This window comes from Ceratotherium simum, chromosome 25 (genome assembly GCF_057802395.1).
Source record: "Ceratotherium simum simum isolate JZ-2026a chromosome 25, ASM5780239v1, whole genome shotgun sequence".
NCBI lineage: Eukaryota > Metazoa > Chordata > Mammalia > Perissodactyla > Rhinocerotidae > Ceratotherium > Ceratotherium simum.
In genome coordinates, this window is record NC_141924.1 from 12,393,463 (window position 1) to 12,461,774 (window position 68,312).

The 68,312-nt window shown below is 57.4% G+C and overlaps 2 protein-coding genes across 6 annotated transcripts; both read left to right on the forward strand.

Annotated features, from left to right (window-relative positions):
- The first annotated feature begins 5,405 nt into the window (after nt 1–5,405).
- Nucleotides 5,406–32,485, forward strand: CARD10 (caspase recruitment domain family member 10). Of its 5 annotated transcripts, XM_087448941.1 has the most exons (22): nt 5,406–5,506; nt 6,488–6,566; nt 7,871–8,122; nt 8,986–9,123; nt 10,597–10,922; nt 14,462–14,695; nt 15,590–15,745; nt 16,309–16,434; nt 17,591–17,782; nt 18,845–18,979; nt 19,267–19,382; nt 20,226–20,254; nt 20,673–20,796; nt 26,016–26,175; nt 26,605–26,716; nt 27,175–27,418; nt 27,598–27,667; nt 28,669–28,771; nt 30,061–30,219; nt 30,311–30,426; nt 30,879–30,994; nt 31,236–32,485. In XM_087448941.1, exons 1-22 carry the CDS (start codon nt 5,501–5,503, stop codon nt 31,465–31,467), a joined length of 3,225 nt encoding a protein of 1,074 aa, XP_087305067.1. In that variant the 5' UTR covers nt 5,406–5,500; the 3' UTR covers nt 31,468–32,485. The 5 variants fall into 5 exon arrangements, with proteins under 5 accessions (XP_087305067.1, XP_087305068.1, XP_004418174.2 ...); XM_087448942.1 differs by lacking the exons at nt 5,406–5,506; nt 6,488–6,566 and adding an exon at nt 7,614–7,734; XM_004418117.3 differs by lacking the exons at nt 5,406–5,506; nt 6,488–6,566 and having other exon boundaries at nt 30,882–30,994.
- Nucleotides 32,486–34,797: 2,312 nt separating this feature from the next.
- On the forward strand, nt 34,798–50,875 carry MFNG (MFNG O-fucosylpeptide 3-beta-N-acetylglucosaminyltransferase). Its single transcript, XM_004418115.3, has 8 exons — nt 34,798–35,573; nt 40,609–40,657; nt 40,949–41,051; nt 41,485–41,638; nt 44,619–44,704; nt 46,509–46,674; nt 48,376–48,461; nt 49,907–50,875. Exons 1-8 carry the CDS (start codon nt 35,319–35,321, stop codon nt 49,971–49,973), a joined length of 966 nt encoding a protein of 321 aa, XP_004418172.1. The 5' UTR covers nt 34,798–35,318; the 3' UTR covers nt 49,974–50,875.
- The last annotated feature ends 17,437 nt before the right edge of the window (nt 50,876–68,312 follow it).

Below are 68,312 nucleotides of genomic sequence, written 5' to 3' on the forward strand. Positions count from 1 at the left end.
GGGTAGTGGGTTGACGAGAAATCTCTGTACCTTCTGCTCAATTTTGCTGTGAATCTAAAACTGCTCTAAATTATAAAATCTATCAAAGAAAAAAAAAAAAGGCAAAACTATGTGTCTGGGTTCAAATCCCAGATCCTCCACTTCCCAGCTGGGTGCCCTTGGACAAGTTACTTAATTCGGAGGCTCAGTTTCCTCATCTATAAAGTGGGGGCAGTAATAGCGGCTCCTTTTGAGGTCTGTTGTGAGGATTAAAGGGATTAATCTATGGGACGCACTCAGAAGGACCCCGGCACCCAGCAGGTACTCCGCAATGTTGGCAATTATGATTACTGCCCCAGGCCTGGGTCCTGTCATCTCTGAGCTCTGGGAGCTTGCTCAGTGTGTGAGCCGCACTGGAAACCGGACATGTATCATTCACTCATTCATTCTTTCTCCCCGCGTCCCTGGCACCAGCTGTGTGCCAGGCACTGGGCTTGGCTCTGGGGATGCAGCAGTGAAGGAGGTGGACACACCTTTGTGTGTCCACACAAACAAACAAAAAATGTCCAACATCAAGGAGTTGACAGATTTCCATGAGAGTTCCAAAAGGCAAAAAGAGGAGGTGGGGACAGAAAAATAGTTAGAGGACTTCCTTTCCACAGGGTGGACAGGGAAACCTCTCTGAGGAGGGGCATGTGAGCAGAGAAGGGTATGGAGGAGCCAGTCACAGAAAAGGGGAGGGTGGGCCGGCTGGGTGGTATAGTGGTTAAGTTCACGCGCTCCACTTTGGTGGCCCAGGGTTCACAGGTTCGGATCCCAGGCGTGGACCTATGCACTGCTCATCAAGCCATACTGTGGTAGGCATCCCACATATGAAATAGAGGAAGATGGGCATGGATATTAGCTCAGGGCCAATCTTCCTCAGCAAAAAAAAAAAAAAAAGAAAGAAAGAAAAGGGGAGGGAAAAGCCTTCCAGACAGAGGGGGTGGGACTAGAGCAGAGGTTTCTGTGGGGTCCAAGTGTGCCGGAACTGAGGCCACGGTGATTGCGGAGGTGGGGGAGGTGGGGGGGGCAGAATCAGCTAGAGCCACGGGTCTTCCCAGCAGATAGGGCACTCATGGTGCAACAGCCAACATGGCGTGCAGAGCACTTGTGGTGTGCGGTACTCACCCGTTGCTCCCTGAGAACAGCTCTGTCCCGCAGGTAGTGTGATCTCCCGCTTTACAGAGAAGGAGACTGAGCGTGTGGGAGTCAACAGGTTCCCAGTTGGGACCCGGAGGCTCTGCCAGGGGCCTCACCTGCGCCTTGGCTTCCGCTCTAGTCTTGACAGTAACAGGCCCGCTCCCGGGAATAGGGTGAGAGGGAATGACTTCAGCACGGGGCAGGGGTCAGGGTTCCCTCAGTGAAGCCAGTGGGCGGATTATTCACCAGCCTTCTGGGCAGGACCGCCCACTCACCTCAACTCCTCCCCTGGGGGGTGGTTCTGAGTCACGAGGACTTTGGTGAGCAGGACTGCTGGCTTGGAATGTACAAGTTCGAACTAGTGAGAGGAATGAAGGGCGGGCGCTTTGGGAATATAACGTGAGATTTCCCACCTCAGGGCCTTTGCACTGGCTGTTGCTTCTGCCTGGACGGCCCTTCCCTCTCTTGCCTCTTTCTCAGCTTTAGTTTTTGATGGCCCTGGGTAGAGTTGAGGGTTCCCTCTTCTTCTGCTGCAAGCAGCTTCACCTAAAGAGGTTGGCCCAGGGCACCAAATAGGGCTGTGCACGGAGGCTGGGCGGGGAACTGTGCTGGCAGGTGGGGTGGGGGTCACACAGGGCAGGGCAGACCCCCCCATGCTTAGCACAGCGCCAACAATATCCCCCATGTGGCTCCACACGTTTTAGCTGTGTCCTCATCTGAAAAATGTAATAGGAGGACCCACCTCACGGATTTGTTAAGATTTAAGGAGCTAATTCTGGAAAACGCTTGTATCTAATACGTCTCATACATCACAAGTACTCAAAACTGTTTGCTGGCGTTGTCACTGAGCGCCAGCTTTGCGCCAACTCTTTATGTAAAGTCATTCGTTTAACGAAACACAACTGTTATCGTCTCCACTTCTCAGTCCGGCCAAGGGTCAAAACCCTCCTGAAGCACTGTCTGCGTGATCCTGAGGTCGGCCCCAGCAGATCACAGAGGAAGGCGTGCAAGCCAGTGGGGCCCCAGTGACTCAGCTGGCAGGTCCCCAGCCCTCCCTTTCCTACTGACTCAGCTCGGATGATTCTGCAGGGCTTTCTCTGGAATTGTGGCCCCAGGCAGCATCTCCGTTGGCCACCTCCTCCGGGACGCCCTACGTGGAGAGCTGGCAGGCAGCTGTGCCCCCACGGCGGCCCTGGGCTGTGTTTTGCTTCCCCCTTGGGGTCGCCATCTTCTCTTGGGAGGAGGGTTGGCAGCTTGCCTGGATGGGTATCTCCCTCCAATTAGCTTGTGGTGCAGAGGGCCAAACAGAGGCACAGAGAGGACCGCGATGTGGCTGGGTGGCGCAGCCACGGCAAGGGGGGCCGGGCTGGAGAAGCTCAGCTTCAATTTCTGGCCACTACTTCCTCTGTCTTCTTCCAGCCCAGTCCCGGACCCCCGGGGAACGGAAACCCCCAGCCCCGCCCAGCTCCCAGCCCAGGCAGGCACAAATCTCTCTGTAATTGATCTGCATTGAGATGAGGGTGAGTCAGGCTTTCTACTCGCCCCCTGCCAAGGCTGCTGGGCGAGCCCTGGGAGAAAGAGACGGTGGAGGCAGGGCCACCCCTCTCCCTCTGGCCCCTGTGAGTCCCCAGGGGCTCCTGTGGCCATTCCTTCCATTGCCTCACGCTGCCCTGCTGTCCCTGCCTTGGGGAGCCCAGGACTCACCCAGGCCACTGAAGCCTCCAGCCTCAGTTCCCCCAATTTCTGTAAAATGGTAATCTTTCCCCCCCAGTTTTATTGAGATGTAATTGACATACAACATTGTATTAGTTTAAGGTGTGCAACATAATGATTTGATATAGGTATATATTGTGAAATGACAACCACAATAGGTTTAGTTATCCATCACCTCATATAATTACAAACTTTTTTTCTTGTGATGAGAAAGTTTAAGATCTACTTTCTTAGCAACTCGCAAATAAACAATACAATCTTGTTAACTATGTCAACCTGCTGTATATTACATCCCCAGCACTTATTTTTCTTGTAACTGGAAGTTTGTACCTTTTGACCCCCTTCACCCATTTTCCCAACCCACCCCCCACCTCTGGCAACCACCAATCTGTTCTCTGTTTCTATGAGTCTAGTGTTTTTAGATTCCACACGTGAGATCATACAGTATTTGTCTTTCTCTGTCTGACTTATTTCACTTAGCATCATGCGCTCAAGGTCCGTCCACATTGTTGCACATTTCCTTCTTTTTTTTACAGTTAATGTAAAGTGGTCATCTTAAAGACTTTTCCAGCCCAGGCTTCTGTGATTGGCCTCAAAAGACTTCCCAGCCTCCCCCTTCCTCCCCCACCCCCATGGAGTAGGTCTCAGGGAAGGGACCTACCTACCGCATAGAGGTGCCCCAGGGGACACTGGGCAGTTGGGAGGGAAGGAGAAATCACTGCATGAATTCAGTTGAGTACGCACATTTAGCCTTTACCTGCCGGCTGTGCTAGGCCCCCTCAGATGAAGGGCAGAGAAAAGTCTAGTAACTTGCCCAGGATCACCAGCTTTGAACCCCGGGCCGGTCTGTCTCTGTTGTCGTGCAGCCCATCAAAAAGAGTCTCCCCAGGGGTCGGCCTGGTGGCGCAAGCGGTTAAGTGCGTGCACCCCGATGCGGCGGCCCAGGGTTCGCCGGTTCGGATCCCGGGTGTGCACCGAAGCACCACTTGTCAAGCCATGCTGTGGCGGCATCCCATATAAAGTGGAGGAAGATGGGCATGGATGTTAGCCCAGGGCCAGTCTTCCTCAGCAAAAAGAGGAGGATTGGCAGATGTTAGCTCAGGGCCGATCTTCCTCACCAAAAAAAAAAAAAAAGAGTCTCCCCAGTGCCGAGTCTGTTCTCCAGTCTCCTATTGAACACCTGCTGTGTCCTGGGTCCTGTGCTGGGCACTGCCACGTATTGATTGATGCGCCCCAGGCGCTGCTCTTGGTGAAGAGATGGCCAGACAAGGTGAGATCAGTCTGGGCGCTGGGGTGGGAGAGCCTGGGTTCACCATGCACCCACGTTTACAGTCTAGCAGGAGAGAGAAATCAAGGCTCCAATTCCTGGGGTGCAATCAGAGGCTGCCAAAGGGGAACAGAGAAGATGCCAGGGCCGGGGGCACCCCTGAAGGAGGGAATGAAAACGTAGATCCCGCCTCTGTGCGCTTTGAGGCTGGTTTGGGGAAGACATAACAACACAGGATTACCACCAATAAAAGGAAAACCTAAGTCTTGACAATGACCTGTGAGCCTTCTGCTCTGTCCCCCACACTCTGACCTCATCTCTGTCCTATTCCACTTCTCATCCTCACTGTTCTTGGAACATTCCAGCCCACTCCTGCTGACTAAGGACATTTCTGTTCTTGGAGTGGAAGCTGACACCAAACAGGTAAAGAAAGTGAGAAATGGGGAAATGTCTGATGGAGGGAAGGGCTGTAAAGAAAATAGCACAGAGCACCTCTCGGGGGTGCATGGGAACTGTGCCGGGGGAGCTTGCCCTGTGTGGATACTCCTGTCCCAAGGGAGGTGACATTTGATCGGAGACTTGCATGGCTAAAAGGAGCCCTGCATGCCAGGAGCTGAGGGACAAGCATTTCAGGCAGAGCGAACAGGCTGAGCAAAGACCCTCAGGTGGAAAAAGCTGACCAGTTCCAGAAGTGGAATGAGGCCAATGAGTGAGGGGGGCAGAGGAAGGAGAGGGGCCAGGGCAGCTGGCAGGGTCTGGGGGCAGTTTGCATTTTATTCCAGTTTGGTGGGAAACTTTTGGAGAGTTTTAACTGTTTTTAAGGCGATCCCTCTGGCTGCAGAGTGGACTGTGGTCCAGAGCCCTGTGGGTGGGCAGGTTAGTGGCTTGGACTAGGGGGTCGGAGGTGGTGGGATGAGGACTGGTTTGAGACATGGGGACATGATTTGCTACGGAACAGGAAGAGGACTGACCGCCCTGTGCCCATTTCACAAATGGAGAAATTGCAGCTCAGAGGCAGTCCCTGGGTAGGGGGATTGTCAGGCCCATTTTCCAGAAGTAGAAATTGAGAGGGAAAGGAATTTGTCCAAGGAGACATAACTAAGGTCAAATGTAGGTCCCTAGGGCACTTTCTCTGCTCGTAGACAGTCTCCCTCTCTAGGTGTGGCTGGGATGACTCACCACCTGCCTTTTGCAGACAAGGAGATTGAGGCTCAGAAGAACAGCACCCATACGAGTGAGCCTGCAATAGGACCAGGGCCCCTGGTGGAGTCTGGACCCTCTCTCCCGGCTGCCGTCCCTGCCTTCCTGGTGTGGCTGTAGAGATAAGATGAATGTAGCAGAACCGACAAGAGGACAATAATGGAGGTGAATGCTTAATTGCACATTTCCACCCTGGGTGCTGTGGGTGCCCAGGGACAGGAGACTGATGAGGAGGCTCTGCTTTGCAGGGAGGCAGATACGTCCCCATCTCCCTCCCACCCGGCTCTATACCCACTGTGGGCGAGTGTGTGTGTGACTGTGTGTGTCTGTGAGTGTGTGTAACTGTGCATGTGAATATGTGTGTGTGGTGCCCAGGCGAACTGCAGCTTCCCCAGGAGTGGCGGGCACCCAGGGGAACCCAGCTACCCCCTGCTCAGACCCAGTGTGCCCTGACTTCTCTGTCCACTGGTCCTCAGGCTCCTTGGTTTTGGAGCCTTATCTCCCAGCCTGTTTAGGCTTCTGGATGCGAAAATAATTAACCACAGGCGCATTTTCCAAGGTTTCATCCCGTTCTCCTGGCCAAGTTAAAAATATTCACAATGAGCAGGGCTGCTGCTGGGAGGTGTGCAAGAGGCTGATGGCACCGGGGCCACAGAGAGGATGGGGTGTGTTGGGAGGGAGGCCTGGTGTATAGCTGGGCACAGAGCCTGGCCAGGAGAAAGAGGGGCCAGGGGCTGGGCTCTGGCCTTGTCCCACTGCCCCCTCCCTGTGTGAATTTGGGCTAGTTCCTTGCCTTATTGGGCCTCTGCTTCCTCCTCTGTGAATTGAGGAATTTACACTAGAAGTCAGTACTTCCAAAGCATTTCCCCTGGATATAAACAGGTGATCCCCCAAACAAAAACAAACAAAAAGTAATAAAAAACGTCTGTGGTTCATTAAGCTTGTAAATGACACGGGGATATACAAAGTTAAACCAATTTCTTTCATGCAGAGCTGTTCAGAGTCCCTATTCGTTGGAAACTTTTATTTCTTTGGATAAGTAACACAAGTACATGTGGCATTTAATTCAGACAGTGTGGAAGGAGTTTGGGGCGTTCACAACTCTTTCCTGCGCCTGCTCTGCCCCCCTCCGATCCTTGCTCTCAGCAGGCACCGCTGGCAGTTTCTAATGCATGGAGAGATGGTATCGCCCATACCAGCAGATGCGGGTATAGACTTTATCATGGTAAGTGACCACGAGTTTCCCAAGGTGTGTGTGGGGGGGCGGGTTAGGGATGCAGCGTTTCTTAGATTTACTTAAGTTTGGCCACAGAACCACTCCCAAGCATTTCTGGGTCAAGCATCTGGAGGCACACCCTTTGGGAAACATGTGGTCCCTGGTCCCCATGTTCTCCAGTGAGACCTTATATGGGAGGAGACTTAGCAGTGGTGCCCGGAGAGTTCAAACTCCATCTCTGAGAAGGCGGCCCTGACTTCTGTACTTTGCTGCCCACCCAGGGGCTGCCCTGAGGCTCAAGGGAAGGTGCCAGAGCTGACAGTGTATCTGTGGACACTGAGGCCTGAGAGGGCAAGCCTTGCCCAGGTCAGGAGCCGGTCAGAGGCTCAGCAGGGATCAGGATCCGAGGCTCCCAGGCAGTGTTCCCACCCTGAGGGCCCCAGTGGCCCCAGAGCTGAGCAGGGCCACGGAAGGGCTTTGGACATGGATAGATTGGAGAGGCCTGTGGGAGCTGTCTGAAACGGGGGCCTCGTCCCACACTTCACTGCCATTCCCTGGGAGACGGAGCAGATAGCATCGTGCCCAGGTCTGTGGCATACGCACAGGGTTGGTGTGATGTGTAGGTTACGTGGGCCCATGGTGCTGTGGGGGCTCTGTATGAGAGCCCTGTGGGTTGGTGTGACGCCGTGTGCCGGGGTGACGTGTGCGCGGCGTGGCGGCTGTGCGGGTTGCGTGCAAGGCCCGCGCCGGGTGGGCGCGGGGATCCCGGCACGGGGGCGTGTCGTGGGCGTGGGGAGCGACGCGGCGCGGCCGGGGGAAGGTGTGTCGCGGCGGGCGCCGAGGGGCTGAGCGTGCGTGTCCCGGCCCCGCCCCGCCCGGCGGTCGGCAGGTGTGGGCGGGCCGCCCCGACCCCGCGCGCTGGCCCGGAGAGCCGGCGGGAAACAGGAAGCGGGGGGAGGCGCGCGGCCGGACGGCCGGGAGGCAGGGCGTGCGGGCGGACGTGCGGGTGGCCGGCCGGCCGGAGCTCGGGCCCGGCCGGGGCGGCGATGTGGGGCGGCCCGGGCAGCCCGGGCGGCCGCGGGGACGGGGGCGGAGCCGGGGGCGCCGCGGACACCGCCCCTGCGCCGCCGGAGCCGCCGCCCGAGCGCGGAGCCGGGAGCTCGAGGCGGCGAGCGGGGTGAGTCCCGGGGGCGCGGGGGGCGGGCTCCGGCGGCGACGGGCGGCCGGTCCTGCGGGCGACGCGCCGAGGTGGGATCGGCCGGCGCAGCCCGCCCCGGGGCGCCCCTGCTGACCCGCGCGCCTCTGGCCCCCAGACCCCGAGGACGCGGCCATGCCGGGCGGGGCCGAAGCGGAGGAGGCCGAGGAGGAGGCCGGGGCCGGCTCGGGGTCCGAGGCGGAGGAGGACGCGCTGTGGGAGCGCATCGAGGGCGTCCGGCACCGGCTGACGCGCGCGCTCAACCCGGCCAAGCTCACGCCGTACCTGCGCCAGTGCCGGGTCATCGACGAGCAGGACGAGGAGGAGGTGCTCAGCACCTACCGCTTCCCGTGCCGCGTCAACCGCACCGGTGAGCCGCGGGCGCGCGGGGTCGGCGCGAGCGGGCGGTGCCCCGCCTTCCCCGGGCCCGGGCCCGGGCCGGCCCCGGGCCGCGTCCCTGAGCGCCGCGTACGGAGCCCTGGGCCTCGGTCTCCACGTCGGTGGAGTCGGGTGGTTGGGTGCGCCCACCATCTCGACTCCTCCTGCACCACCATCACGGCCCCGCGGGTCCGCGGTGCCCACACCAGCGTCTGGATTTTGTCTGTCTTCGGTTTCCTCTCACTTCTGGGCCCACGTTAGAGCGGGGTTTGCCGGTGCAGGCTGGGCCTGGGACCTCCCGGCCACAGGCGTGGACTTGGCATCTTTCCTGTGCCCCTTGATCTCTTGGGTTCTCTCTGCCCCTTCCCTCTGTGCCACACACTCCTTGGAGAGTCATTTTCCCAGTGCTCAAGACCCGTCTCGGCTTTGTGAGGGTCCCCTGTCCCACTGGGTGTGCATTTGAACCAGAGCTGGCCAAGGGATGAGGGTCTAGTGGTGGAATTTCAAGCGCTGGCTAATGGGAGAAATACTTTACTTTTCGTTTGAGGGTGGGGGGCTTCTCTGTGCCACTGAAAAAGCAGGCTGCATTTGCTGGTCCTGCATTCGTGTGAGTGGGGGGTGGGCAGAGGGTTGGGGGGCTGTTGAAGCACAGGGGCCATGCCGGGGTTTGGCTCTTCTGGCTGTGGCAGACAGGCTCTCCCCCGTGATGTGTTGAGACAGGCCCCTCTGTGTGTCACCTACTCAAAAATCTGGGGAACGTGGGCCCTGGAGCATGAGTTGGGAGGGGGAGGAAGTGGCTAGGCACTGGGGGACGCCCTCACCTTGACCCCAGGGCACCCGTCTGCCGCTCCCCAGGACGTCTGATGGACATCTTGCGCTGCCGTGGCAAGAGGGGCTACGAGGCCTTCCTGGAAGCCCTAGAATTCTACTACCCTGAGCACTTCACACTGCTCACGGGCCAGGAGCCTGCCCAGCGCTGCTCCATGATCCTCGGTGAGTAGGCCTTGGTGGGTGCCAGCGCCTCAGACACCAGTGCAGAGGTTCCTTACCCGTCCCTGTGAGGGAGGCGTTCTTATTATCCCTGTTGGACAGATAGGAAGACTGAGGCACAGAGAGAACTGAAGCCGTGTGCCTGAGGCCCCACAGCAGGCTGACTATGGGGCTGGGATCCTAATCCACTTAGTCTGAGTTCAGAGCCCACACATTTAACATGGCTCTTTCCCCCTAAAATTGTTTTCAGACGTGTGTGTCAGGCATTCATGGGTTTAGTTTCTTATGTAAAAAATTCAAATGCACCAGGTAACTTTAGAATAAAAACAAAAGATCTTTACTTCTTCCTTCAGCTCTGTTCTGCTGGTAACAGTTTGGCGAGTCTCCTTTTTCTTTGCTTTTATACACACACACACGGGATCATCCTACATGTGTTGCTTGGTATTTCGCTTTTCCTCAGAACACTGATTTTAGTGATTCGTCCACTTCTGTCACACTTGTTTTAAATGATTGAACAGTGTTCATTAGTGATGTTGTGCCATAAGTCATTTAACTGGTCCCCTGTTGATGGCTATCTAGGTTGTTTCCAGTTTTGCAACATTACAAATGATGCTGGGAACATCTTTCTGTGTGCATCTTTGTGCAAATGTGTGTCTCAGGAGCAGAGGTTCTGAGAACTAAAAAGAGTATGTGAAATTTTAAACGTTAAATCAGCATACATCCCACCAGCACTGTGTGAGTGCTCGTTTTGCTGTACCCTCATGCATCCTGGGGATCATTTAAGAACATTTTTGCTGGTCTGATATGTCAAAAGTAATAGGTTATTGTTTTAAGTTTGTACTTCGTTGAGAGGTGCAGTTCACAGCTTGCTAGTTAGTAAACCTTAGGCAAATGACTTGACCTTTCTGTACCTCAGTTTTTCTGTCTTTAAAATGAGCACAATAATAGTACCTACCTTAAGTGTTGTCATGAAGACCAAATAAATTAATATATATATCTAGCCCAAAGAATAAAGTCAAATATTATTGGCTATTCTTATTATTGCTGGTGAGTTGGAGCATATTTTTCCTATGTTTATTAGCCATTTTTGTTTTGGGACTTGCCTCTTGATAGTTTTTGCCCATACTTTTATTTGGTTGTTTGACTTTTCTTATTGATTTGTAGGAGCTCTTTATATATTGTGGCTCTGAATCCTTTGTTATATTTATCTTCTCCTGCTTTGTTGCTTGTCTTTAACTTTGTTACATCTTTCATCGTTCAGAAATTTAAACATTTTTATATGGATTTGTCCATCTTTTCTCTTATAGCTCCTGGATTTTGTGTCTTGTTTAGGAAGACCTTCCCTACCCCCAAATTATAAAAATATATTCCAGGATTTCCTTGTAGTGTTTTTATGGTTTGGGTTTTTCTGTGCAGTCTGCCATCGCCTGGGTTTTATTTGCCCTACCTGACTTTTGTCTCCCCTGTCCTGGGCAGACGAGGAGGGGCCCGAGGGCCTGACTCAGTTCCTGATGACGGAGGTGCGGCGGCTGCGCGAGGCTCGCAAGAGCCAGCTGCAGCGGGAGCAGCAGCTGCAGGCTCGGGGCCGGGCGCTGGAGGAGGAGCGGGCGGGCCTGGAGCAGCGGCTGCGGGAGCAACAGCAGGCGCAGGAGCGCTGCCAGCGGCTGCGGGAGGACTGGGAGGCGGGCAGCCTGGAGCTGCTGCGGCTCAAGGACGAGAACTACATGATCGCCATGCGCCTGGCCCAGCTCAGCGAGGAGAAGAACTCGGCCGTGCTGCGCAGCCGTGACTTGCAGCTGGCGGTAGGCCCTGGGGCGATGGGCAGGGCAACCTTTGCAAAAAATGACGGTAATATGGTAGGCAGCTGGTGTCCCAGAGCCCCCCTCTGCCACCTGGCGGACCATGGGCAAGTCCCTTCACCTTCCTGTGCCTCGGTTTTCCCATCTGTGTGGTGGGGATGTTGATAGCACTTGTTTCATTGAGTCATGATCATGCCTCTCAACTGGGGGCGATTTTGCTCCCAGAAACATTTGGCCGTGTGTGGAAACATTTTCGGTTGTCACAGCTGGGAGTGTGCTGTTGGCATCTAGTGGGTAGAGGACAGGGGTGCTGCTCAACATCCTGCAGTGCGCAGGACGCCCCACAACCAAGAACGATCCAGCCCAGGATGTCGGGAAGTGCTGGGGCCGAGCATCCTTAGGTTCCAAGGATTCTGTGAGTTGAAGACGTGCACAGTGACTGGCACAGTTAGTGCTCGAGACCTACGTCGCTGTCAGCCACTGTTGTTGACAGTTATTGTTAGTGCTGCTGTGTGCCACGCAGGTTACGTGCATCATGTCATACAATCCCGCTAAGTCACCGTGCACCAGGTTCTCATTTCGAAATGCGGACGCTGAGGCTTCGATTGTAAAGGGGCGTGCTCAAGGTCACAGAGCCGAGAAGCGGCACAGCCTGGACTTGAACCAGGTCCGCCTGGCGCCAGCGCTGGCCCCCGCCCCATGATGCTCTTCTGCCTGCCCCCATCCAGGGGGAATCTCGCCCACCCCTCTCGTACAGGCAGAGAACCCGAGCCTCACTTGCTTGGTTTCGTCCTGGGACTTAGCTGGAGTGAAAGCTGCTCTTTGGCTGCCGCAGGGGGTTGTCCCAAGGACTTAGCAGCGCTGGCCCGCAGTAGGCTCTCTTTGGCAATACTGCGTGAGGTCCCCCGGGGTTCTGACTTTGGGATTGGAAGCCCCCCGACCCCATGAGCTTCAGTTGTGGCTGCGGTGTTGCAGGCAGGTGCCCGTGGACGACGGGTGGCACGTGTGAGGCTGTGTGTGTGGGTGCATCTCTGTGCCGGAGCCTGCGGCTGTGCGTGCCGCCGGGTTGATACTTGGGGAAATGAGTCCTGACGGGGGGCAGTGAGGCCACAGGTTGAAGGGCCCAGGCTGCCGGGCCCTCTTGAGGGTGTAGGAGGCCCATGGGTGGGTGTCCGGTGACCGTGAGGCCGTCGTCCCAGGGCCTGCGTGGTGTTTGGCGTGCGGTAGGGCTGTCTGAGGCCCGCAGGCTGGCTGCAGATTGAGCGAAGGGTGGCACGGGCAAGGCTTCCCTCTCTGTGCCTCAGTTTCCTCATCTTCCTTGAAACGGGAGGTCCCGGATGAGGATGGTACAACAACGATACAGCATCCTGTGTGCGGGCACATCCTCAGTGCTTGCCACGCCCAACTCCTTTAATCTTCCAGCAACTCCACTGGGATGGGGGCGGGGGGCACTTATTGTCCCCATTTATGGATGAGGAAGTCAAGGCACAGAGAAGTGGGTTAGAGCACTTCCCCAGGGTCCCAAGATTGAGAATTTCTGACTTTTGCTCTTGGCACTGCTGTGGGTGGGGTGGGTGGGTTGCAGGCGGGGGTCCCCCCTCTTCACCCAGGTCCTCCTCGTCTGAAATGGACATGGGACTTGCTGTGAGGTTTTCTTGGAAGAGGATTCTGCTGCTTGGCAAGGACAGCGTGATGGCCATGGGCCAGGGGTGCGGAAGGGGCTGTGGCCTGCGCGGCTTGTCCCACCTTTGGGTTGGGTGTGATGGTGAGTTGGGTCGGGTGTGTGCATGTGACTGGGGGGTGTCCTGTGCGTGTGTATGCCCGTCTGGGGTCCCCTGGGGTGAGGTAGGGGGATGAAGAAGAGGTGACGTGTACCTGCAGCTTGTCTGCAGGTGCACGTAGTGTGACAACCTAGGGGTGAGGTGGTCTGCCACTAAGCAGACAATGACTGCTTTCCCCCAGTTCGGCGGGTAGAGGGTAAGTGGTGAAATTTAATCACAGATGAGATTTTCTTTAAATGTAGCTACGGTAAATTTGCCTCAACTTACTGGAGCTTTCCTGCCACAAAGTTAACAAAGGCGTTGCAGTGGAAATGAGCAGTGCAGCTGATGGTGCCTGGCTGGGCAGCTTGGGTCCCCTCCCCCCATGGACAGGTGTGTGGTGGCTGCGATTTAATACTGTGTTTATAAGGTGCAAATTTAATGAGTTGTTATTTCTAAGCAACATAAACTTAAGGAACGAATGCTGTAATTTTGTGCTAAGTGAGTTTGTACACCGGGATTAAAGGCATGCGTATTTCCTGGTGTTGGGCGGAGATCCCAGGTGCCCCGTCCCCTGAGCTCATCGGGGGAGCCCGCTGGCCGCGGGTCCGGGGAGAGGCCGTGTGTGGGGCTGCGGTTTGCCAGCGAGAGTGACCACACTTGCCCTTCTAACTGGCTGTCTTTCTCTGGCGGTTCACAAAGCGTGTGTTGTGAGGGGAAAGGAATGCGAGAGTCATGAATTTCTTTCTGAGTCTTTCGCGGAGGAGGAGAGGACTGTTAATTCCAGTGCCCGACTAGCCTCCAGACCCGTGCGTGTGCGCGTGTGTGCGTGTGTGCGTGTGTGCGCGTGTGTGGTCATGCTACACGCTGAGGGGTGGGGGCTGCGAGTCATTTTCCAAGACCAGGCGCTCCCGGGGCACCAGGCATTGGCGTGCCTGAGTGTGGCATCAGAGGTCATCATGCCCTTTTTCCAACAGTGACTTCATTTTGTGGCCTGCCACCTGCTGCTCCTCTTGTCACTGTCTCATCACCTCAGACCCCACGTGAATTTAGAGAATAATGCACTCTGGCTGAGTGCGTTCTTAATCCAGCAAATTGGCCGTGCGTATCCACTCTCAGCCAGGCGGCCACCACTCGGCCACCCACCCCCTGGGCCAGCTTCTGGCTGCACACACCGAACTGGTGACAGGCAGGGGTTCTGGGGTTTTATTTAAAGCTGTGAAGACAGCCGCTGTCACACCCCTGGCAGCTCGGCAGCAGCCTCTGACAGTTTAAAGGCCTCTGCCACCGTCTTGTTTGATTCTTGCAGTGACTTTGGGAGGAGGGGGTGGAGCGGGATGTTGACTGGCCCCATTTTACTGATGAGGAGATCGGGGCACAGAGAGGGGCCGTGACTTGCCCACGGCCACGCTGAGTAGAGGCAGAGCTGGGCCCAGGCCCTGGCCCCCCTGTTCTTGGGGCAGCTCTGCTTCTCCTCGTCATGCCGGTCCTGGGCCACACTGCCTGTACTCGCCGTGGGAATTGTGCTGTGATGCAGCATATCCACGCACGAGTCCTTGGAGCCCATTCCCCTGGGAGGGTGGCTGCCCCTCTTCCTTCCTCATTGTAGTCGCCCAGCCTGTCCCTTCTTCCTAGATGAGTCTGGGGAGGACTCCTGCTCAGGCCCCTCTGGGGCCCGGGAGGCAGCGAGGAGTGAGGGCGCGGGTCTCTCCTGTTGGCCTGGCTGCTGGTCCCTCCCTGGGCTGCGTCCCTCTCCGGGCTGACCCGTGTCTTGGGCCCCAGGTGGACCAGCTGAAGCTCAAGGTGAGCCGGCTGGAGGAAGAGTGCACGCTGCTGCGAAGGGCCCGGGGGCCGCTCCCCGGGGCGGAGGAGAAGGAGAAGGAGAAGGAGAAGGAGAAGGAGAAGGAGAAGGAGAAGGAGAAGGAGCTGGACAACGCCGACCTCGTCTCGGAGCTGCGCGCCGAGAACCAGCGGCTGACAGCGTCGCTGCAGGAGCTGCAGGAGGGCCTGCAGCAGGTACCGGGGCAGCGCTGGGGCGTGGGGGACCCTCCTGCCGCTCACCCGTCCTCTGGAGCCGGGGATCTGAGATCTGGGTGGAATCCTGGCGGGCCTCTTGTCTTAGCTCTGGGCGGAGGGCCCTTAGTGCTCAGCTCTCCCTGGTCGTTTCGTCCGGGGTCTCTGGGTGGCCCCTGGTGGTCTCTGAATTCCCTAACACTGGGCACCTGATTTTGGAGTGAACTTTTTTCTGGGGAGAGGGCCCCCAGCTTTCCTCGGATTTGTAGAGGAGTCTGTGACCCTGGAAAGGTTGAGATCCCCGAGGTCTGGGCGGCCCTGGGGCTTGCTCGGTGTCCTGTGGCAGGTCAGTGGCAGCGTGGGGCTGCCGCCGGCCGCTACTCCACACAGGAAGTGGGGGGTGGGAGCCAGGGCTCTGGTGTATTTCATAGGGTTGGGGGTGCCTGGCTGGGTGTGGGTCTGGGGGCTGGATCTCGGGCCATGGTCTACCTGCCTGGGCCAGGCTCAGCCCCCGTGAAGACCCCTGTCAGAGGGGCGGGAACAGGCCTTGGAAACAGCACGCGTCTGCTGCCCTGGGCGGTGGGTGGGGTTCTGAGCAAGAGAGAGTGGGCTGAATCTTGTTTAGGGATAAGATCCTGGCTGAACTTGTCCGAGCACGCCCTCATCCACTTACCTCATTTGCACCCCAGATGCTCCCTGGAGGGCGGGCAGGGCTAGTTGGGGCCACACCCACTCTACATACAGGGAAACCGAGGTCCAGAGAGGTCACGGCCCTCAGCCAAGGTGGCGGAGCTAGTGGGGTGGGTCCCAGGGCTGAGGGCTGTGTGTCCCCCTCCCGCCACACTCACGGAGGGCCCTGGCCCAGAGGCTGAGGCGGCTGTGAACTCTGACCCCCAGGAGGCCAGCCGGCCGGGGGCCCCAGGCTCGGAGCGCATCCTCCTGGACATCCTGGAGCACGACTGGCGGGAGGCTCAGGACAGCAGGCAGGAGCTATGCCAGAAGCTGCACGCCGTGCAGGGGGAGCTGCAGTGGGCCGAGGAGCTGCGGGACAAGGTAGTGTCCCCCGTGCACCCCGTCCTCCCCTGCCTGGCCCCCACCTTCCTGCTTGCCCACAGCCCGGCTCCTGGGGAGGGCAGGGTGGTGGACATCATCGGTTTATTTCACCGACCTTTCCTGAAGGCACTGTGCTAGAAACCGTGCATTCATTCATTCTTAAATATTTATCGAGATACATCAGTGAGCAGAACAAAGGTTCCGGCTCCTGTGGAGGGTAAATTCCAGCAGGGGAGACAGACAGTAGCCATGCACGTAATCCTTAGTCATTTACTTCATGCAGCAGAAGGAACAAGCAGGACAGGGGAAGGGGGTGGATTACAGTTTACACGGGGAGGCCACAGTTGGCCGGGAGGGTGTCATTATTATTGCTGTCCCCATTTTATAGATTAGGTGGCTGAGGCCCAGTGAGGTGAAGTCAGTGGCCCAGGCCACACAGCTGTGGAGACGGGCACTTGTTATTGGGGCTCAGGCCTCTCTCCCTGGACCTGCTGGGCACCTGCTGGTTAGCTCCCCCGCCCCCAGCCCTGTGGTCTGACCTGGGCACCCTGCCCCACCCACAGTACCTGCAGGAGATGGAGGACCTGCGGCTGAAGCACCGCACGCTGCAGAAGGACTGCGACCTGTATAAGCACCGCATGGCCACCGTCCTGGCCCAGCTGGAGGAGATCGAGAAGGAGCGGGACCAGGTGAGCCCAGCCTGCTGTGCGCGCAGCCCTGGTCCGGCCATGCTTCTGGTACAGGGGCAGACGAGGAGTGGTGGACGAGACTAGTAGGAAAAGACTTTAACAGGGCACTGGTCGGTGTAGGATGGGACAGGTAGGCCAGGAGAAACAGACATGGGACCTGGTGCTGAGATCTGCCAGCCTTGCCCCTCGAACACACCTGCCTCACCTGAGCTCCGGGGACAGTTACGGAAGCTGGTCCTGGCGCCCTGCATTTCTGAATCCCTTGTTCCTTCCATGGCAAGGACGAGGTCTACGCAGGGAGGTGCTTGCAAATATTTGCTCATGAAGACATTCTCAAAAGGTCTGGCTCCCAGGCCCTGGGTACCACGGCCCCCATCTCCTGAGGGCAAGGGGTGGGCTGAGGACCCCAGGCCAGTTCCTCCAGGCCCCCAGCCCTCCTTGTGTGAGGCTCCCCATGTGGGGGGTGGGCGCGAGGCTTTGTCCCTGGACCAGTCCCACTAGAGGAGTTGAAGTCCTCACGTTAGTATGGACCTCAGGACCCCCTGGTGGGCTTGGTGAAAATGCACAGTGGAGGCTCCATCCCCAGATGTTCTGACTCTGGTGGTCTGAGGTGGGCCCAGGAATCTGCACCTCACCAGGCTGCCCCCAGCCCCTGGGCCTCTGGCCCCAGCCCCCCCTGAAGGCTTTGGGCGGCAGGTCCCGGCCACGGGCCCAGCTCCCAGGGACCTGGTCTTCGTTATGGGGAAAGTGGTCAGTGTGCCGTGGGCTGGGTTTGAACCCAGGCTCCTCCACTAACACCGATGCCGTGGATGAAGCCCCCGGCACACGGTTGGTCTCAGAAGAGTTTTACGTTGTTCTCGGGAAAGTTAAGAGCCTGGCCTCTGCAGCTGGACTGCCTCGGTGTGAATCCCGGCTCTCGCCCTGCGGCTTGGTTTCCCTACTGTAAGATGAGAATAATGAGAATCTCTAACTTGGACAGTTAGTGTGGGGGTCAGCGAGCTGATATTTAGCACAGGGCCCGGCACACAGGAGGCACTTAGTAAACGTCGGCTGCTGGTCCGGTGGCCACCCCCCTCTGAGAGTCGGGAGGCCAGGACAGCGGAGCCAGCGTGGCTCCTTCTGCCGCTGGCCCCAGCCCCTCCCGTGCCTCCCCCAGGCCATCCAGAGCCGCGACCGCATCCAGCTGCAGTACTCGCAGAGCCTCATCGAGAAGGACCAGTACCGCAAGCAGGTGCGGGGCCTGGAGGCCGAGCGCGACGAGCTGCTGAGCACGCTCACCGGCCTGGAGGGTGCCAAGGCCCTGCTGGAGGCTCAGCTGCAGCGGGTCCAGGGCAGCCCCTGCCTCAAGGTGAGCGGGGTCCCGAGTCCAAGGGCCCTGGTGGGGGTGCCGGGGTCGTGGCGGGAGTGGGAGCCTCTGGCTGGGACGGGTGTGGGTTGGGGCATCAGGGAATAGGACGGGAGCGTGTGGGTGTCTGAGTTTTGAGGGTTGCTCCTTGGGTGCTAGGAATAGTCTGAAGCCTCTCTTTGCATGCACTTGGAGAAGCCCGGCTGCCCTAGGGCCTGTGAGCATCTTAGAATGCAAAACATGGGCCCTGAAGTCCCTCTGAGCCCAGCTGGTCCAATTCCGTCATTGCACAGGGCCCAGAGAGGGTCAGAAGCTTGCCGAAGGTCACGCAGCCAGCAGGCACTGGAGCTGGGCCCCCAGACCCCTTGTAAACCAGATACTGGTCCTCGGACCTCTGCCAGGAACTCTGCCTTTTCCTCTCTTGGGTTTGCTTGAAGATGATCAGTATGCCAGGTGTTTAATGCCTAGAGGAATAGAGCAGGAGGCGTGAATCTGTGATTTCTCACTTTTTAAAACCCTCAGTGACTTTTTTGCTTTTAGGTAAAGACAAAGCCCCTTACCATGCCCTAGAGGCCCTGCTGGATGGGCCCCTTCCTCCCTCCCTCCCTCCTTCTAGCCTGGTTCTCTGGGTCTCAGCCTTTTAATTCCTGGGATGTGTCACAGTCCTGCCTCAGGGCCTTTGCACATACTGTTCTAGCTGCCTAGACCATCCTCCGTAACTTTATCTACTTAACACCTACTTATCCTTGAGTTCTCACTTCAAACTACACTTTCTCTGGAACCAGGCACTTTGATGACCCCAGGCTGGGTGGGGTCTTTGAGTGCCTTCCCCACCCTGGATACCTTTCTTCTCTGCTCTCTTGGCAGCATGGGGTTATTTCCTTCATCTGTCTGTTTGTGTACAGTTTGTTCCCTCCGCTAGGCTGTGAGCTCCATGAGGGCAGGGATCCAGCTCCCTCGTTCCCCACTGTGTCCCTGTTCCTGGCACACGGCCGGCGCTCAGTAAATGGCTGTGGCTGGCCCCGGCCCAGCACTGCTGACCCCTCCCACCCCTTCCTCTCCCAGGCCTGCGCCTCCTCCCATTCCCTGTGCTCCAACCTGAGCAGCACCTGGAGCCTGAGCGAGTTCCCCTCCCCGCTGGGGGGCCCGGAAGCAGCCGGGGAGGCAGCTGTCACGGGAGGATCTGAGCCCCTCACCTCGGTAAGACCCCTGCCCTACCCCAAATGTGGGGCGGGACACCGTTTCACGTGTGAGGAAACTGAGGCCCACGAGGGCCAAGTGCCTTGTTCCAGCTCACCCAGAGCCAGCTCGGGGCTGGGCCCAGGCCTGGGTGCCAGGAGACGGGGAGCCACCCACACGCCGTAACCTCGCAGAGCCCATGCCTCTGCTCTGGGCCCTAGTTCTCATCTGTGAAATGGGCACAATCCAGGGGCGTTGGGTTGTGGGAAGGTACAGTGGGGGTGAGCAGGCCCGTTGTGGTGTTGCAGGAGGAGGCCACAGACAGCGAGAAGGAGATCAACCGGCTCTCCATCCTGCCCTTCCCCCCCAGCGCAGGCTCCATCCTCCGCCGGCAGCGCGAGGAGGACCCCGCACCCCCGAAGAGGTAACGGGCTGGGGGGAGAGCAGTAGAGGCCCAGGGAGCTGGTGCTGCTATTTCCCGAAGCAGCCACCTCCCAGAATCCCTAATGCCCGAGTTGGGTCCAGGCCGTCACCTCCCTTTACTGGCCTGACATCACTGGAGCTCTGGAAACCCCGGTCCCAAGAGTCATGGGCGTGACCGAGGTCAGGGGTTAAGACCAGGCCAAAAGGCACCCTGGCAGGAGAGTCACTGGAGGTCAGGCCTCAAAAATCCTAAATCCAGGGAAAGCCTGGATGGTTCAGGACTAGGGACACAGAGAATGTTCCAAGGGGTCAGGGACTGCAGGCAAGAAAGCCAGCGCACGTTCAGGCATCAGCAGCACGGGGCAGCCAGAAAAACCAGGCCATATCTGCTGGGGTCAGGACCAAGGGCGAGGTGTCCCGCCTCCTGGGGTACGTCCCCTGTCATGGGCTTGATCCGATGAGTGAATCCGCTGTGACTGGGGCCTGCGATGAGCAGGTCACGGTCTAGTGTGGGAGGCAGACCTGGGAGCCACGAATGACAAAGGTAGAAAGTAGGAGTGAGAGATCAGGGGAGGCTTCCAGGAGGGGGTGGCATTGAAGGATGGGCCAGGGCATTCTAGGTGGAAGGACATGGGCAGAGGTCAGGACGTTAGCTTCTCGCCCTGTGGGTTTAGGGGAGCTGGGTGGCATGCGTGCCCTGTGCCTGGGACCCCTGCCTTGGGTCTGGCCTGCATGTGCTTGGGGGCTGCAGGACCTTTTGGTGGCCCGGGGGCAGGAGATGAGGGTGGGGCAGAGTGCCCACCGTGCCTCAGCGCCTGCCCCCTCGCCACCCTCTCTCTGCCAGGTCCTTCAGCAGCATGTCGGACATCACAGGTAATGGCCCTTGGGGACTCTGTGTGGAGGGCTCATCTGGGGGGTGGCTTTTCAGCCCACCTGAGGCCTATGCTGCCTGCTCTGCCCTTGGCCTGCGTCCCCCTCCCTGAGGCCCCACTCCCCCCTGGCCAGGCAGGGAGGCTCTGCTCAGGAGGCCCCTGGGGGAGCTGGTTCACACCTGTCCCCCTGAGCCCAGGCCCGTCCTCTCTCCTGTTCCTGGCTGAATTGTCTGGGGCTCCTCCTCTATTCCAGCCCACCCTCTACCCTCTTCCAGGACACTGAAGGGTCACCCTGGCAGGCCCCAGGCCTCTGGGCCCTTGGCCATCTCTGGGCTTTTGGGGCTCAGCTCCTTCTCGTGGACCCCAGGCCTCCCCTGTTTCTCAGTCCAGCACCTCTGAACCCCTCTTCTCCTCCCCAGGGAGCGTGACGCTTAAGCCCTGGTCCCCCGGCCTCTCCTCGTCCTCGTCCTCCGACAGCGTGTGGCCTTTGGGAAAGCCGGACTGCCTCCTGGCCAGAGGCTGTGGCCTGGATCTCCTCAACAGGTACCCGGCTGCCTGGGGTGGTGGAGCTGGGGGGCCGGGTCCTGGATTCCTGGAGAGGGCGAGCAGGGGCGAGGGGGAGAGAGCAGCTGCTGGGCCTTTGCCTTATGCATCTGTCAGAATAGTAAGACTTTTAGACACAGGCCGACCTTGGATTCAAATCCTGTCACCGCTGCTTATCGTCTGGGTGACTTGGGCCGGTCACCTCACCTCTCTGGGCTCAGTTTCTGCATCGGCTAAAGGGGGACAGTGATCTCTTCTGCGTGTGGGTGTTGTTGAGGTTAGAACTCATGTCAGGAGAGCACCCGGCTTTGCCAGGTGCTTAGTAGGTGCTTAGTACATGGTAATTGTTGCTTGCACTGACACTCTACTTGCCCATCCTCCCCGGCTCTGAGCTCCCAGCAGGACTGAGCAGCCCAGCAAAGCTTTGTGCAGTGGGTGGAGTGGGGCCACCGCGGGAGCCCCTGCAGCTGGGCTGGCCCCAAGCCCATGACAGGAGTCACGAAACACGTTGGCTCAGAGTGCATGGCCGGCGGTGTGCTCCGTCAGTGCTGGTCCATGAGTGTCCCGCCCCCGCCCTCCCATCTCAGGGGCGGGCGATAGAGGGGGCCGAGCTGAGGACGTGGCCTTTGACCTCAGCCGTGGAGCGAGAGCAGGTGGGGAGGGCAGCTGGGTGACTGGGCGCGGAGAGAGCAGAGGCTGTCCAGGGGTGGCCTGGAGTTTGGCGGTCACTGGAGCTTGAGCAGGAGAGGGGGAAAGTCGAGGCTGGGCTGAGTCACAGCCGGCTGTGTGAGTCAGGCTGGGGAAGTGTGGACTTTGGTGTGTGCATCCTGGGAAGTTGGGAGGGCTGAGCTATTAGTAAGTGCAGGGCCAGCTGCTAGCCGCCTGACAGCATTTTCTGTCCTGGGAGTTTATTCTCTCTGTCTGGGAAGGTAGGTGTTATTATGGTCACCCCTGTTTGATAGAAGAGGAAACTGAAGCTCAGAGAGCTTAAGCGACTTGCCTGGGGTCGCACAGCTGGGGAGTGCCAGGGCCAAGGTCCCAGCGACTTGATCAGATTTGGGTTTTTGGAAAGGGTGTAGGAAGCACTGAATGTCCAAGCTGGAACGTGGGGACGCCGGATACAGAGGCCAGGTCACACGAGAAGTCAGGCAGAGCAGGACCAAGCTCCTGCCTCCTGGAAGCAGCTTGGCCAGGCCCGTGTCCAGGCCCCTGCCCCCACCCTCACCCCCGGCAGCAGGCCCAGTGCGACATTGTTTCTCCCCATGCAGGACGTGCTTCTGGGGGAAGGGACGGAGGTGCCTCCCTTCCTGCCTGCCTCGGCCCTTCCTCCCTTCCTCCAGCTCCGGCCGGCAGCAGGGGTCCTGGCTGCTGTCCAGGGGGCGCCGGGATGCGGCAGAGGGAGCAGGAGGTTCTGGCCCAGCCCCCGCCCGGGCCCCACGATCACACGGGGCCACCTCTGCTGCCCACGCCGTTCCTGGAAAGGAGGGAGATGGGGGAGAACACAGATCGGGGTGGGAGCGGGGGTAGTGGACTGAGAAGGAGGTGGACGAACAGGCAGAGGGAGGCGAGGTGCTGGGGTAACGTGACAGCACAGTGGGGCAGAACAGATTTGGGGGCTGGCTGAAATCCCGGCTCTGTCACTTGGTACCGTGGGGCCTCGGGCAGGTCCATTTCCCAGTGCCTCAGTTTCCTGCTCTGTGAAATGCAGTCGCAATAGTTCCTGTCCCCCAGGGTCATTGTGGGGGTTCCAGTATTCCTATTAGAGAGCTCAGAACAGTGTCTGTCTCACAGTGATGGTGATGTTAGCTGTTAGCTATTATTATTGTCGCTGTTCTTGCTTAATTCTCAGAGAGCCTTGCAAGGCTGGGAGTTTTAGCCCCATTATACAGATGGGGGAAATGAGGCTCAGGGAGAGTCAGGAGTTTGTCCCCAGGCCGCGTGGTGGTGGAGCTGGGGATTCCACTGTGCCTTCCTTCCCAATAAGCTACTTTTCACCGCACGCTCCTGTTGAGTCCTCACCGTGTGCTGGGCGTTTTCAGCCCTCTGCTCTCTCCTGCTCTTCTTGGCTCTAGGGCCTTGGGGCAGAGCAGAGGATGATGGACGGTGGGCGTGCTGGGGCAGGCCGAAGGCTGGAAAGACAGATGGACAGGTGAGGAGACAGTGAGGAAGAGCCCAAGAGTGCAAGTGGGGCACTGAGTCGGGGGCAGGTAGGGAGGGCACTGGGAGAATATCAGGGTGCTGTCTCCCTGGCAGGCCCCGCCCCGCCCGCACTTGTGTTGTAGACACCCAATGGCCGGCACTTCCGTCCTTGCACAGAGAGGGTCTGAATAGGTCATTGCCTGCCTCCACCACCCACAGCTGTGCAACACTTGTCAAGTGATAACTTCTCTGTGCCTCAGTTTCCCTCTTCTCTAACATGGGGGGAATAACAGATGCCTCCCATAGGGCTGTGGGGAGGATTAATGAGGTAATCTGTGTGACGAGCTTAGGTCTCAGCCTCATAGGTCCCTGACCTGGAACAAAGCAGTCACGAACACGCCTAGAGATCTTCCCACAGTGCCCTGGGGCAGGGGGACACTTATCGAGGCCTCTTGGCCCATCACTGCTCAGAGCTGGCAGAGTGAAGGACTGGCCCTGTTCCCCTCTGCTCCCCTGTGACCCGACCTCCTGACCTAACACTGGGGCTGGGAGCCCTCACCTGGTGGACGGGGACCCCATCCTTCCCGCTGCCCACAGGCAGGGTTGGGGTCCATCCCTGTGGATGGAGATTGTGTTGCTGGAGACCCAGGAGTCCCGGGAGGTTGGAGCAGGCAGCCCCCGCCGCCCGCCGTGTTCCTCTCTCTTCCCTGACCCGCTCGTCTGCGGAGGCCTGGGGCTGAGAGGGGCCTGATCTGCACTCTGTCCCTGCGAGCCCCAGGTGGACTCTGAAAAGTGTTGAGAGCTGGTAGCCCGGGGCGGTGGAGGCTCAGGGAAGTCACTTGGTCCCTGGGGGAGGTGGGCAAGGGCGTCCTGAAGGAGCGGGTGCCAAGCTGGGTCTCAGGGAGCAGCAGGAGTTGGCAAGAAGAGGCTGAAAACCTGGGGTGGCCGAGGAATCGCCCTGACGCTGGAGCCGCGGGGGGAGGGGCGTGCGGGGGAGGCGTGGGCAGGTGGGGCGTGGAGGGCCTGGTGCATGCTGCTGGCTGGGCCCTCAACCAGGGAAGCCGTGATGGTCAGCTGTCTGGGTTTGTAACAGGTGGGGTTACTGGGCCCACGGAGAGGTGGCTTGCTCTGAATCACACCCGGTGACTGTGAACGTCTGGGTTTCCCTGAGCCGTTAGTTTCGCCGGGCACTGTTGTAAGAGCGTCCTCTATTTCAGCTCCTGCAGTTCACAATGAGGTAGTAGACGCAGACGGGCTGCTGAGGATTGAGGTTAAGCGGCTGGGCCGTCTGGCCCCCGAGTTCCTGCCGGCGCCCTCTGTGCTACTTGCCTCAAACTCTGCTGACTGCAGCCCACAGAGAGAGAAACCCAGAAACCAGAACACATGCCTGAGACAAAAGGGTCACGAGGCAACCGTCGGGTTTACCTGGGGGGAGGCAGCCTGAGGCCTTCTGTTCCATTCCGCTTAAACACAGAATTTCACAGCCCACTAGGGGCAGGCCTGCGGCTGGAAGCCCCCGGAGCCCTCTGGCCTCCACCTCTTCCTGCGTTATCCCTACATCCCACAGTGGAGACGGGTGCCCTCATTGTCCTTGCTTGATGGACGTGGTGACAGAACCAAGCACCGTTCACTCGCCCGTGTCTAGGGCACAGTTAACGCTGGGGTTTGGAGCTAGACAGCGTTGCTCCAGCCATACGGCCATTGGGCAGCATAGCCAGGCTCGGCATCAGGCCTCCCAACTCTGTCCAGGCCTTTCCACACCACCTCGGTGCAGCCAGGCCAGTCCCGGGGCTGAAGGAGCCTGAGAAGGCAGTGCCCACACCCCAGCACCCCTGTCCAGCCGCAGCCCTTTGGCCTGGCTCTCTGTTTTGACTGAGGGGCCAGGAGCTGAGACGGGCTCCCCAGGCTCAAAGATCGCCCTCCACCTGGGTGTTGATTCTGTTCAGGGCCTTGCAGCCTTGCCCGCCCCAGGCTGGCAGCAGGGGGCAGTGTGGCTTTGTGCGCTGCTGCTATGAGGGTGGGTGGGGAGGTGGGAGGACACCCGGGCTCCACCTGGGCCTCCTCTTCAGCTGGGCACACCCACTAACTCTGGCCTCTCCCCTTCCCTAATCCCATGGCCAGGGGGTCCTGGAAGAGAATTCCGGTCCATTGTCTCTGAGCCTGGCCCCAGGGCCTCACCAGTTCTCCTCCAGGGACAGGCAGAGCCCTGCCACGATGGAGATCTTGGTGACTCTTTGTCTTAACCCTCAGTGGTTCCCTCTGCCCACGAGAGGAAGGCCAGACGTCCTCATTCCGTGCCCTCCACAGGCTCACTCCTGCTTGCCTTTTCCGGGAGCTCTTTCCCAGGATGTTAAATTAGTTAATTAGGGTGAGGAGCTTAGCGTGGCGTCTGGCACATGGGAAGCACCCAGGGAGTGTTTGCTGTTACTGTTATTATTGTTGTGATTAAACTCTTCCACTCCTCCTGTGTTCTGCCCTCCACACCTTTGCCCATGCCAGCCCTTCAGCCTGGAACAGCATCTCCTCTGTCTGTTTCCGACGGGCTTCTCTTCTACCCCGCGGGGTGGCCCAGCTGGGCTTCCTCTGGGAAGCCGCTCCCCTGTGCTCCCACTGCCGGCCGGAACCATCTCTGATCTCTGCCGCCGTGTTCTAATGGCGACCTCCCTCCCTAGACTGTGAGCACGACAAGCTTTTATTAGTCATCTGCTCTGTGCCAGACACATGTTTGGTGCTAGGGATCCAGAGCACGATGGAAGGCTGGTTCCGAGGGTGTTCCTTCTGGTGCAGGAAACAAAAAGGAAGATGCATACCCAGGGCAAGGTGCAGATGGTGCGCTCCTGCAGGAAGCCGGCCAGGGGTCGGGAGGGAGAGGTGGCTCTTGACCTGAGCTTTGAAGGATGAGCAGAATTTCCCAGGCAGAGAAGAAGGGGAAGCGCATTCCAGGCAGCGAGCACAGCAGGTGCAATGGCCCGGGGGTGGGAGTCATGGCGCACTTCGGGAATCGCTGTGGTTGTCCAGGAATGTTGAACTGAATCAAAACACACTGAGCTCTGATTCCCATCTCCCGTCTTTCTTCTCAGGTCTCTGGCCATCCGGGTGTCTGGCCGGAGCCCCCCGGGGGGGCCGGAGCCCCAGGACAAGGGCCCAGATGGCTCGTCGTTCCTTGGGGACAGCTGGTCCGGGGCCGTGGTGCGGAGGGTGCTCTCTGGGCCCGGGTCGGCCAGGGCGGAACCAAGAGAGGTGAGGCCCCTCCCCTCTGAGCTGGAGGCGGGGTCAATGCTTCGGGCGGGGCTGGACGCCCTCTGATTGGTAGATCTGGGTCACTGGGCGGTGTTTCTGGGGATTGGCCGGAGCAGAGGCAGGTTCCGTGATTAATCGCTGGTTTTCTCGCCTCAGCCAGCGTTAAATGAAATAGGAGTGGGCAGGGGCTGGGAGGTCGGGGAGACTGACAGCACGTGGACAGATCCCGCCCTTAAACGTGGGAGAGAGCCAGGCTGGGCGGGCCGTCCTGTGGAGCGGAGCAGGGTCTGCCCGGGCAACCCCCTGTGAAGTGGGGGTATCTGAATATGAGACACGGTCACCCACACCCCCCACTCCCCACCCGGCATTCCTCCAGCCCCAGGGCTGGGAGGCTCACTTCTTTCCCTCCCTGCCCGGGTTTTCTCCCAGCCAAGGGCCGAGGCTGCTGGCCTGGAGGGGGCGGGCTTGGAGGGCGAGGCCCTGCAGAGAACCTTGCCCTGGAACCAGGTGTCCACGCTCCCCTTCCTGTTGGACGACAAGGGTAAGTCTGGCCTGTGGGGAGGACTGGGAAGTTGCGAGTCCCAGGAGGTCAGAGCTGAGGGCCCAGAGAGGGCTCATCCCCGGCACGGTGCCAGTGGGATAATGGAGGCCCAGGAGGGAGACGCTCCGCCTCCAGCCTCCTGGCAGTGCCTGTCGCTCCAACACCGCTGCCTTCTTGGTGGTAGTCGCTTCTTGTGCCCTTCCTCTGTCCTGTCCTCAGTGAGCATCTTGCAGTGAAAGGAGCACTCGATAGGAGTCCTGGTTCTGTCCCTAGTGGGCTTGGTGGCCATGAGTAAGTGCCCACCCTCTCTGGGCCTCAGACTCTCACCTTAAGAAGGGGAGGGAGGAGTCTTGACAGCTCGGGCCTCGGGAGGGCCGTGTCTTTGGCCTCTCCGAGGCCGATCCCTGACTTCATCCTCTTCTTGTCCTCCCTGCTGCCCCTGCCCTGTCCATGCCCAGCCTGCCAGTCCTTCCATGAGGCCCTGGACGCCTGGGTGAAGGGGCTGTGTGCTGAGCCTTTCTACATTCGAGCCAACCTCACCCTGCCCGAGCGGGCCGACCCCCATGCCTTATGCGTGAAAGCCCAGGAGATCCTGCGGCTGCTGGACCCAGCGTACAAGCGGCGGCGGGAGTGGTTCTGCACCCGGGTCGACCCCCTCACGCTGCGCGACCTGGACCGGGGCACTGTGCCCAATTACCAGAGGTGACACAGAGCCAGGGGCCTGGGAACGGGGTCCCCTGGTAGCTGGGACTGGGGTGGGGGACTTTGTCTCCCTCCTCCTGCAGTCCCTCACCATCCTCCGGGACAGGATGGGGGGCTGGAGAAGAGGAGGTGAGGGGCTCCGCTTCTCCCTACAAACGCCTGACATGCTTCCCCTACAGAGCCCAGCAGCTCCTAGAAGTTCAGGAGAAATGCCTGCCCTCCAGCCGGCACCGAGGGCCCCGCAGTAACGTAAGCAGGGCTGAGTGGGCAGGGCGAGGGCCTGGGGGGAGGGGGTGCCAAGAGTGGGGTCCAGAAGGGAGAGGTCAGGCTCCACGCCCTGGGGGAGGAGAGGACAGAGGCCCCCAACCCGCTCCTTCACCCCGACCTGGTGGATCGTCTGAGTGCCCAGCAAACAGAACAACAACAGGGTTAATGTCCAGAGCAGTGGAGAGGATTGACTGAGATAGATGTGCCGTGTGCGTGGGGCGTGGTAAGCGCTTAACAGAACAACAGCCACATCGCCTTTGCCAATGCCTGGATAAGGGAGTGAGGTTCAGAGACGTTAAGTAACTCAAGAGGCTGTGGCACGAGAGCGGGGTTGAGAGCCTGGCCTCTGGAGCCAGGCTGCCTGGATTGGATCCCAGCCCTGCTGCTTATCAGCCATGTGACCTTGGACAGCGTCTGACCCTCCCTGGAGGGTCTATTTCCTCATCTGTAAAATGCGGGAATTACGCTCCTGCCTGGTGGGCAGAGGAAGGCTGCAATGAGTTCATGCGCGCCAGGGGCCTAGTTCATGTTGTCACGTTGTAGGCTTCCGATGCCTGTCCGCTGTCGGTGTAATTGCTGCTGTCATTCATCTTCCTACCTGAGGTCACATTGCTGATTCATGGGAAGAGACCCCAGAGTTTGTCTCTTATGTGACATTAGGTTCCTCTGGTCTCTGGGCCTCGGTTTCCCCATCTGTAAAGTGGGAGTGCACCTAAGGCTCCTCTGGCTCTAACTGGCTCTGACAGGCTTGCTCTCCTGGGCCTGTAGGGATGGTTGCCCTCACCTACCTGGGGGGCTGCGCCCGGCCCAGTGGGGGCAGGAGAAGGCCTAGTGGGCAGGGGGCTCTTGTGTTGACCCAGAGGCCCTGGACAGCAGTGGTAGTGGGGCCCTCTCTGCCTAGGGTCCCGTTTACTCTCCCTTCTCCCTGAGGGTGGGATGGAGCTGGGCCCTCAGGTGTCCCTCACGCCCTGCCTCCTCCCCAGCTGAAGAAGCGAGCCCTGGACCAGCTGCGGCTGGTGAAGCCCAAGCACCTGGGGAGCCCTGCGGGGGAGCCCCCAGAGCAGCTGCTGCTGGAGCCCTGCTCGGGTGAGGGTGCGATCTGCGTGGCTCGCCATGTCCTGGGGTGGGCACACCTGTGTGTCCTTTGGCTTGGAAGGGCCTGTGGAAGGGTCCCAGTGGGGGCGGGGGCCTGAGAGGCGAGGCTCCCCTGGTGGGAGATGGGCCGCCAGGGCTGAGGGAGCCGGTGGGGGGAGGCGTGCGTGTGAATGTGATTGTGGGTCTGTATGAGTTCAGGGCACGCCTGAGCGTGGGCCTGTTCTCGTCTGGCAGAGCATGTGTGGCTGTGCTTCTCACACGTGGGGGGCAGCAGGTGCCAGGTGGACCCCAGGGGGTTCCTGGAGGCAGTAGGGTGAGGCCTCGGGCCAGATCAGGGAGAAGGGACTGGGGGAGCCCAGATAAGGGGGTAGCAATTCTGAGGGGCCAGGAGGAGAGGAGAGGGTGGTTAGGGAAGACTTCTTGGAAGGGAGATTGTTTGAACTGGGGCCTTTAAGGATGAAGAGGAGTTTGTTCCAGGCAGCTGGCACAGCTTGTGCAAAGGCACAGAGGCATGGCTGTGTGTGGTGTGTTTGGAGGACGTTGAGTACAGTGAGGGGATGTTGAGCACCAGCTCTGTCTTGCATTGTGCTCGGTCCAAGGGACACAGTGGTCCCCCCCTTGGAGTGTAGTGCCTAGTAGGGGGCAGGAGGCAGATGCCTGCTGATGAGATCATCACACCTGTGAACATAATTAAAAAGTGTGACGTGTAATGGAGGAGAACTGGGTCCCATGGAGCACGTGGAGAGGCCCTGCAGGGGCGGGGTTGTGGCCTTCCCAGGGCGTGCGAAGGCCCTGTGGTAGGAGGTGGTTGATCTGTGAGGCAGGAGTAGAGTCTGATGGGGCACGTGACTCGCTGCCTCCCCGGGCTCTGGCAGGGCTGGGTCACCCACGTGGAGGATGTGGCCTTTTTCCTGAGGGCCATGGAAAGTCACTGGTGCATTGAAAGCAGGAGAGTTACAGGATCTGACTTGAGTTTTAAAGGCTCTCTCCGGCTGCTGAGTGGACAATGGCCTGTAGGGGGCAGGGGTGAGGCAGAGGGTCAGGGAGGAGCCTACTGCAGTGGTCCCAGTGAGGGAGGGGGCAGCTCTCCTGTGTGTGTGTGTGTGTGTGTGTGTGTGTGTGTGCGCGCGCGCGCACGTGTAAGAGGAGCATCGGGAGGACTTAGGGAGGCAAAAAGGATGGGGGGCTTGTGAGGAGGTGATGGGGTTTTGAGTATCTAGGAGAGGGGAGCCGGGGCCCTGCCTGTACCCTCATCTCTTTTGAACCCCTCCCCACCGCAGAGCCAGAGCGCAGCCTCAAACCCTACAGCCTGGTGCGGCCGCTGCTGGTGTCCGCCCTGCGGCCCGTGGTGCTCCTGCCCGAGTGCCTGGCGCCCCGCCTCATCCGCAACCTGCTGGACCTGCCCAGCTCCCGGCTGGACTTCCAAGTGTGCCCAGCAGGTGAGCCTGTGTGCCAGGAGAGGGGGTGGGGTGGCACCCTGGGGCGGCCAGCCTCCCTGGCCCTTCATCACTGCCTCTCCCCACTCTGCAGAAAGCCTCTCTGGGGAGGAACAGTGCACGTCCTCAGCACCTGGAGCCCCCAAGGCCTGGCCCGCCACCCCCGGGCTGGGCAGCCGGATCCGCGCCATCCAGGAGTCTGTCGGGAAGGTAGGTGCGGGGGCGGGGGGACTCTGGGCCTGAGAGCCCAAGTCTGAGGGCAGGCCTGTGGCTCACTTGCGGTGACTCTGGCTAACTCCCCACTGTGATGTGGCCGGGCTGGGGCAGTCGGCCTCGTGTGGTTCCCCCTGAGGTGTTTGGCTGGTACATCCCACCTATTCGTCCTTGTCCTCAAACTCGGCACTCCCCTGGGAGCTGGTGGGGGGCTGTGGGGCTGGGGGGTGGGGGGTGGGGTTAGCCCCATCCTACAGGCGGGGAGGTCCAGAGGGGGAAGTGACTTATTTCCCCAGGTCTCCCGCCTTCCTTTCCTGTTCTTTCCTCGCTGCCAAGGTCCCCTGGATGGGGAGGCAGGACCCTGTGGGGGCTGTGCCGTGGGGCCCAGTGGGGGGGCAGGGAGGTTAGGGTCTCTGGGCTGGGAGTAAAATGTAGCCTCGCCCCCCGAGAAGAAGCACTGTCTGTTGGAGCTGGGCGTGCGGGGTGTGCGGGAGCTGGTCCAGAACGACATCTACCCCATCGTCATCCACGTGGAGGTGACCGAGAAGAATGTCCGGGAAGTCAGGTGAGGCGGGCTGGGGGGAGGAGTGGGACCCCAGCACCGCCTCCTCTCTGTCTCTGTGTCTCTGTCTCTGTGTCTCTGTGTCTCTGTCTGTCTCTTCTCCATCTCACTGTTTGCCATCTGTCTCTCTTTGTCTCCCTGTCCGTCCTCTCTCTCTGACTCTCCCTGTCTTAGTCCATCCCCCTCTGTCTCTGTCTGTCTTCGTCCCCCACTGTGACCGCCGTCCACTCTCCTCTCTTGGCAGGGGTCTGCTGGGCCGGCCGGGCTGGCGGGACTCGGAGCTGCTGCGGCAGTGCCGGGGCTCGGAGCAGGTGCTCTGGGGGTTGCCCTGCTCCTGGGTGCAAGTGCCCGCGCACGCGTGGGGCCACGCGGAGGAGCTGGCCAAGGTGGTGCGCGGCCGCATCCTGCAGGAGCAGGCCCGCCTCGTGTGGGTGGAGCGCGGCAGCAGCAGAGGCAGTGGCAGCAGCGAGGCCTGAGGGCCCCTCCTAGGCCCTCCTCACGCACTTCAGAAGCTGCCAGCGGGACCCTGGTGTCTTCAGTGGAGCCGGCCCCTCCCCATCCTGAGCCTTCCTGGACCCTTGGACTCTCTGATGGGGGGCCCTCGGCTCTGGGCTCTCTCCCCGGAGTGAGCCTGCGAGGGCCCTTGGCGCAGAGCTCCCATCGCCCCGTCCTTGCTGCTCTGGGTCTTCCCGTGTGCCCCTGTGTCTCCGTGTCCCCTCTCATGGGTCTCATGCACGTGTCTGCGTCCTCTCCCTCATTGCTCACCCGGAGCATCTGAGTTCTCATTCCCATGCACAGGTTTGCACACCCAAGTTCTCACAGGTCAGGCTGACGTCTGTCCCCACCCCCCGGCACGTGAGTCTCCCAGGTTCTCAGCCCGCTCTGCTCGTAGGAGCCCCGAGCCCGTCACACGTGACTCCTGCCGTCCAGCTCACTTTCTTGTGTGTACCTCCACATGTGGGCCTCGTGGCTTCCCTGGTCTGCTGTCCCCTGTGCCCTCTGTGTCTTTTTTTTTTTTTTGTGAGGAAGATCAGCCCTGAGCTAACATCGGTCAATCCTCCTCTTTTTGCTGAGGAAGACTGGCCCTGGGCTAACATCCGTGCCCATCTTCCTCCACTTTATATGGGACGCCGCCACAGCATGGCCTGACAAGCGGTGCGTCGGTGAACGACTGGGATCCGAACCCGGGCACCAGCAGCGGAGCGCGCGCACTTAACCACTAAGCCATGGGGCCGGCCCCTGTCCTTTGTGTCTTAGTCGCACGTGTCCATGGTTCTCTCCTGTCAATGTCATGCCCCACCCCGTGTGTTCCCGGTGAGCACACCCAGGACCATGTTCTCACAGCACCCGCTCCCTGCCCTGCCTGCCTCTCGGAGGGACCGGCGGGGAGGGGCTGGCTGCTCTGTCACCAGAATGTACGGCTCGTGGATTCTTAATGGGCCTTTTTCACTCAGAAGCTGCACATTGTGGAACATTAAACGGTTTGTCATAGAAGCTAGTGGCCGGTTGCTTGCTTGCCTCTGTGGCCTTGTCCCCCCTCCCCGCTCCCCCGACTTGTCCCCACCCCCAGCTCATGCTGATACCACCTTTCAGGTCCCCACTTGCCCATTGGGAGGGTCAGATTTCGCTCCTGACTCATCCCAGAGCCGCCCACCATCTGTGCTGGCATCACCTTACCTGCCCCCGAATGACCAGAGGAGGGCCCCACAGATGGGCCACCCCCGCGCACAGCCCTGCCTGAGTCTGATCTTCAAAGGAGTGTCCCCTGGAGCGAGGCCAGCAGGGTGTGGTCTTAGGCTTAAGAGGCCTGGCTGCCAGGAGACTAAGAACAAACCTTCAGTGTGCAATCAGGTCCCGAAGAAACGCCATCAGAAAGAGGATCGTCACCTCCCATGGGAGAAATCCAGGCGGGCTTACAGGAGGAGGTGCCACTTGAGCTTGGGGTTTGCGATTCCTTTCTTCAAGAAGCATTTATTGGACCTGTGTGCCTGTGTGCTGTCCTTGGTCCTTCTAACTGTCCTTGGTCACAGTGATGAACTTGGACAGGCCCCTGGGAGTTTGGGGGAGTGGGTGTGCTAGGTGGAGGGAACCTCAAGAGCAAAGGCTCAGAGGCAAAAAATGGGTCGAGTGGCCACCGAGGAGTGGTAGGAAGTGAGGCTGGGAAGTCCAAGTTGGGGTGTGGGGGCTGCTTAAATCCTACTATACTTTGAGGTCTGGCTCAGACGCTGTCTCCGTGAAGCCTGCCTGGTTCTCCCCACCCTTGGACTTCTGGGCCTGCTATGCTCTGCGTCCTGGCAGGGTGTTGGGTCCTGTGGGTGGCTGTGGGCTCCCAGGGCATGCAGACCAGGTCGTGCTCATCTGGGTAAACGAACCTCCTCCTTCCTTGCCGTGTGCCTGGCCCAGTGTCGGTCTATGGACATATGAGTCTGGGTGAAGGTGCGGGAGCCCCGTGGCTCAGCTGCCTTTGCCTGGTCGCATATGGGCGTCCTTTCCATGGGGTGGAGAAGCCCACTATCCTTTAATCCTCACTGAGTCTTATTTTTGTCCCCATTTTACAAAAAAATGAAAGTAAAGTTCAGAGAGGTGAAGTAACTTGCCCACACAGCTAGTATGTGGCCCAGTCAGGATTTGAACCCTGGTCTGTGTGGCACGAAGCCTGGGCTCATTTCCCTCAGTGATGCTGTTCCAAGAAGGCGGGCAGTGAAGGGGCCTGGCATGGGGCTGGCCCAGAGGAGGGTGATTCAAAAGGAGTGGTTTTCCTTTCCTCTCCCTCCACAGTCCTAATCAGGGTTGGGCCACAGTAGGCCCCATTCAGATCACCAGCCACCTGGTACTTTCTTGTGTTTAATTAACAGATATCTGCGGAGCTCCTTCTATGTGCCAGGCACTGTTCTAGGCACTGGGGATGCAGTGAATAAAAAGAAGAGATCCTTGCCCTGGTATTCTCACAAGGAAGACAGACAATAAGTAAAATATACAGAATGTTGGAAGATGAAGTGCTATGGAGAGAGCATAGCGGAAAAGGGGGCCCAGGAAGGACAGGCCTGGCGGGGAGGAGGGGGAGAAGCGATTGCAATTTAAATAAAGTGGTCCGGGAAGGCCTCATGGAGAAGATGACATTTGTGTAAAGACCTGAAGGAGGTGAGAGAGTGAGATGTGCTGTTCTCTAGGGAGAGGCCCAGGCAGGGACAGCATGTGCAAAGGTCCTGTGGTAGATGTGTGCCTGGACTGACCAGAAGCCCATGGGCCTGGAGTGGAGGCAGCAAGGGGAGAGGAGTAGGAGGTGGAGTTGGAGGTAATGGGGGACCAGCTTACACAGGGCCTGGAGGCTGGTGTATGATCTTTGGCTTTTGTTCCGAGGGAGGTGGGAGCCAGTGCAGGGTTCTGGCAGAGGAAGGACAATACATGAGTGACTTATGCAAAACAAGACGGAAGTGGTGGCTGGAGAAGGCTTCTGTCTGTCCCCTGGCCTGGCTGGGAGAGAGGCAGCAATGAAGACTGCTGAGTGAGACGGGGTACAGTGGGCCACAGCAGAACAGGTGGTTCCTTGGTTCCACCCGGCTCTGTGGCTGAGCTGCTAGATCATCCTAGATGGTTCTGTGCCTCGTGCTCAGCTATAAACTGGGAATAACAATTCCAGCACTGTTGAGAAGACCAAAGGAACTGAGCAGACTACTGTGGGAGCCCCAGAGGTTGGGAGGGGTCATCAGGGAAGGCTTCCTGGAGGAGGGAACCCTTGATCTGAGCCTTAAGTCCAAATAGAATTAAGCGTGGTGGAGGGAACATGGGTGAGGGTGGCAGGGGACGAGGGAGAGCATCCTGGAGGAGGAACAGTGGAGCAGAAACTGGGAGGCTGGATACAGGACGCTGTGAAACACGAATGGGTGTTGAATGAGCTAAGCTGAGAGTCCCTCGGGAGTGGGAAGGCTGGAGGGCCCTCCCTTCATCCGGGCGTGGAGGGTTAGTTGCCCCCACCCCCACGGCAGCAGCTGGCAGGGCCAGGGCTGTCCTTCAGCCCGTGCCTCTTGTTCAGCCACCTCTGGGGCTCCATTGGGCCGCCCCGCCCCTCTGGCTGCGCTGGAGGCAGGGGCGGGGCCAGGAGCACCAGAGCCAGCGGCAGGAGGGCAGGGGAGCAGGTGGAGGGCTGGCGGCGGCCGGCTGCCATGGCTCGGCCTCCAGGTCCAGAGCGCCACCGCCCACCCCTCCCCGCCTCGCCTGTCCCCGATGCCCGCCAGACTCCTGCCTTTGCTGGGGCCCCCGCCTGACCGGCCTCCCCTCCTGGTCCGGTTGGGATCTGGGGGCTGAGCCGTCCGGGGTCCCAGGGCCAATGCAGTGCCGGCTCCTCCGGGGCCTGGCGGGAGCCCTCCTCACCCTTCTGTGCACGGGGCTCCTCTCCCTGCCGTATCACTCCAGCCTGTTCCCCCAGGGCGTGCAGGAGCCCCCCGAACCGAGCCCGCCCAGCCCCCGGCCCCCCGACCTGCAGCTACACGATGTCTTCATCGCAGTCAAGACCACCCGTGCCTTCCATCACTCCCGCCTGGAGCTGCTGCTTGACACGTGGGTCTCCAGGACCAGGGAACAGGTGACAAGCGGGCGACTGGGGGCCTCGGGAGTGGCCCCTCGCCCAAGGGGCTCAAGGGCGCTTTTCTACTGGGCTAGGGTCCCCAGCGGCCTCGAGGGAGAAGCTGCCCGCCCACCTGCCCACTCCTCCTTCCCAGGCCTGGGGGCTCCTGTGGCCCACTGCTCCGTGTCTTTCAGGGGACAAATTGGGCCCCTGGGTCCCTCCTAGGGCTCCCTCTATATGCTGGCCGTTGCAGCACTGGCTTCGTTCTGCCCGCCCTGGCCCGGCCTGGCGTGGGGGCCGTGGTGGGTGTCTGGCAGCTGGGGCAGAGGCCTCTGAGTGGTCCTGACTCTGACATGAGCCCAGGCCAGGCTGCCCCCACCCAGGCCCCGGGTGCTGTCCTTCTGCCCTGGCCGTGAGGATGCAGACCAGGGCCGGAGCGGCTGAGGAGGGGACCGTCTAGGCGGGGCTCTCTGGGGAGAGAGCCCGGGGAGGGGGCATCCTTTCAGATTTCCTGACTGATCTGCCCCCAGGCCTCTGCTGCCCTGGCTGTGCCAAGGGGAGCGGCCCCTCGCCTCTGGTGCTCGTTTCCTGCCGCCGTTTCCGGGGGAGGGAGGGGGTGTGCTGTGATGGTGCTGGCTGAGGCTGACGTGGGCAAGAGGTCAGGGTAGAGGCCCCCCTGGCATGTGGGACTGTATGTGTGTGTGTGAGCCAAAGTGTCAGTGTTAGACGTGCCTGGCAAGAGGTGTCTGGGTGACAGGGGCACGTGGCTCATGTCTCTGGGGAGGCAGCTCTTCCCCTCCCCACACCCAAGTCCCTCCCCAAGCAGTCAGTGACTGGCGGTGTCGGAGACCATCTCTGGGGAGGTGGAGAGGCAGATTTACACACACACACACACACACACACACACACACACACACACACGCCGTCCCCACCTTGGCGGCTGGCTCAGTGGGAGGAAGTGACTGAGCCTCCGGAGGAGGTCGGGGGCTCCTGGGAGACCAAAGAGGAGGGGAGGTAATGTCTGGAAGATGTCAGGTCCCCCTGGGGAGAGGGGACCCCCCACCCCGATTTCCTGGCCCTGAGGTCCTAGCACCCTGGATTAACCCTTTCCCTGCCGGGCTCCCAGCACCCCAGGCTCTTCCCTGGGGCCCCACACAGCTTCTCATCTTGGGGAGACTCTGGTTCCTCCCTCGGAAGCTGCCGAGCCTGGCCCTCCCCACAGACCTTCCTGTTTATGGCGCTGTGTCTGTGTGTCCCCCGGAGCGTGGCCTCACATGGTCTGAGGCCCTTTCCTGTCTTGTCTGGATCACCATGGTGGCGCCTTTGCTCTGGATGAGGAAACTGAGCACAGGCAGGAGGAGGTGCTTGCCAGCAGCACCCCAAAGGCCTGAGGGGGCAGAGCCCAGGGGCACCCCGCCCCTCTCTTTGCTGAGACCCCGGATCCCAGGGCTGCCTGGATCACTGAGCCACAGGAGAGGGTCCTTGGGCCTGCAGCCTGGCGGACCAGGCCAGCAGGGGAGAGGCGAGCAGCCACCCACTCTGTGCCCTGAGCTCAACCCAAGATGCCAGCCAGGCAACCAGAGGGGGCACCTGCCACCGCTCCGTGTCTGAGGGCTGCGTATCAGATGCATCACTCTCGTTAACCCTCAGAACAACCCTGAGTGGTAGGTTCTGATACGTATCCCCATTTCACAAGTGAGGAAACGGAGCACCGTTAAGCAGAGGTGGGAGATGAATGCTCAGTTGGACCCCAGCACAAGCGACAGAGTCTAGAAATTGTGTCCTTTGAGGCAGAGTGGAAAGAAGGAAGGATGTTCAGACGGCAGAACAGAAGGGGAGAGAGGGAGACCCACTTCATTTCCCCCCTTTGAATCATCTCTTCCTGCGACCTTGGCCGAGGCCCTCCCCCTTTCAGCCCTCAGTTTCCCCATCTGCACAGGACAGGAGGGTCTGGGAGCCTCTCTCAGCTCTGCCCTCAGGAGCAGGCCCGAGCTGGTTAACTCCAGGGCTGGGCGCCTGCCCAGCTGGTTAAGGGCGGCCGGGTGGCAGGTGGGCCTTTGTGGCAGTGGTCCGGGGCTCATGTGCCGGCCTTTGTCCCAGGCGGAGGGGGTGGGCTGGGGAGGCATGTTTTGTGATCCAGGGGGAGCTCCCTTGAGGGCTGTGGGGAGCAGCGCCGGCCCACCCCCCTCCTCTGCAGCAGATGGTCCTGGCTACCCCCTCCCCTGCCCCCAGCAGGCTGCCTGTCCCTTTGTTTTCCTGTGAGGTTTTAACCATCGTCAGGGTCCCCTCCCTAAACAATCAAATGCCACCCGTGGCTCAGGAAACTCTGCCCACCGCTCTGTGCCAACCTCAGGTTCCCAGGGACTGACACACCAGCCTCATGGCCTGCCCAGCCCGGCCCTGCAGGGCCCCTCCTCTCCCTTCCCCGCCGATTCGTTCGGGCTTATTCCTTGGCCCATTTGGCCCATGCTCCAAACTCGAGAGAGTTCCACTCTCTGGTGGCTGTTTGGTGGCAGAAGTTTGCCAGGGAGCAGGGCAAGAAAGGCCTGCCTTATTCTCCAGGCTCCCTCAGGAGCTGTGTTGAAAACAGATGGGGTGGGGACAGGACTGAGCAGGGAGACCAGGGCAAAGGCGACTGCAGCAAAGCAGGCAGGAGGTGACGAGGGTGGACTGGACCACTGGGCGGCCCTGGGGGCTGGTGGGGAGAGGTCGCATCCCGGGCGATTTGAAGGTTGGGTGGACAGAGTGGTGACAGACTGGGTGTGGGTGTGACAGAAAGAGAGGAGGCACGGTGAGCCCAGGGTGTTGGGTCCTAGCAGGATGGGGAAGACAGAGAGAAGGACAGGCCTGGGGGAGCTCGGGCATCAGCCTTGGGCTCCGGGGGAGAAATCGTGGCGATGGTGGATGTGAGAGCTGGGGAGAGGCCAGGGCTGGAGGTGTGAACGCGAGACTCTCTGGCTTCTTGAGGGAGTTTAAAACTGAGAGGCTGGATGGCGTCACCGAGGGAGTGGACGGGATGGAAAAGAGGACCAGGGTCTGGGCTTGGGCCACCAACACTTTCCCCAGAGAAATCCAGGGACCCCCAGTGTTAGCTAAATCTGATGGAGACAGACCCCAGGGAGAGAGGCTCAGAAGCTGGACGCTGCCCAGGCCTCCCAGGGGCAAGCCGGGTGCCGGACAGGGAGACAAATCAGACCAGGTCTGTGCCCTCCAGGATGTCACTGTCTGGTGGGAGAGACCAAGGGGTAGATTTCCTTAACTGAGGGGTTGCTGTTACCATAAGGAGGAACAGGAGCACATGGGAGGGGTGTCAGGGAAGGCTTTCTGGAGGAGGTGATGACTGAGCTGGGAGTTAAGGGGAGAGAAGAGGGCACAGCATGTACCAAGGCTCGGAGAAGTGTGTGTGTGGCGTATTTGGGGAAGTGAAAGACCTTCAGGTTCAAGAGCGGCCCTAGGGGTGGGGCAGGAAGTGATGAGAAAGGCTGTGTCATGCGCAGGGCCAGGTGGCCCCTCACTGGGCACACTTAGTAGGCTGGACTTAATCCCAAGGGCAGTAGGGAGATACAGAAGGTGTTAGTGGGGCTGGTGGGTATGGCTATTACCTGATTCTGGTCCTGACAGGAAAACAGATCTGAGGGAGTGAGGCAGGGCCTTGCAATAATCCATTGAGAGATAATAGGGGCTCAGAAGAAGGCCATGGCTGTGGGGAGACAGCCCTGGTTCCCTTCTGCCCCTTCCTGTGCCCAGCCTTGGCTTCTGGCCTCCCGTGCCTCAGTTTCCCCTGAGATACAGCAAGCTGAGCCTGGCTTCACTGCCAACTCTGCCGTGTTCTTTCACACATTATTTCGTTTTACATCACAGCTACCACAATTCCCCATTTTACAGATGGGTAAACTGAGGCTCAAGGCAGGGGCTGTTCTGATCTGAAGGGCTGATTTCTGGAAAGGACAGAGAGGTCTGTGGATGAACAGGGAGGGGCAGTGCGGTTGGAGGCCCCGAGCTTGGAGGGAGGACAGGGCTGGGCCCGGGTGTGGCCTGAGTGGGGCATGGGGAGGTCAGGGGCTCCCTGGGTGGGATGCTTTCTCCTTGGTCCTCACTTGGAAGAGGTTCAAAAGTGCCCCAGGCCCTGGGCAGGGCAGCCTAGGGGTCAGAGGAGGCCCTGGATGTGCTCGGGCAGCGAGAGGCTCTGCTGGGCTGGGCGTGGAGCGGGTGTGGGACCAGTCCCGGCTGGCACGTCTCCATCCTGCCACGTGCTGCCCCTGGAGGGCTTGTCTCTCCTCTCTTTAGAGTTTGTGTTCAGTTCATTTAGGGTGTTGAGTGGCTTCCACCCACCCAGGGAGGTGGCAAGGAGAGGTCCGAGGCCTGTGGCTTCGAATCCCAGCTTGGCACTTGCCGACTGCACGGCCTCGGTCTGTCACTTACCCTCAGTTCTGCCATCTGGGAGGGGACAGATCGCAGCATCTGCCTCGAGGTTCAGGGAGGTCATCGGGGACCGGGCGTGTGACAGCTCCCGGCGGGAGCAGCTCCAATCGGGGAGAGCTGGATCGGGTCAAGATGCAAAATTTCTGAGATGCGGAAGGTTCCCCGCACTTGCACGGGGGGGTTTGTGTGGCTGTGGAGGTTGTGACATCTAAGGGGTGCGGTGTCCCAGCGTGTGGGTCTCTTCACACAGAGTCTGTCTCCTGACGAAGTGTTTAGGGTTGTGTGAGACTGTGGAGGGGGGACTGTGCTGTGTGTGCGATGGAAGAGGGTGTGTCAGGGTGTGGGACTGGTAGGGTCCCTGGGTGCTGGTCTGTAAGGGGCTGTGTGTGAGCGAGACACCAGGGCTGGTGTACACCGGGAAGCTGTGTGTCTACAGAAGCTGGGTTGTGTGTGTTGTTTGGGGGTTTAGCTGAGAAAGTCATGTTGTCCCAAAGGAGTGTGCGACTGTGAGAGGGTGTGTGACCGTCCCTGAAGGACGACAGAGGTCTGGGCGGGTGGTTCGTCCGGGGCTTGGCTGTGGTGGGCGGTGGGCTGGCTGGCCGGAATCCTGATGCCTGTTTGTTCTTTCTAGACTTTCGTCTTCACCGACAGCCCGGATGAAGGCCTCCAGGAGAGATTGGGTAACTCTGGCGGGTGGGGGCGTCTCGGCTGCCGCCAGGGAAAGTTGGGGTGGCTGTCCTCTGGCCTGCGGGTCCCCAGGAAACAGGGGCACCCCTGGCACGTGGGGATTCCCCTTTGCCCAGGAGGGGCAGCTTCTTCCCTGGAAACGGGTGTGGCTGTGCTGGACAAGACCCTGGACACGTGGCTCCCGGCCCAGCTGCTGTCCATTGGCTGTGCTCTGCTTTCTCACTGGGTGCAGGGCTGTGGGGAGGAGTGGGGCAGGGTCCCCTGACTTGGCCTCACGTCTCCAGGGTCCCACCTCATCATCACCAACTGCTCTGCAGAGCACAGCCACCCCGCCCTGTCCTGCAAGATGGCTGCCGAGTTCGACGCCTTCCTGGCCAGCGGGCTGAGGTGAGCGCATCTGGGTCTCTGCGGGCAGGTGTGACCTCTGCCTCAGGCCAGTTCCTGAATGGGGTGTTGTGTCAAAAAAGTGAAGTCCCCTGGGTCCTGTGAATTTAATCATGTAGGGCCTCTGGACTCCACCCACCCATCCACCCAGTGGGCAGTGTTCAGTGGGCTGGGCAGGCCTTCTGAGTTCAAATCCTGCCATTCAGTGGCTGTGTGACCTTGCGCAAGTGTCTTTACCTCTCTGAGTCTTGGTCCCCACCTGTTAAGTGGGCACGCCTTCCTTATAAGCTTACAAGAGAGGCTGCCTGGCACCTAACAAATGCTTTAAATGTTAGTCACCCCCACGGGTAACTGTTTGTTGACTGACTATGGGGGCCAGGGGCGCCTCTCTAGGAACCCCCCTCCAAGCTCACTGTGCCCCCTTCCATCCCCACAGGTGGTTTTGCCACGTGGACGACGACAACTACGTGAACGCGCGGTCGCTGCTGAAGCTGCTAAAAACCTTCCCGCTGACCCGCGACGTCTACCTAGGCCGGCCCAGCCTGAACCGGCCCATCCACGCCTCTGAGCCGCGACCCCGCAACCGCACGGTGAGTCCCTCCCTTCCTCCTTAGTCCAGTGGACACCGGCCCCGGGGGCGGGGCCAGGCTCGGGCGGGGCCAGATGGGGGCGTGGCAAGACCAGGGCGGGGCCAGGCCGGGGGCGGGGCTGGGGAGGAGAGAGTCCAGTGGGTTTTCTAGGTTTCACGTTTGGCCTCCTTGCTGTGTGTTTGGGCTGGTGACTTCATCTCTGATCCTCAGTCTCCTCTTCTGTGAAATGGGGAGACTGAAATGATGCAGGTAAGGCACAGAGACTGGCACATAGGAGGGCCTCCGTCGCCGAGGGCAGTGGCTTGTCCTGGTCACTCGGTGAGGTCACCGAGGCAGTGAACTGAAGACTCGGGACTCCAGGCAGGGCTCCCAGCCCCCTGGTGTCATCGTTAGTTGTACAGGTTGTCAAAACGCTGAGAACTGCTGGGCCGGGTGTAAACTCCGGCTGCCCTGCGTCCCTAGACACTCGCCTCCCCTAGGACCCTCCTCCCCCCAGACTTCACTAACCAGCAGGTGGAGAGCTGACACCCGGCACAACAGGGGCCTAGTGCCAGCTTAGCTCCAGACCTGGGTGGACACTGTTAGGGTTGCCAGATTTAGAAAACAAATAAACAAAAAACCAGGATATCAGTTTCATTTGACTTTCAGATCAACAGTGAAGAATTTTTTAGTATAAGTATGTTGTGGGTTCTCCCTGGGGCCCCAGGACCCACCAGGCTTCTGGTGGTGTGTGGACCAGCCCCCTAGGGCTCCCTTGGTCCTGCGAAAAGGCGAGTTTGGGAGCCCCCTCCCTGGAGGCAGCGCCTGGAGCGGGAGCTGGCCCGCTGTGGGGCTCTCTCCCTCCCTCGGTCACCATCTGCTTCATTAGGAAAACCAAGAGCAGGGAACACCAAGCCTTAATTATCAGCTAATCAGCCTGTGAGCCCTAATTAAACCCTCCTGGGCCCAGGGCTGGGTGTGTGAGTCGATTTCGGGTGAGCTGAGCTCTCCCAGGCTCCCACCCACCTCACCCTGGCCTTAGGGGTTGAGAACTCTGCTCCACCTCCCTGGGATCACATGCCAGCCTGCCACCTCCTGGCTTAGTGATCTTGATTGAAATCACCCCATCTCTCTGCGCCTCAGGTTCCTCATCTGTGAAATGGGTGATAACAGTCCTTACCTCATAGGGTGTGTGTGGTTGTGAACCAAACAGAAAGGATTAAATGAGGTCATCTATCCAGGTGCTTGGAGCGGGACCTGGCAGGTAACAGACACGAGGACGTGTCAGCATCAGTACAGGACTCAGCTCAGCCTTCATCTCCCAGCCCGTTCTTCCCGGGCAGGCTCAGCACCCTGCTGGGCACACTCAGTCCCCGCCCCACAACCTGCATGAATGCCCTCCTTGACACACACCCCACCGGTGGGATCCCAGGACTCTGCCCCAGAGTGTCGTGGCCTGTTCAGACCCTGGGGTCCCCCAGGGTGGGACAGCAAAGGGGCCAAGAACTCTGTTTCTGGGTCGGTCCCGGCTCTGGGAGGTCAGGCAAGTGACCTCACTTTTGTGCTTATTAGTCTGCTCGTCTATGGCACAGCTCTTGGCACAGGGCTGGGCCCAGTCAGTGCTCAGGGTTAGGCGCTTATATTGTTATCGCTGCTGTCGTGGTAATGATATGAGAGCGGAGGCCCTGCACTCATTCATTCATTCAACAAGCATTTATTGGGCACCCACTGTGTGCCAGGTCCTTAGGAAACCATTCATTCTGCCTTGTTGAGCCCTGACCTCTCTGTAAGAGGGTAGAGTTTCCAGAAGTAAACTCATAGAGGTCTTTAGGAGGAGGACACCCCCGGGCCAGGAGCACCTTCAGCTTCCAGAACTGGAGCAGATGTTGTGCTCACAGGTGACAAATCTGAGGCCCAGAGAGGGGCGGTGACTTTCTCAAGGTTGCACAGCTGTGCAGTGGAGGAGGTGGGGGCCTCAGAGTCAGGCTGCCCGACTCCCTGCCCAGGGCTCTTCTCACTGCTGCCGCGTGGGGGATAACCCAAACCCACGCAACATGCATCAAGGAAGCACCAGTTGTGTACCTGGGAGAAGATAACCTCAGGGAACTTGTTCCACCAAGAGGTGGTATGGCTGAAAGGGCACAGTGTTTCCCAAAAGCCTTAGAGAAATCCATGGGTGAATTCATGGGTCCTCCCAGAGGAGGGGGAAGAGACCTTGGGCTGTGGTGCTGTTGGGCAGTGGCAGAAAATGGTTCAGACCGCAGAGGGATGTTGGTTCTTGTGACCGAGATATCAAGGGGTCTCCTGGTCTCGGTCTCACAGGCCGGTCTGTCCTCTCTTTACTCCATGCAAGGCCTCCTTTTCTCCTTTTGTGGAAAAGCTTTCTCGGTCCCAGGAGTTGGGAGTGGCGAGGCCAGTGTAAGTGGCCCATGTGGGTGGCATCAGGATTATAGCTCCCAGAGCTGGTGACCCTGCAGAGAGCATCTTTCTCACAATTAGCATATACGGTTCAGGGAAGAACTCTGATTGGCTGGCCTAAGTCATGTGCCTGTTGCTGAGCCAATCACTGGGTCAAGGGGTGTGGCCTTGTGATCCCTCATTCCCAGGGCACTTCCCTGCCTCTGTCCTAAGGGAGCAGGGGCTGTGTGTGGCAGCCCCTCCTGAACCACATAGGGTGAGGTAGAGACATGTCTCTGGGGAAAGGGGTAAGGTGTGCTGGGCTGATGGATATGACACATGTCCTCTTTAACCGGAATCCAGCCAGATTAGGGTCTCATTGGAGACACCATCAATCTTGATTAGTTATGTGACTTTGGGCCTTGGTTTCTTTTTCTGTAAAATGGGCATAATAATGTCAGGCTGCAGCAAGACTCTAGCGAGATGTGAAATAAAAAGGTTTTGAGCCTGCTGGCTGGAAGTGAGGGATGGCCAAGCTGTTGCCCCCACCCACCCCACCTCCAGGCTCACCCCGCACCTTGGCCCTCCCTTCCTCTCCCCCCAGAGGCTGGTACGGTTCTGGTTCGCCACTGGGGGTGCCGGCTTCTGCATCAACCGCAAACTAGCTTTGAAGATGGCCCCATGGGCCAGGTAAGTGGGGGATGGGGTGGGGGTGGCTGGTGTGTGGGGCCGTTGCTGCAGGAAGGGCTTGAGAGCAAGCCCAGGAGAAACTACCCCTATTCATGCTGTGTCACCGAGTTACAGAGTTAGTGGTGAGCAGGCTCCTGCCACCCTGCCCTCGGGGGTGCACCGCCCATTGCACTCTGCCACACACAGGGAGGTTGCGTAATCTCAGGGGCCTCAGTGCCCCCATCTGTAAAATGGACATGAGAATGCACGGCCAATGGCTGTTAAATGAGGAAGTGTCTGGGCTGGCACCTGGTGGGAGCCAGGCAAACATTAGGTCCCGTTTGCAGCCCTCTTCTGACCGGTCATTGGCACAGGGAGCTGAAGGCCAAGTGTAGTGGCACTCAGAGGAGGGAAGAGGAGGGAAGGCCTCCTGGAAGAGGTGGCATTTGAGCTGGGATGGCCTTAGAGGGCTCCAGATTGAGGGAGATCCTAGGGTGGTGGAAGCTCTCAGTATGGGGTGGGGGGCACCAGTATTCTCGAGAGGAAGTGGCAAAGGCCTGGCCTCCTGACGTCTGCCTGGACAGACTGTTGTTATTATTAACAGCAACATCAGTGTCACCACCGTGTATTGAGGGTTGACTCTGAGCCAGGCTGTGCTCCACCAAGGGTCTCACAGCATCTGAGGAGGAAGGGGCCGTTAGCCTCGTTTCTACAGCTGAGGAAACTGAGGCACCGAGAAGTTAAGCCAACGACTGGTCCAAGGTCACCCAGGTCCAAGGTCACCCAGCTGCTGGGTTTGGATGCAAGGCCTGCATGCTTTGCCTCTGCACCAGCCTGCCCTGTCCCTGCCCTGGATGGGGGCGGGGGTCCTCCGGGGCATTCGTGCCTGAGTAGGAGCAGGAACACTGCCCTAGGGCATGTCGACAGCAGGCGTGTACCCGGGACGGGGGTCTGCCTGGGACTGGGGTCTTCTGCCTGCCTCTATGCTACCTTCGTGTGAATTAGAAAAAGGCACCTCCTCTGGGCAGATGCGGCCGGGGGGGGGCGGGGGGGACGTGAAAGTGGGTTTCTACTCCCCTGGCCCCCTTGGCCAGGCATCCTGTGCAGCAGCGGGAGACTGCCCAACCCAGCCCCCAGGGTGTTAATGGGGTCAGAGCAGTCAGGTGACGCCCTTGCCTGGGGTGCTGCCCCCCCTACGGCAGACACCTGGCTGACTCCAGCTCATCCTGTAAGACTCCCTTTGAAGACCGCTGCTGTCACGATTAAATACAAAGCAAAACAAAAACTGCCACCTCCTCTGGGAAGCCCGCCTTCCCACCCTGTGTCCCGCAGGCCTCCTGCTTCCCTCTGACTTAGCGCCAGTCCTACTCTGAAATGACCTGCTCGTCTGTCTGTCTCCCCCCAGAATGGGGGCTGCTGTTGAGGGCAGGAGGGTTTCTTTCTCATCTCTGTATCCTCACTCAGCCCTAGCATGGTGTCTGGCACCAGGTAGATGCTCAAGCTGAATGGTGAATGAATGAATGAAAAGAAAGGGATAGAAGGAAGGGATACATTTATAACGGGCTTCGTCTCATCGTTCCTCCACTTCATCCTCACCATGGCCCTGTGAGGATGAGGCTATTATCATACCCATTTCACAGCAGTGGAAACTGAGGCTCCCCGAGGTTTGTGACTTGCCCGAGGTCGCACAGTACACAGGAGGCAGGTGCTAGAGCCGAGCTCTGGCCTGCAGATGTGCTGGCGGAGGGTGGGCCTTCTGGGAGCGGGGGAGGGCTCTAGGTGTGGAGGGCCTAGCCAGAGGCCACAGCACGGCTCTGTCCCTCAGTGGCCCCCGCTTCGTGGACACATCTGCGCTCATCCGGCTGCCTGACGACTGCACTGTGGGCTACATCATTGAGTGCAAGCTGGGCGGTCACCTGCAGCCCAGCCCCCTCTTCCACTCGCACCTGGAGACACTGCAGCTGCTGGGGGCTGCCCAGCTCCCGGAGCAGGTGAGCGGCCCTGGGGCAGGTGGCGGTGGGGGAGGTGTGTGTGGGCTATCCCCTATTGATGGGGAAACTGAGGCCCAGCGTGGCAAAGGCCCACCTTAAGGGCACACGGTGACTCAGCCCTCTCCACCTTTAACTCTCAAGGGCTGGCATTTGTGATGCTAATTATTTGATCTGATTCCCCAATTCCAGCTGGAAGGACCTACACAGACAGATGAAGCTTGTCTGCAGGGTCAGACCACCCTGCTCCCCACCTGCTACCTCCCGTCCCTCTCTCCATCCTTCAATCTTCCATCCTCCCTCCATCCCCCTGGGGGCCAGGCCTGCCCTTTCCAACTCCTCCTGTTGGCAGCTGCCTCCTTGGTCAAAGCTCACCTGTCCACTGCTCGCTGCTGTTCCTTCTAACCCAGATGTTACTGGGAAGGGCCAGGCCTTCAGTGAGGACACTCGGGCATAATGTCGGGCTGGGACCCCATCCCACCTGGCAGGTAATGACTCTGCTGAGGTCCACCTGGAGCTGCCCTGCAGTTGCTGCTCTCCAGCTCATGGGTCTGCAGCCTGTAGATGGTCCTGGCTGGGACGTCCCTGGGGTCTTCGGCCCAACAGTGTGAGTCAGACCCTTTAGGCTGTAAACAACAGAAAGGCGTCCCAGACTGGTCAAACCCAAAAGGATGTTTATGGGCCCGCGTACCTGAGAAGCCGAGGGCTTGGCTTGACTTGCTAGAGCTGGTGTGGTCTGGGAGCTCCGACTGTCCCCTCTCTCATCTGCCCTCCCCCATGTTGGCTTCATTCTCAGGCAGCCTGCCCCTTGTCGTGCTGGCAAGATGGCGGCCCCAGGTGTCTTTCACCTATCTCCTTCCACCAGATCCCAAGGCTGGTGCTTATTGGTCAGATGGCCTCGCTTGGGTCACATGACCTGTCTCCTAGCGGCACCTAGAATTAGCGTTGATTGGCCAGCCTGGAACTGGGGTTCAGGGTTGGTCCGGTTAGGAAAGAGGGGCAGATTTGGGGTAGCCAAAACCAGGGCCCTTAATGTTTGGGGTTTCCAGAGCACCCCACATGCCAGGTACCACACTAGAGGCCTTCTTTTCTTTAACTCTGGTTCCTCACAACATTCACACAAGGTTGGTGCTATACCCATTCTACAGATGGAGAAACTGAGGCCCAGAGAGCAGAACTAACCATGACACACAGCTGGTACAAGGCAGAGGGGATTTGCCCCCTGGTTGGGTGGCCCCTAAGCCCACAGTCTTTAACCACTGTGCCTGACTGCCTCTCGCCGGGGGTCATTATCCCTCACCCTCATTGCGTGTGGAGTAACTCGGGGCTCCGGGTGGAGAGCACGTGGCCAGGGCCCCACAGCGAGTCTCAGGAAACCTCCATCCAGGCCGCAACTTCCTGGAAGGTGCCTTCCCTCTTGAGCCTCAGTTTCCCAGTCTGTGGATGAGGGAATTGTACCAGCCTCCCAGGTAAGCCGGACTGTTGGGGGCACAAATGAGATCTGGGCATGAAAGTGCTCTGCAGGCTTCAGGCTCCTCGGTGACGCACCCACAGCTAAGGGGAATTCGGGCACAGAGGCAGGCTCTCCGTGCCCTCAGAATACCTTATGTTCCTTCCCTGCTTCTCCCCACACGCTGTCCCCTTGTGGGGTCCCCAGTGTGACACTTCCCAACCTTCATTCTCTTCTCCGCTTCTCCCTGCCAGGTCACCCTCAGCTATGGCGTCTTCGAGGGGAAGCTCAACGTCATTAAGCTACAGGGCCCCTTCTCCCCCGAGGAGGACCCCTCCAGGTGGGTCTGGGGGCTGAACTGTGGGATGGGAGGGATGGGGCTGGGTCCCGGCATCCGAAGATGGGGGAGTCGGGAGGGGGGGAAGTGAGACAGGCCCCAGTGGCTGACAGCGCAGAGCTGGGAGTGGAGGGAGTGGATTTCAGGCTCTGCTCTGCCACGGGCTTGCTAGGTGACCTTGGGCAAATGCCTCGCCCTCTCTGGGCCTCAGTCTCCCCATTGTAACACAAGGAGGCTGGGCATTGTGGATCTGAAGGGCTCTCCCAGCCCTGATCCTCTGGGATTCTTCAGAAACCCCTGGAAGACTTTAATGTCTGCACTGAGCAAAGGAGATGGTGGAGGAAATGCAGGTGCTGCTGGGGAATTTTTATTGGATCTTTGTAGGCTCTTTGTTTCTTTGATTCTCTTCAATGGTTCTTTCTGGTGGGTAGAGGGTTGGAATGGGGGCTGAGATGCCACCCAGGCACCTTCCGGTTTTGCCCTCAAACTGGCCACAGGGAGATGAGGCCTGTTCATCTCAGCCCCCCATTGCTGTAGAGCAGATTGGTGCACAGCCTGCGACACACTGTGGCAAGAGGGCCAAAACCTGCTCATGAAGTAGAGGACAGCAGTGTGACTGGAATGCGGGAGAAGAGAGGGGGGTGGTGTCAAATTCGGTTGGGGACATGGCAGCCCCCCCGGCCCTGTAGGCTCTGTCTGGACTTCAGATTTATCTCAAGTATGTAACCCTTGGGGAACCAGGACTCCTGGCTCCGAGGTTCTGCGGCGCCATCTGTTCTGGGGCAGAAGGCTCACAACTATTTCGAGGGCCCTGGGTCCGAGGCTGTGTTGACTAAGCTGGACGTGACAAGGAGACACAGTTTGGCTTAATATAGGAAAAAAGATTCAAATTTCTGGGATGAAAGGAGCTGCCTTCTAATGGGGTGAGCTCCCCATCAGTGGAGGTGTGCAAGCTATGGCTATACTGCCAAGAGGTTTAAGAATTGATGTTAGATTCTCTCTAAGCCTGAAGACCCTAGAATCCATAGGTTCCTGCCTAAGGAGGCTGGAGCCCACTGGGGACTCTGATATATGTGGTCAGATGGTCCGGCCTCCGCTGAGGTCTCTTCATGGCTTCTCCGGCCTCTGAAGTCTCTCTAAACCAGTGGTTCTCAACCAGGGGCCATTTCCCCCCCAGGGACATTGGCAATGTCTGGAGACATTTTTTATTGTTACGACTTGGCGGGGGGGTCTTGGCATCTAGCCGGCAGAGGCCGGGGATGCTGCTCAACATCCTACAATGCACAGGACGGCCCCACAACAAAGGATGATCTGGCCCCGAATGTTAATAGTGCTGAGGTGGAGGAGCCCTGCTCCAAACCACCCCTGTGCCCTGCGCTGCCCTAGGAGCTGTGGGGCGAGGACGGGAGTGGGACTGGCTGTCTCATCCGTTTCTGGTCTCTCCGCAGGTTTCGCTCCCTCCACTGTCTCCTCTACCCAGACACTCCCTGGTGCCCCCAGCTGGTGGCCCGCTGAACCCTGAACCGCTGGGCTGAGGTCTCTGGTTGTCCCTCGCCTCCCCAGGCAGCCCTGAGGGCCTGTGGCAAGTGCCCTGAGGTGGGCAGTCCCTGGCAGGGCCTCCGAGTGGTGGGCAAGCCCAGGATTGGCTGGTGGCTGGTGGGGAGGGCATCCTGAGCCCCTGGGAGGTGGGGGGACAGCCCAGGGACCAGGAGCACCAGGTGAGGGCGGGAGAGGCCCCAGGGGCTGGGCTTCCACGGGCCTTGGGTGGCTGAATCGAACCGGGGTGGGGGCCCTTGAGCTGGGCTTGGACTCACAGGTCCTAACCCTCCAGTGAATCACAGGGGCCCCTGGGTGGGGTCTGGCCCCTGCCCCCAGCTCTGGTCTCTGAGTCATTCCCCTGGGGTCAAGGGCTGTGCCACCCACTCGTGGCTTCCTTGGCTGGATCGTCAACCACTGAGGGGACCCAGGTGGAATAATGGCAGAATCCAGGGCCTGTGGCAGATACTGTTGTTGCCCCCGGTCTCCAGCTCCTCGTTCCCCACTACTTGCTAACAGAACCCGATTTTGTTTGAAGCATGCCCAGAATCAGATGACGGATTATAGTGGGTCCCAGAAAATCATGATGATCCTTTTGCTCATTTTCCCAGTGTCCCTTGCGGTTAGGGGCTACCATGTGACCCAGCTCTGGCCAGAGCCAGACTCTGTCTGTTAATGTGAACTAAGCAAAGCCAATAGAGAAGCTTCTGGGGAAGGTTTTGCAGCCCCATACCCCGTCTTCCTGCTGTGAGTGTGAGTGTGATGTCTGGATCTGGGGCAGCCACTTTGCTGCCATGAAGGAAAGGCCAAGACAGTCATCCACAGCTGTCCCTTTCAGCGTCTGGTTCTGTAAAAAAATTAAACCCTGTTTGTTTAAGCCACTCTTGGTTCAGTTTCCTGTTTCCTGCAGCCACAGCATTCCTGACTGGGGCAGGGTGTTTGATGTGTCTGTCACAGTGGGGATGGCGGTCACTTTTAGGGGTGTTGCCCATTTTATGGATGAGAAAAGGAATAGCAGCTTCATGGGTTGGTATGTGGGTGAAGTGATGTAGTGTTTGTAACGGACACGGCACAGAGCCTGGCACGGAGAGAGGAGGGACTCAGTGAATGGTGACTGTTAGTGTGTGCTTGTGTCGTGGTGTGCCAGATGTGTGAGGGTGTGCGCGCGCGCGCGCGTGTGTGTGTGTGGCATGTACCCTCCTCCTACACATGTCTGTGCATAAGGACATATGTGTGTGTGCCCATCACAAGTGTGTGTGTATGATGTACATGCGTGTGAATACCACAAGGTGCTGGTGTGCTGGGGGCTGTTCCTCCTTTCCTCTGCCCTCAGGTCCTGGGGGGGTGGGGTGTGGTTAGAGAACCAGGAAGGCAGAATGGAGGCTCAGAACCTCTGGTGTCAGATAAAGGGGCAGTTTGACAGCCAAGGTAGGAGCTGAAGAAATGTGAGTGCTCTTGGAATTTCAGGTCCCAAGGGGTTGGATGAATGAATGAAAGTGATGTTGGTGAAATTCCAGGCCTGGTGGTGCATGGGGGGCAGGGTAGGGATGGAAAGTCTCTTCTCTCCACCCGCATCATGCCCCAGTGATGTTGGAAGTTGGGGCTACAGTGGGGCTCAGGGCTGGGGGGAAGAGGGAGGAGAGATCCTGAGGGATGGAGGGGCTCTGAGCCAGGCACCCAGAGCCGGGGGCTCCTCTGGAGCACGTCCTCTAGCCCTTGAAGGACGTTGTCCCGGCCACAACTCTGTCTGGAACAGTGGAACCATGGAGCACCAGAGCCTCAGTCCTTGTTTTCCAGGAGGAGCTTGAGGCTCAGAGAGGGACCACCATGTGCCTGTGGTCGCACAGCAGGTCAGGTGCAGGGCCAGGCTGCTTGGGCTCTTCCAAAGCTTTCTTTCTTTCTGGGCTGACCTAATGCTGGGTTTGTGGGATGCAAGCCAAGTGGGGGTGGCCCCCGGCCCTGCAGCCGGTGAGGGATGGAATGGTGTGCTCCCCAGCTGCTGTGGGAGGCTGCAGCCGGCCTGCTTTTAGAAGCAGCAGCCGATTTGCGGGTTGTTCCCAGATCCTGAGGGTCGGGTGGAGGGAACAGGACTCGGGCCATCTGCTGCCTCCATTGTCCCAGAATAGCTGGGTCGGAGGGGGAGCAGAGTCAGCAAGGATCAGAATTGGGATGGAGGAAGGAGGGAGTCTGGCTTTAACCCTTCGTGTGTCTGTATGGGAGGGTGTGAAGTTGCCTGCACTCTGTGCTAAGGTGACCCTTCTGGGCCCCAGTGGCAGGGGCTGGGAGTCGGGGGGCAAGGTTGGACCCCCTGTCTTGGCCTTGCTGTGCCCCTTGGGCAAGTGTTATTCCCATTTTACAGATTAGGAAACTGAGGCACAGAGAGGGAGCAAGCCCATGGTCCAGGTCATGGGGCTTATAGGTGCCAGAGCCACGATTTGACCTGCAGCGGTCATCTCAGTGGGACGACTTTGGGGGGCCGGAGAGCCTCGGCAGGCCTGGGCTCTGTGCCCTCAGGCAGGCGACTTCACTGTTCACTGGCCTCGCCTGTAAAATTGGCACAATGACTTCTATGTAGCGGGCTGTGTGGTTTTGAGACGCTGCACAGAGAGCTCCTGGCACAGGTGGTTGCTCAATAACAAACCTCCTGCTGTCTCTGAGCTGTGTTCTCAGCTGTAAAGGGTGGAAGGATGCTGGACCAGCCGTCACCGGCACTCCACTATCCGGGTCCGAGCCCCTGTCAGTCTCGCCCGCGTTACCGCAGCAGCCTCCTCGCTCGCCTCCCCTCAGGCCCCCGCCTTGCTCACTGGCTCCGGCCACAGTGGCCTCCTCCTTCCTCCTGGCGGGTGCCCAGGTTCTCTGCCTGCACCAGCTCTTTCCTCTCCCTGGAGTGCACCCCCACTTCTGCATGGCTGGCTTGTTCTTGTCAAGCTCCACTGTCCTCTTCTGGGGACGCCCTCCCTGATCACCCATCACAAAGCAGCCACCTGTCAGGGGTCGCTGTCAGTCACTTGACTCTGGTCGCTCTCTGCAGAGCTCTAACCCTCGCAGACACGGCTCTTGTTGGTGCATCTGCTTACTCATGCATTTGTTTGTCGCTGCCCCCATCTGACTCTTGGCTCCACGATCCCAGGGAACATGTCGGTCCTGTTCATTGCAGCTCTCTGCCTGGCACACAGTAGATGCCCAACAAATATTTGTGGGATGAATAGAGAAGTGAGTGAATGGGTTTCTCAGAGCTTCCAGCTCTGTCAGTTCTAAGATTCTACAAAATGTGCTAAAACCACTGGATGCAAGGTGACGGGGGAGCCTTGTAATGGAGGGATCAGGCTGGCGACACTCAACATTTTTAGTATCATCCCAAAAGAGAGAACCCGACTAACCGCTCCTGATATGAGGCACTAGGAAGGGCACAGTGCCACCCAGGGAGTCTGCTTGCCCAAATAATTGATCCTACACAGTTCAACCCTTTGGATCTAAATCCCAGTTCCCAGGAAATAGGGGGACAGTGGAACGTGTTAAATGACACCATGAGCGTTCAACCCACCAAACTGACAAATGAGGACAATTCTATAGGACAAGGGACCTGGTTTCTTCAACACATAAAATGACATAAAAAAGGAAAGGAGGAAGGACTGTCAGAGATTAAAAGAGATTTAGGAGATACAGCAACACGATGCAAAGCATGGACCTTGTCTAGATCCTGATTCAAGTAAATGGACCCTAAAAAGATATTTTTGAGAAAAATGAGGAAATTTGAACATGTACTTTGTATTAAATGGTATTAAGAAATAATTTTATTAGATGTGATAATGATATTGAGGTTTTTTTTTTTCCTATAGAGACGTTCTAATATGTGAGAGATATATTCTGAAATATTTATGGGTGAAATGATATAACATCTGGAATTTTCTTTAAAAAGATGCTCGAGGAGAGGAATGAAATAAGAATGGTAAAATGGGATGGTTGTTGAAGTTGGGTGAGGGGCACAGGGGTTTCATGATGCTATTCCTTTTACTTTGGTGTGTGTTTGAAAATTTCCATAATAAAAAGCAAAATTAAATAAATAAAGGGAGTCTGTGGATATCCCTTTTTGCTGGCTATGGCCCTGCTCCTTCCCCTTTTCCCTCCTCCCTCCTCTGGCCCCTCCTCCATGCCCCACATTCAGGCCTGGAGAACATCTGTTCTCATCAGATGCCGCTGTCCTGACTCCACTTCCTGTCTCCCTAAACACCCAGAGAAAGGAGAGGCAGACCTTGACCGGAAGCCGGCCCCTGCCTGGTTTGCCTTCTGCCCGTTGCCTGATTTCTCTGAGGCCCACCCTGATTTCTTTTGGTTCTGAGTGCTTGTCCCAGCTGCTTAGTAACCCAGCAGTGCTTTCCTTGGGCACAGTCATTGGGCACATTCCTCCGCCTACTTATCACTCCCCGTAGTCATCCATCTAATATGAGTTCACTGCTTGCCTCCTCTGGGGGTGGGGTCCCTGTGTTCAAGGTTACACAGGGGAATCAGGTGGGAGCCCCACCCTCAATAGGGAGCTCAAATCCCAGTGGGGACGGTATTGAAAACATGGCATATCATGTAATCGATGACAAAACGAGACCACGGGGCACAAGGAGGGAGGACTAAATTCGAGGGCGAGGGATGCAGGGCAGCAGGAATCAGGAAGATCTGGGTCTTGAACCCTGAGGAGGTCAGAAGGAGCAGAATGCATCAAACACTGCCCTGCAGATGGGGCTAGGGAGACCCTAAGGAAAGATGCAAATGTTAGTCATGGTTATGAGAACACCTGTTTTCACACGGCTCCGTGTCTCATCTTGCAGGATAAAGGTGACGTGTGAACCTGGCAGACTGTCCATATAAAACAGAGGGACGACTCTCCCTCCATCGTTCCCTACATCTCCTCCCGAGTGACTTTGTAGATTCCCCCCTGAGTAGAGACCCTGCAGATGCACCTCCGTGCCTCACAGTATCTGGCACAGGGCTGGGCACATGGAGGCACTTCATGAAGACTGATGACTACTTATGTGAGTGAGTCAACCTTAGGCCAGTACCAAGCTGGCTGTATCAGAATCACAGACACTTTTATTTGAAGCTTGCTCAGATTTCAGGGCCCCATTTTATATCCTCAGAATGGAAGCCACCAAAGAAGGGGCCAGGGAATCTGTATTTTTACCTGGTTCCCCAAGAGGCTCTAAGTTGCTGCTGGGTGACAGAAAAAGGTGGGAGTTGAGGTGAGTTCAGCACCATGGACAGAACCCTCACTGCGCCTCTGTCTACTCTCCTTCCCGGGACTCTCTGGGGCAAGGGCGTTCTATGTGTATATGTGGCGGGGGTTCATGGTCTAACCCTGATGGGGCTAGGTGACACCTGTGGCCTTGGCCCCGACGTGACACAGCCCTCGTCTGGGCTTCAGGAGTGAGTTTCGGGGCGGGCACTGGTCCTGCTGTGGGAGATAGCTCTGACTCTGCATAGAGAGGGGCCGAATAATAAATATAGCTTCCATTTCTTTTATAAGTTGTAAGCGACCCCCATACTGTGCAAGCAGCAAAGCATGAAGCCTGAGCCAGTGTGAACAAATTAATCCCCCAAACATGGTTTGAGCACCTACTGTGTTCAAGGGCTGTGCTGGTAGCCAAGGGGCACGTAGGGACGAGTGAGATACGGCTGCCGCCCCAAGGAACCCACAGCTTGTCAAACACGGTTCAGTGATTGTTAGAAAGGAGAGCATCCTTGAAGATAACCAGACGCTGAGTCAGAGAGTGTACACACTGGAGAGGCAGCCAGGGGAGTGGAGAGAACCGGCTTTTGATGGCAGAAGCTTCCTGGGTTTGAGACGTGGCCCGGGCACTGACTAGCTGTGTGACTTTGTGCTTAGCTCTCAGAGCCTCAGTTTCCTAATCTGAGAAATGGGAGTGACTACAGCCCCACCCCCCAAGGCATTTATAAGGAAAGTGCTCACTCAGCCCAGTGCCCAGGAGGCAGCCCCAGCACCATTCATTCACTCAAAGACTCCACATTTATGCCAGGCATGGTGCCAGACACCATGAACAAGATGGATGAGGGCTGGCACCCAGGGATCTTATTCTGGGGCAGAAGGGCAGAGGTGGCTTTTCCTCTCTTCCTCCTGGCCCCCAGCTGGACTGCATTTCCAGGCTCTCTTGCAGGGAGGGTGGCCATGAGACTGAGTTCTGGCTGATGAATGTGCCCCACTTGCAGGCCTGGCCCATAAAACCCTCCCACAGAGATCTCTCTCTGTCCTCATCGCTGGCTGATGGAGAGGATAGACGAGGGCGGAGGCTGGAGACTCTGCTTCTGTTGAGTTGAGCCCCTGGGTTTTGGGGTGTTTGTTACGGTGCTCAGCCTACCCTGACTAATACAGGGAGACACAACAAACAGGTAAGCAAACAGAAGCTCTAGAGAATGACGGAGTGACGAGGGACATCCACAGGAAGGGGACAGTGGAGATCTTTGGGGGACACATTGTGGATTTGTTTATAAATTCTTCTAAGCTTAACTAGTAAATCTTTAGCCCCTCAACAGTCCTGGTCTGAAATTCTCCTCTTTGGCCATATAATTTCCTCTCAAGCCTCTTGAAACCCCATCATGAGTGATATATAAGTCACACACATGACTCCTCCGCCTTCTAGACTATGTTTCAAGGACCTGCGGACCGGGTTTGTCTTTAATTTGGCCCTGCTGGGCTGGAAACCTGTCCCTTCTTGCTTTATAGCTCCAGCCACCTTTCTCTTTCCCACCTATATCCTCGCCTTCTGGGAAAGGAGCAGACTCCGTTCCCGTCTCTCCAGCCTACTGACCCCCCAGCATCGTTCAGTATTCAGGCGAAACTATCTTTGCACCTTTAATGACTTTCTAGAAGCAGGATGCAGACCACGAGAGGGAAAACACCCAATTTACCAGATGATTTGTAAGAGGCACGTATATAGTCCAAATCTGTTTCGTTTGTATCTGATTATTTTTAAAATAAATTTAAATAAATTCTAATACATAAGTCATGTGTTTACTGTTCCATTTATCCATTGCTGCATAACAGACTACCCCAAAACTTAGTGGCTTGAAACACAGCGACACCACTTATTTTGCTCGTGAATCTGCTAATGTGGGCGGGGCTCGGCGGGACAGCTCGTCTCTGTTCCACTGGGTGTGGGCTGGGGCGGCTCCGGGCTGGGGCTGGGATTGTCTGAAGTCTCTCACGCCTCTGACACCTGCGTGGGGACGACTCTAATTGCTGGTGTCGTTCTCTGTCTCTGCGAGATCTTTCTGGAACGACGTTGCAGGGTAGCTGGAGCTCTTACGTGTTGGCTCAGGGCTCCCAGCCGTGAGAGCTAGGTGGAAGCTAGATGGCCTCTTCCGACCCGGCCTGGGCAGTAAGGTGGCATTGCTTCATTAGAGCCAGTGACCAAAGCCGGCACATATTCACAGAGAGGGGATTTAGACTCCTGGCTCCCCCCCTTAAAAATTACATTGTTAAAAAAAAAATTGTGTTAAAAGATATATAACACACAATTTGACACTTTAACCATTTTTAAGTGTACAATTCAGTGGCATTAATTATATTCACAATGTTGTGCAACCACTGCCAAAGCTTTTTCATAATGTTTAAGCATAATGTTTTCAAGGTTCATCCACCTTGAAAGCATGTATTAGAATGCCATTCCTTTTTATGGCTGCATACTATTCCATCGTATGTATATGTCACATTTTGTTTATCCATTCATCCATCCACGGACACTTGGGTCGCTTCCATCTTTTGGCTATTGTGAATAATGCTGCTATGAACACAGGTGTACAAATATCTGTTTGCATCGCTGCTATCAATTCTTTTGAGAATACATCCAGGACTGGAATTGCTGGATTATGTGGTAATTCTGTGTTTCATTTCTTTTAAGGAACTGCCATATCATTTTCCACAGCTGCTCTACCATTTTACCTTCCCACAACAGTGCACGAGAGTTCCAATTTCTCCACATCCTCACCAACACTTGTTATTTTTTTTTTTTAATTAATAGTCATCCTAGTGGGTGTGAAGTGGTATCTCATTGTGGTTTTGATTTGCCTTTCCCTATGATGAGTGACATTGAACATTTTTTCATGTGCTTATTGGCCATTTGTGTATCTTCTTTGGAGAAATGTCTTTTCAAGTCCCGTGCCCAGTTTTTAATTGGGTTGTTTTTTGTTATTGATGAGTTCTCATTCTGTTTTACAGCCATGTCATTTCAAAGAATAGTTGTACCGTTTTCTATTAACCAGTCCTCTATTGATGGATATTCAGGGGTTTCTAATCATGTGCTGTTCAGACACATGTTATTATGCTCACGTGTGGGTATATTGAAGGATAAATTCGTAGCAGTGGGAATGGTGAATTAAGGAGAAACTGCATTAATCACTTAGGTAGATACGGTCCAATTTCCCTTGAGGAGGATCTACTGACTTATCTTCCCGGGAGTCAAGCAAGAGAGCAACGCTCAGCTTTACTACCAACACGTATGTTTTCTGCATCCTGCCAAAGATTTCGTCTTCCTTGGGGATGCTAATCTGACATTTCCTAATACCGATTAAAACACTGGCCTAACACTACACTCTGTTAAGGGATTGGCAACTTAATTGCATTTGTTCATAAAACAGAATTAATATCGAATAACTTGCCATCAACAGAACTAATTTTGACCCTGTGCCGTGACAAATCTATTTATGTTTTATGTTTTCAAAATCTGTTCAAAGTTAAAAAAAAAATCGGCGACTTGAATACCATTAAACTGATGTAAAAAAATCAGACTCAATCTCAGTGTGTCTGCCCACCTTCCCAAATAGTACAACATTTATTTTTATCAATTCTTTCCCAGAGCTGCAGCCACGAAAATTCACGACTGGAAATTCTTTTCTCTATCAACAGTATCTAACAAGATAATGGAACAGTTCACACACCAAGTATTAATTCAACCTGCACGTTCTAGGCGAGGTATGGATTTGGAAGCAAACAGCATCCCTTTATGAAGCCCGCACCAAACCACTCATCTCATTTCTAATCAAGAAAGTAATTGAAAATTGTTATGAGCAAATCAGGATCCAATTAAACAGATAAACAGATTATAACCACATTAACTACATTATGTTAAGATATGTTCATAATTAACTAGTCACAGTTTTCAAGAAAAGCAACTTTCATTTTGGAGCTGGGCCTGTGGCCTAGTGGTTAAGTTTGGCGTGCTCTGCTTTGGCAGCTCAGGTTCGGATCCTGGGCATGGACCTACACCACTCATCAGCCATGCTGTGGTGGTGACCCACATACAAAATTGAGGAAGACTGGCACAGATGTTAGCTCAGGGCCAATCTTCCTCAGCAAAAAAAAAAAAAAAAAAAGAAAAGAAAAAGAAAAAGAATAAAGGAAAGAAAAGGAACTTTTTTTTTTAGGGGAGAAAGTTCCCACAAATGAAGAACTAACTTGAAAATGAACTCGGGACAGCAAATTCTGCATGTTCTGCACAGAAACGAATGTAATATTTACATTAACTGATAATAAAGACATATGCCAAATAAAGCATGATGTACAGGGTGAATAAATGAGAAATAATCAGTATGTTAAAACCATAGTAAATACACATTACCTTTACACTATGTGTCAATTTAGAAGCCCGTTTACATAAATATTAGCTCACTTGTCTTTCCTTGCATGACACCTTTGAGTCCATCTAGCCCAAACGCTCACCCAGTAGAGGAATCCTGGGTCACCCAAACACGTCTTGCTGCCCCCTCTGACGGCAGGTTCACTGTCTCAAGTGGCGGTGAAGGCAGGCTGCTCCTGATGTGACACCCACATTGGGTGTTTGTGGCTTCCCCCCCTCTGGGAGCTCAGCGGGACACACTGGCTTCCTCCTCAGCTACCCGAGATTCAGAGACACCTACTTGCTCAGAGGTAACTTTTAAAGTTTCCCAGGGAACTTGAACGTACAGCCAAATTTGGGACCTACTTCTCTGTAAAGATCGTCCATAATCTGCGTGGTCATCTCTTCCTTCCTTCATTCATTTTTACACTAGCGTTTATTGGACACCTTCATGCTAAGTCCTGAGGACACCCACATGTTATTTACCTAGTGCTTTTCTTTATATTGACCTTTTTGTACCTAAAGACCGTTATTTTAAAAAGAAACTTTATATCATGGATTTGATGGGCCAGGCATATTATACCTAAAACACATTAAAATAAGCACATAATTCTTAAAATAAGCAAGTGAATCACTATCATCTAAAAATTACCTTGTCTATTACTAGTGATATTCACAGCACCTTTCAGGAAACAGTGGATTCATTATCCATTCATTCACTCATTCCTTCCTTCATCCATCCCGCATTTCCTGAGCTCCTCTGATGGGCTGTGCTGGACGCTGGGCACCCTCCCCTGCCCTCCTGCTCGACCGTGACTGGCGTCCACCTGCCACTCAGGAGCCTCCCACTCTCTCCGCTCCTGGAACAGGAATGGAGCCACCCCCAACTTCTTCAGGCCCTGATGAAGCTCCTTCTCAGGGCTTCGTGCTCCTTCCACAGACGCCCAACCTTCCCTTCACCTAGCTAGGCAGTCCTGGAGGTGTGTGTGGGTGCTGCTGCCCAGCTCCCTGGTTGGAGTCACTTGGGCAGTGCAGGCCATCACCACCAGGGGGCACCCCTGCTTCACTGCTGGCTTCTTGCCCAGGCCAGGGCCAGGGCCAGGGCAAGGTGGGCCGGCTGGAAGGTTTGGATGCCTGGGGGACCAGACCAGGCTTGAGAAGGGCCTTATGGGATAAGGGTCATGAAAATGGGCCCCCTGCACTCAGATTCTGAGCAAATCTACCTTCCTCCCTGCCAGGGGTAAAAAGTACACAGCACATCTCTTTACCAGGCTCAACAAAACATGACCAGCTGGGACAGCAGCCACCAACTAAATACCCCTGCCATTTGGTGAAGGGCAAGGTCGCTCAGGTACAGATGCTGAGCCCACCACGAGCCCCAGACATCGTGTCTACGGCCTGAACCTGAAACCGCCCTGTACATCAACCCTTTGCTGATTTTTTCCAGGCAGGGGAGGAGCAGAGAACAGGATGGAAAGCCAATGGGGGCCTCTCCTGGGGAGTGGGGCTGCCCTGATCCTCACCTCCAGCCAGGAAGACAGTCTGGGTGGACTGGGCCTTCTGCAACCGTCCTTCCCCAGTCCCCGAGCCTCAGTTTCCCCTTCTGTACAATGGGACTGAAATCGTTTCTGCCCTGCCTGCCTCTCTCGGGAACACAGATGTGAAAGCCGCTGCAAACAGCAGAGAGCAGGTTTCAACAAAAACAAGAGAATCTAGAATGGAATTCGGCTCCCCTCTCCCTGCCCCTTCCCGCTTTGGAATTTGTGCAGATTTGTAGTCTGTGCGGGTAAGCTGGCAATTAGGTGCGGCGGTGGCTCCTGCCTTGCCCTCCGATGACGTCTTCTAATTGCTCTAATCTGTGTTTTCATGCACTCGCTGGAAAATGAGAAGAGCCGCCAGCTCCACGAAGAGGGGAGACGAGGAGTGGGCCCCAGGCGAGGCGGGGGGGTTGGGGCCCAGCACCTACTGTGTGCAGCCCCTGTGATGGGGGCGGGGAGGCAAACGGCCGACGTGCTCCTGTTCCTGGGCTCTCACAGTTCCCGGGCTCGGAGGGGCGTTAATGGAGGACATGGGTGGGGGAGGTGAAAAGCTTCCTGGGGCCCCTGAGAACTGGGAAAGGGGATGCAAGAGGAGGGGAACCCTGATTGGGTTTGGGTCCCAGGAGAAGACTTGGGGTTCCCGTGGAGGAGCGGGCTCAGAGCCTAGGGGCAGGAGTGGGGGCGGAGGGGCAGAGAGACCCCGACGAGAGCAGGCCTGTGGTGGGCGTTTCTCTCCGCCAGCTCCCTTGTCTCGGGGAGCACGCAGCTGTGACTTTCTCTGAGACAGGACGGTTCTGTGCCATCTCTCTGGATTTGTCATGCTTTTGGGAGGACGGCTCTGTGCGCGTCTCTGTCTAGTGCGCTGTCTCCGACTGTGTGTCTGTGCACGAGTGCATGCGTGCGTGTGTGTGTGTGTGTGTGTGATAGAGAGGGCTGTGTGTGACCACTGGCAGCTGCTAGCTCTGCTGCATTCAGCTTCCAGCCTCGCAGGGTTTCCTTGCTGAGCCTCTGGGAACCCGGCCGGCCTCGGGACAGAGGTGGCCGGTGCAGCTGGGGGCGGGGGTGGGGCTAGCCTAGATTGCAGCCTAAGCCCCTACTGCTGGGGTAAAGCGATTATCTCCGTGTGTGTGCGCGCGTGTAGGTGGGGGAGACTGAGCTCACAGCCTTTAGCGGCTGCAGAACCCTCAACCACCCCGAGAAGGTCCAAAAATTTGCCCGTGGCGTCTCCCTCCCTTTCCTTGACGTGACTGACTCCCCCTGGCTGGCCTGGATACGTGCATTTACTCCACGATTCTGTCTCCCAAATTGCTCCTCCTCCTCGGGGTTCTCTGGCTCTGATGGCGAAACTTGCGGCAGTGGCAGAGGGGAGACAGCTTGGGAGACTGGGAGCTTCCTGGTGCTGTCTCAGCGACGCCGACAAATTGAGATTCTTGACCTTGTGTTTCACAAATGAATCGCTGATAATCACCGCTTCTTTTCACTTGCATAAACCTAAGCAAGAGGAAAAGCTTGGGGTTGCTATTCCCGGTGCCAGGAGACTCTGCACGGGGTTAATTATAATAAGAGCCGTGAGTGTGCAGTCAGCGGGTGAAACGTTCCCAAACTGGGGAGTAAATTCACTTTCCTAAAACACACACACAGGAAAGAAATCAAGTTCTCGCCACCAACACGTCAACAGCGGCTGATGCTTAATTGCCGCTCCTATATCCTGGGCACCGCTCAGGGCTCTTCCGGGTCAGCTCCTGTAATCATCACCACCCCACTATGGTGCCCATTTTACAGATGAAGAGACTAAGGCACAAAGAGGGTAAGGAATTTGCCCCGCGGTTACACAGTTCACGGAGCATGGATTTGAACCAGGCTGTCTGGTGCCCTTGCCGAGGCCCCAGCCACTGTGCCCTGTAGGGTGGTCATGGTGTGGGTAACAGCGCCCCCTCTTGCAGGAGAACCACAAACCTTAGTCTCACCAGAGAGCTTGCCAACTACTCAATTTCACACGGCAAAGATGGAGGAGGACTTTGACCCCACCCAGCTGGTGTTCGTCTTGTTTGTTTGTTTGCTCTTTGCGATGTGTAAATATGCTCCAGCCTCCCCTGTGCCTCCACAGCGGGCAGGCTGTCCAGGCCGGTGCTTTGCTGTCTCAGCAGCACTTGTGTCAACAGCTCCAGCCACAGTGATCTGATCCTCGTGGAGCACCACCGTCGCTGGGCTGCGGGGCCTACTCCAGGCCAGGCCAAGGCTGATTCTCTGTGTCTGGGAGCTGGGCTTTGAATGCTTGTCTTTCGGGCATCATGGACATCTGAGAGGGAGGCAGAGAGGCAGGGAGGCTGGGGCTGCATCTATAAAACGGGGATGCAGGAGGTGGGAGTTGCACAGTAGTATCTACCTCCCTCACAGGCTTTTGTGTATCAGTTAGGGATTGCTTCCCATTGCTGATAACAGAGACTGGAAATAACAGTGGCTTAAAGCAGATCTAGGCTTATCTCTGTCACATAAATGATGTCAGGAGGGAGGCGTCCTGGGTTGGTGCAGGGCTCAACAGTGTCATCAGGAACCCAAGCTCCTTCTCTCTTTTAGTCCCACCAACCTTAGCATGTGGCTTCCATCCTCAAGGTCACCTCATGTTCCAAGATGGCTGCTGGATCTCCATCATCACATCTACTTTCTCGGGGTGGGCAGAGATGGGCCAAATGTTCCTATCTGTCTACCTAACAACTTATGCTCACCCCTCACTGGCCTCTCCTAGCTGCAAGGGAGGCTGAGAAATGGAATCTTTTGGCTGGGTGCGTTGCACCATGAATGTTTGTTACTGTGGTAAATGGGATATGGGATATTATAAGGGTACCCTGCAGTCTCTGCCACAGAGTACAGTACGGTCCTCCTGTGCACCCCAAGGTGAAGCCCGTCTTTTTCCAGGTGCTGTGACTATTTCAGACCAAACAGCCACAGATGGTGAGGGGAAGGAGCCCCAGCAGTGAGCACCAGGACGCAGGCCCTTCAAGGGCTTGCTAGTTTGAGGTTTTATTTCCCCCTTAGTATCAGTTCCAGCCTTGGTGAAGGGGGTTCTGCTGGGCCACCATGGAGGGGCTGCAGGGAGAGAGGGAGAAGGCTGCCAAGAACGGGGCTCTGTGCCTGCAGGTGTGTTCCAGAAGGACGTGTGATGGTGGCAGTGAAGGCCCAGCTTGGCACTGAGTTGGCAGGTGCGGGCAGTCCACTGGGAGGGTGGGCTAGGGAGTAGTGAGCAAGCTGCAGTGTGCACTCCGGCTCAAGTCTTCATGTGCACACTTACTTTCACTTTTAAATCCCTAAGAGGGGCAAGTCTGGGTCATAGAACAGGTTTGTGTTTAACTTTGTAAGAAATTGCCAGACAAAAAAGGGCCGGCCCGGTGGCGCAAGCGGTTAAGTGCGCGCGCTCTGCTGCGGAGGCCCGGGGTTCGCCAGTTCGGATCCCGGGTCCGCACCACGCGCCGCTTGTCAGGCCATGCTGTGGTGGCGTCCCATATAAAGTGGAGGAAGATGGGCACGGATGTTAGCCCAGGGCCAGTCTTCCTCAGCAAAAAGAGGAGGATTGGCAGATGTTAGCACAGGGCTGATCTTCCTCACATACACAAAAAAAAAGATGAAAAAAAAAAAAAGTTACCAGAAATTGCCGGACAGTTCTTCAGACAGGCCGAACCATCAACACTCGCACCAGCTGTGTAGGAGAGTTGATCCTCAAGCTTCCAATATTTGATGTTATCAGGCTTTTTAATTTTGGCCGTTCCTGTGGGTGTGAATTGTAGCTTAGAGTGGTTTCGATTTGCATGTCTCTGATAGTTGCTAATGTTGAATGTTTTTACATGTGCGTACAGGCCATTTTGATATTCTCTTTTGTGAAGTGTTGGTTCATATCTTTTGCCTTTTTAAAAAAATTGTGTTGTTGGTTTTTTTCTTATTGATTTGCAGGAGTTCTTTATATATGCCAGATGCTAGTCCTCCATCATATATATGTATTGAAATATCTTTTCTGCATCTGTGGATTGGCTTTTTTTTTCTCTTAATGGTGTCTTTTCTTTTCTTTTTTTTTAAGTTTTTTTTGTGTGTGTGTGTGAGGAAGATCAGCCCTGAGCTAACATCCATGCCCATCCTCCTCTTTTTGCTGAGGAAGACTGGCCCTGGGCTAACATCTGTGCCCGTCTTCCTCCACTTTATATGGGAGGCCGCCACAGCGTGGCCTGACAAGGGGTGCCTCCCTGCGCACCTGGGATCCGGGCCCAGGCCGCCAGCAGTGGAGCTCGAACACTTAACCACTATACCACGGGGCCGGCCCCAGTGGTGTCTTTTCTTTTGCTGAACCCAAGTTCTTAATTTTAATGAAGCCCAATTTGTCGTTTCTTTCTTTTATGGTGAATTCTTTCTGTGACCTGTTTAAGAAAGCTTTGCGTCCTAAGCAAAGGCTTTTTAACACGTGACCCCACCTGGTTCACCCTATCTGGCTTCTCATCCCCTACTAGGAGTGCCTCCCGGGAGCAGGGGGTGAGGAAGGCCGAGATGGGATGGAGATCCGTGGTGAAGGGCGGGCTTAAAGCCTAGATTACCCGCCTCCCCAGGACACGAGATGTGTGTCCCCCACCCCCTTCCTTCCCCTGTGCTGATCTGGGTTTATGCTGGGCTGCAAGATTAAAGCCAAAGAGATTAAAAGATTACCTCTGGCCGGGAAGGCGAATTCTGCCTCTTTGCTCGGGAGGGGAGCCACGGGGTGGGGGAAGGGGGTGATGGTAGTGATGGAACCACCTCTACCGCCAGGGCCCGCCCCTTCCTGCCAACAGCCAACCCCCCCCGCCCCCAGGTCATCCTGGGCCACCCTTGTGTGTATGTCCTTGGGCACTGGCTCACACCCTGGGCCTCAGTTCCCACATTATAGAGTGGGGGGCGAGCTGAGCCAGACAGTGAGCGCCAACATGGGCTTCAGTGGGGTTCTCAAAGTGTGGCCCCTGGACCAGCAGTCTCAGCATCAGCCTGTGGGTACCGTGATAGAAACGCAAACTTTAGGCCCCTCCCCGGACCTACTGAGGCAGAAAGTCTGAGGGGCTTGGGGGGGGGGCAGCAATCTGTGTTTTAAAAGGCCACCGGGATTCTGATGCATCTTTAATTATCATGATTGCTAATTTTTAGAGCATTTAACTGCTCACCAGTGACTTCTAAAGAGCACGTACCCACTGGCTTGTGATACGGGTACTATGACTCACCCCACTTACACAGAAGGAAACTGAGGCACAGGGAGGTGAAGCAGCTGGCTCAGGGTCACACAGCTACTAAGTGGCCGACTGGGTTTGGACTTAGGGAGGCTGGCCCTAGAGGCCGAGCCACCCACCGCCACTCTATGCAGTTTCGAATTCCCAGCGCTGTGCACCCGGGACCTTTTCAGAAGCCCACAGCTTTCATCAGCGGCTCCAAGGGGGGGGGGCTCCAAAAGGCTGACAGCCTGGGGCCCCAGGGTCTCAAGGTCCTTTCGTGGCCTCCCCCGGGGCCGGCTGAGATCTGCTCCAACCACGCAGGGCACCTTCCCTCTTCCTCCTGCCTCCCGGGGAGACGGCTGCGGGAAAGCCCTCGGCCGAGGCTGGTGCAAGTGGACGCTGAGAGTGGACCCCGGCTGCACGGTCAGCCAGGCCAGAGACGGAGCCCACAGTGCCCGACGTCTCTGGAATTCACTCGTGTCTCGGTTCCTTTCCTCATTCAGTATTTAGTGATCCCAACCAGAGAGGTGAGGCCAGCCAGAAGCCAGAGGCAGCGAGAAGGAAGGGGGAGAGGAGACCTGCCCATTAATTTCACGATTCTCCCTGCCACCCTCTCCTGCCACCAGGGATGGAGGGAAACCCCACCCCCGAATCTGGAAAGTGATCAGGGAACAGCCACGGCTGAGACGAGGAGGCTGATTTATGGGGGCCATGCTGGGGAGCAGGAGGGAGCATGCCAACGGCGGGAGAGAGCAATTCATCACGGCTCCCCGGGGAGCAGAGACAGCCAGGGCGCCCAGCTCTGCTGCCTGAGCGCGCCAACCTGGGCCCTGCTCTCTGCCGGGTCACCAAGGGCCCTGCTCTAGGGGTAGGGGGGCACTGCTGGGTAGCTTTGGGGCCCCCAGCATTGCCCCACTTCGCTTCGCCTGTTCTCTTGGGCCTGCAGCCTCTTGGAACCTTTGAGTGGGGGTGGCGTGGGGAGGAAAGACCCCAGGATACGACCCTGGGCAAGTCCCTTCTCTGAGCCTCCCATTGCTCATCTGTAACGCGAGGGCCTCAGCCCAGCTGGGCCAGCCTCACAGGGCAGCGGTGGAGGTGAAGTGGTGTGGCCGGGAGCTGCAAACGCTGTCCCACCTACGAGGTGACAATGCGAGCTTGGAATGGGGAACTTGCCCCCTGCAGCTGTGCTCCTGGGCACGTGCTGGGCTGTGTGGGGCTGCTGCGGCTGAGGGTCCATGTGCGCAGTGTGTCCACCTGTGCATGTACACGGCAGGTCCAAAGCCGCAGCTGCATGCGTGTGCATGTGCATGTACAAGTATGTGTGTGCATCAGCGATTATGCGTGTGTACGTGTCTGTGCAACTGCACCGACAGCCGTGAGCTGCGGCTCTCGTGTAATCCCTCCCCCCTGCCAGCCTGGGGTGGGGGTGGGGCGTGGCTGGGTGCTCACGCCCGGGCCCCATCCAGCTGGTTATTTATTGATTAATTCTGCTGCCAGCAGATGGATGCCAAGCCTGTGCCAGGCGCGGGCCCTAGGCTGATTTACATAATTAAAAACCATCAGAAACCATCAGTAACAGAGCCAGCCTCACCCGCTGGCTGCTTCCTCTAGCGTGACAACTGCCTGAGCGCCCTCCTCCACCCACCCTGTCCCCTACACCCAAGGCTCCCTCGTCTCCCCGGCCCCCTCGCTCCCCCAGCCTGCCCTGTGTCGGCCCACCGGCCTGGGTCCCTCCTGACATCACCACCACCCAGTCTGTGACGGAGACGGTAGTGTTCTGGGATTCTCGAGTCACTGGCTCCGAGATTCTATTACTCAACCGTTCTGAGCTTCTTAGATGGAGAGCCCCAGATTATAAGATTCAGCTGTGATCCTCCAAGTATGTGATTTTTCAAGAGTCTATTACTCTATGTGACAAAGGGGAAAAATGTTTGTTCTCAGCCC

What these genes read in the sequence shown, in the direction of transcription:
- CARD10 (XM_087448941.1), top strand. An exon ending in AGGGCAGCCCCTGCCTCAAG is followed by an intron (nt 17,783 to 18,844) that starts GTGAGCGGGGTC and finishes TTCCTCTCCCAG; the next exon opens with GCCTGCGCCTCCTCCCATTC. An exon ending in CCAGGGCGGAACCAAGAGAG is followed by an intron (nt 26,176 to 26,604) that starts GTGAGGCCCCTC and finishes GTTTTCTCCCAG; the next exon opens with CCAAGGGCCGAGGCTGCTGG.
- MFNG (XM_004418115.3), top strand. Translation starts at nt 35,319, where the DNA reads ATGCAGTGCCGGCTCCTCCGGGGCCTGGCGGGAGCCCTCCTCACCCTT. An exon ending in AGGCCTCCAGGAGAGATTGG is followed by an intron (nt 40,658 to 40,948) that starts GTAACTCTGGCG and finishes TCACGTCTCCAG; the next exon opens with GGTCCCACCTCATCATCACC. An exon ending in CGCGACCCCGCAACCGCACG is followed by an intron (nt 41,639 to 44,618) that starts GTGAGTCCCTCC and finishes CTCTCCCCCCAG; the next exon opens with AGGCTGGTACGGTTCTGGTT.